Here is a 72089-nt window from a genome sequence, read left to right as displayed (position 1 = left end):
GTAAGTAAGCTGCCTTTCAATGAAATATATGTTTCTTTTATATTTGTGATACTTGTGTCTTCACTAGTATAGTTGTTATTTTTCCTAGTACTTAATTAACAGGACAATGAAGCGTGATCCCATTTGATTATATACCCATGTGGTGAGATTACTACCTCACCTTCTTGACTAACAACATAACAGACTAAAAATTATCAAGTCCACACATCATTATTGAAACACACCTCTGACCTCAGAATCCATACATCACAATAGAACATTCAGATATTGATTAGATAACAAATATGGTTAACATACTCACAAATGCTTTAAGTGATGCTCATGAACTTCTATTTATTTAGATCACATATTGTGGGAATCTTCAACGTATGTGATCCGAGGAGTCGAACATAACCAAAATTCTATTTAACACTTAGAAAAATGTTGAAAAATATCAATTTACCCAAAGTATGTGGTCCGAGGAGCCAGGCATAGCCAATGTTTTGTTTGATACTTAGAAAAATAACTTGGAGTGCTAATTTACCCAAAGTCGATGGTCCAAGGAATCAGACATAACTAAAATTCTGTTTAACACTTAGAAAAATGTTGAAAAATATCAATTTACTCAAGGTATGTGGTCCGAGGAGTCGGGCATAACCAAGGTTCTGTTTGATACTTAGAAAAATAACTTGGAGTGCTAATTTACCCAAAGTAGATGGTTTGAGGAACCAGACATAACTAAAGTTCTGTTTAACACTTATAAAAAGGTTGAAAAATATCAATTTATCCAAGGTATGTGGTCCGAGGAGCCAGACATAGCTAAGGTTTTGTTTGATACTTAGAAAAATAACTTGGAGTGCTAATTTACCTAAAGTAGATGGTCTGAGGAATCAGACATAACTAAGGTTTTGTTTAACACTTAGAAAAATGTTGTAAAATATCAATTTACCCAAGGTATGTGGTCCGAGGAGCTAAACATAGCCAATGTTCTATTTGATACTTAGAAAAATAACTTGGAGTGCTAATTGACCCAAAGTAGATGGTCCAAGAAATCAGACATAACTAAGGTTCTGTTTAACACTTAGAAAAATGTTGAAAAATATCAATTTACCCAAGGTATGTGGTCCGAGGAGTCAGGCATAGCCAAGGTTCTGTTTGATACTTAGAAAGATATGAAATGTAACACATAATATTATAAACGATATGCAATAGAAAGGACCTTTATTAATAATAGTACCATCGAAAGTTATTTACATTCCATGGGCGTGGTACAACTTTTTCATCTAAGTCTTCAAGATAATATGCCCCTATCCCAGCCACCGAGGTAATGCGATATGGCCCTTCCCGGTTGGGCTCTAATTTTCCCCATGCTGGGTTTTTTGCAGTACTCAAAACCTTCCTTAATACCAAATCCCCTGGTGCGAATGGCCTTAACTTCACATGTGAGTCATAGCCTTGTTTGAGCTTATGTTGATAGTATGCCAATTGAACCATGACGTTATCTCTTCGCTCTTCAACCAAATCCAAGCTCCTCTCTAACAATCTATTGTTGTTGTCCTGAGTGAAAGAACTTGTCTTCAGTGTTTGGAATCCGGTTTTAAGAGGAATCAAAGCCTCGACCTATAAGTCATTGAAAAGGAAGTCTCTCCTGTGGATCTGCGAGGAGTAGTCTGATATGTCCAAAGGACGTATGGCAGTTCCTCCACCCATTTTCCCTTTACATCATCCAACCTCTTCTTGAGCCCATTCACTATTACTTTATTAACAGCCTCGGCCTGTCCATTCCTTTGTGGATAAGCTGGGATGGAATATCTGTTTGTAATGCCTAGATCGCAGCAATATCTTCTGAAGGCCTTGTTATCAAACTGAAGGCCATTGTCTGAGATGAGGGTATGAGGAATTTCAAACCTGGTGACAATATTTTTCCAGACGAACTTTTTTACATCCAAGTCCCTGATATTTAACAGTAGCTCAGTTTCAACCCATTTAGTGAAATAATCTGTGCCGACCAGCAGCCATCTCCTATTCCCTATTGCCTTAGGGAAGGGTCCTACAATATCCAAACCCCATTAAGTAAAGGGCCAATGGCTAGATAGAGGATTAAGGGCGCCTCCTGGTTGATGAATATTCGGAGCAAACCTCTGACACTGGTCACACTTCTTCACATACTCTTGTGCTTCTCTCTGCATATTTGGCCACCAATATCCTTGGGTGAGTGCCTTGTGAGATAAGGATCTACCTTCTGTGTGGCTCCCAAAAATCCCTTTATGTAATTCTTCAAGTAGTAGCTCAGTTACTTCAAGATGTATACACAACATGTATGATCCAAAAAAAGAGCGTTTGTATAGATTTTGGTTCTCGGATAGCTAGAACCAAGGAGCCTTCCTACGTACCTTGTCCACTTCAGACTTCTCTTAAGGTAAGATATCTTCTTTAAGGAATAGTACAATGGAGTCCATCCAACTAGGCCCCACTCTGATTTGTTGAGCATGAACCATATTCCTATTCAATTCAGTAGGTTTATACAAGTTTTCTACAAGGATAGCCCGAGGTAGGCTCTGTGCCGAGGATGTTGCTAACGTGGCCAAAGAGTCTGCATGGGTATTTCTGCTCCTAGCCTACTACCAATCTCAAATTTGAAAACATCTCTACTATTTTTCCTTCCATCTTTTGAACCATGGTCATCCCTACTACTAGGGCCTCATACTCGGCTTCATTATTCGTGGCTGAGAAGTCCAGCCTCAAAGATTTCTCAATAACGATTTTCTCCGGAGATATTACAACTAGCCCCACTCCTGATCCTCTCTGATTTTCAGCGCCATCCACGGCAAAGGTTCCTTTAGGGAGATTGCGCCAAATGATTTTTCATCCATGTCTGACCTTTTAGTATTTTTTTCTAAGGAGGGCTCAGCGAACTCAACCACCAAATCGGCGAGGACTTGGCCTTTTATAGAGGTGTGAGGCATATAATTGATATCAAAAGCCCCTAGGATTGTACTCCATTTGCCAATCCTTCCCGTGTAGTCGACACTTCGAAGTAATGATCTAAGTAGAAGTTGAGTCAAGACAACAACTGTATGGGATTAGAAGTAGTGGGGAAGCTTACGCGTGGCATGCACCACTGCTAGAATAGCCTTCTCCAGTGGTAAATAACGAACCTCGGTTTCATGTAGTGACTTCCTCATATAATAAACTGGCTTCTGTACACCACCGTCAACCCGTATTAGCACCAAACTAACGGCATGAAGAGCCACAACGATATAGGCGAACAGAACCTCATCCTCTTTGGGCCGAGACATAATAGGTGGTCAAGAAAGATATTCCTTAAGCTGCTGAAAGGCTAAAACACATTTCTCATTCCATTCAAATCCCTTCCATTTATTCAACAACTGGAAGAAAGGTCTACATCTGTCCGCGGACCGAGAGATGAATTGGTTTAAAGCAGCAGTCATTCCCGTCAATTTCTGAATTTCTTTAGGATTTCGAGGTGACTGTAAGCTGTTAATTGCTCTAATCTGCACAGGGTTGACTTCAATTCCACGATGAGTGACCATATAACCTAGAAATTTTACCTGATCCCACACCAAAGGAACATTTAGAAGCTTTGAGGCGCAGTTTGTGTTTCCTTAGTATTTGAAAGATATTCCCCAAGTCTCCCATATGCTCGGACACCATCTTACTCTTCACCACCATGTCATTTACATAGACCTCAATAGTTTTACCTAGTTGTGGCTTGAACATTCTGGTTATCATCCTTTTATAAGTAGCCCCTGCATTCTTTAAACCAAAGGGCATCACCTTGTAGTGATAATTTCCCGTAGGAGTCACGAAGGCTGTTTTCTCTTGATCATCTAGAGTTAAAGGTATTTGGTGATAACCTTGAAAAGCGTCCAGAAAACTCATCCGAGGATGCCTAACAGTGGCATCCACCAATTGATCTATACGGGGCATGGGAAAGGGGTCTTTGGGACATGCTTTGTTCAAATCTGTAAAGTATACGCATATTCGTCATTTTCCATTTTTCTTTTTCTTTTTCATTACCACTGTGTTGGCTAATCATTCAGGATAGAATATCTCCTTGATAGCCCCAGCCTGTTTGAGCTTGATCACCTCTTCTTTGACAGCCTCAAAATGATCCTTAAATGAGCGCCGAGGTGGTTGCTTCCTTGGTATCACAGTTAGGTTGACGTTTAAGTGATGGTATATGAAGCTCGGATCCACTAAGGTCCTCGTAAGAATTCCAGGCAAATACGTCAATATTTTCTTTCAAGAACATCATCAACTTTTCCTTCTCCTAGGGAGGCAGTTATGATCCGGCCTGAAAGTATTTCTCCTTATCATTATCAATCATAACTCTTTCCAACTCCTCGCACTCTGTCCCTTCCGTCATAACACCAGATGATACTAGCTCCTTTGATTGCTACAAACTTTGCTCGGTCGAAGCCGAAGACTCCACTTTGGTTTGATGGCTAACGGCGACCATCATGCACTGCCTAGCCACCGGTTGGCTGCCTCTCAGCTCTTCCTCTCGGTCACCGGAGGGATATTTCACCTTCAAATGCAGGGTAGAGGAAACAGCTCTCATAGCGTGAAGTCAGGGTCTTGCCACGATGGCTGTGTAAGGAGAAAAAACATCCACCACTATGAAGTTTACATCCACCACCTCCGACCCAGATTACACTGGCAGTTTGATTTGCCCCATTGGTATAACTACCTGCCTATCAAAACCTACTAAGGGTGAATCATAACTGGTTAAGTCCTCCAATTTCAGCCTCAAACCCTCATACAAGTCAAGATACATAATCTCTGCCCCACTGCCTTGATCAACCAGTACCCGTTTCACATCATATCCCCTTATCCTGAGGGTAACCATCAATGCATCATCATGTGGTTGTAAAGTACCAACCTTATCTTCATTAGAGAAACTTAGCGATGGTCGGCCCTCTGTTTTACTCCTTTTGGGCTCGGGGTAGTATACCTCCCCAGGTGGCTGGGTTACGGATAGTACCCTAGAGTGGTGAAAACCAACTCTTCCCTGCGTGGTGAGTATAACATTGATTGTGCCTAGAGGTGGTTTTGACGAAATATCCCTTTGAGATCCTAACCCTGCTTGGCCTCCTTGTCCGCTGGGATGGTGCAGGAATTGCTTTAGTTTGCCTCCTCAGACCAGTTGCTCTAGGTGGCCCCACAGAGTTCTACAATCCTCCGTAGTATGTCCTCGCTCCTGGTGGTATTGACAATGAAGGCTTTGGTTGCGCCTTGTGGGGTTACCTCCCATTTTTTTTGGCCACTGGAAAAAGGGTTCATTCTTAATTTTTTCCAAGATTTGATGCACTGGTTCTCGAAACAACAAATTAACCGCTTGCGGTACAGCAGCAGCCCCGGACTACCCAGAAAAATCCTGCCGAGGACGATTATTATTGAACCTGTCCGACTTGAAGTCCCTCCTATCCTGAAGGACCACCTTCGCTTTGCCTTTACCTAGTTGTTGATCCTCCTCGATCCGCTTATACTTGTCAATGCGGTCCATAAGCTGGCGCACATTACTAACCGGTTTCCCTGTTATTTCCTTAGACCATGCTTGGCAAGAAGGCCGACCTTGAAAGTTCTTATGGCCACGTCGTCAAAGTCACCATCGATCTCATTGAACATCTCCCAGTATCTGAGTATGTTTTTAAGGTTTCTCCTTCTCACATACACATAGACAACAAGAAATCTAAGGGTCGAGGAACCCTACTGCACGTAATGAAATGGGATCCAAACACCCGGGTGAGTCCTTTAAAGGAATCAATAGAACCCGCTATTAGGCCGTTAAACCATCTCGTTGTCATAGGTCCCAAACTGGATGGGAACGTCTTGCACATCAAAGCTTTATTCTTGGAGTGTAAAGCCATCCTCTGATTGAAGTGGCTCACATGCTCCACGGGGTCTATTCTGCCATTGTACATGGTGAATGTTGGCTGAGTGAATCGTTGAGGAAGTTTGCCCTCTTCGATTTCACGCGTGAAAGATGATTTAGCAATCTGGTTTAACGCCCTGGTCATAGCGTCATTTCCTAGGCCTTTGCAAGACAAGCTTTTATTTCTGCGACCATGCAAGCTGCTTTCTTCATACGAAAATGACTCGCTAGGGGGAGTCTTTGATCTGGGCCTGTAACTTTTATCTCCATCATCATCACAAGAGGGGTCAGAAGTGGAAAGAGTTCGTTTTCATCGCTCATGACTTAACTTCCTCTTCAAACGATTGATCTCCAGCTGCATGGCTTTGACATGTTTTGCATGAAAGCCATGGTTCTCACTTCGTGATTGACTCCTGCTAGTATGGGCAGTGTGCACACTCCCCTCCCAGACCCTGCTTTATTCAAGATTGAGGAAGTGATCTTGATGTTGGGCCCCGTAGACTCCACCCGGTGAGGACCTAATCCTACCATATTATCAAACTCACTAAGAACACTCTAAAGACTTCCCACAGACGGCGCCAATTGTAGGGTCACAATTTGCACCTAAACCTAACGGTAGGAAAGGAATAGGTCCAAAGAGCCCAATTCAATAAATTTATAGAGAGTGGGCTAAAAATCTAAGTTCTAATGAGTTTAGTTAACAATGATAGTTGCCCAAGATCACAATATGATACAGATGATATAATTTGGATACTGAAAGTTGTCCTCGGGTTCAAGCCGAAGAGGTTGATTCTTATATTTCTCTCACTAAAGGATAGATTACAGATGTTGTTCTTGAATCTTCAGTGTTTTTTTTTCTCCCCCCTTCTTTTGGGGGTTTCCTCTGCCCTTTATACTCTCCTTTCTCCTCTCTCTACCTTCCACGTATGGATCAGATTAAGGAGCTGGATACTTGTCCCATCAGCACCTTCCTAAAGCTTTTGGAGATAGCTGTAAGGCTGAACCCTGCTACTTAGGCATCACTTTCACATTAATGCGGCCAGAGAGTTAGCTGCAGAGCATTCAATGCGGTGACAACAACTTTCTCTATCCTGTGCCTTTTCAATGTATATCTTTACCTACAGGATCCCTTAAAATCTTGTTTCTGAGTGGCAGACCACACCTCTCCATTTCGGCTTTCCGCAGCTGAGGAAGTATTCCTCCTTGGAAGATAATTTATCGTCCTTGGACTGCCTAGTCTCCTCGGATTGGGCCTCTGGCCCAATAGATACATAGACATGTATTCCTGGGCCTGTTGCCCCTACACACTGCTTTTGGTGATCAATGGCCATGTGAATGCTGATGGGAAGCTACATTGGGGTGAAAGAAAAATGCTTTGAGATGGTTTTTATAATTGCAAAAATTTGTGTATGTGTGTGTGTGTGTGTATATATATATATATTGAACACTTTATTCAGATGTGATCATAATAATCTCTAGATCCTAGTATCATAGGGGTTGAGATTTTTCTTGAATTTTTAGAATAATTAGTCACAAACCCGCACAATGTGTGAGAATATATAATTATTTTGAAATATGGTATAATGTATAATTTTTTCTCCAAATTTTATTGTAGATAATTTGTTTTTTTTTTTTCTAAAAATTAAAAATTTTCTAAAAGTAATTTCTATCTATCTTTTTTTTTTCCAATTTTATTGTAGATAATTTGTTTTCTCTAAAAAAAAAAATTTCTAAAAGTAATTTTATCATTTTTGGTTTTTTTATTGATATTATTCTTTTTTTGAAGTGGCCAATATTTTTCTAACTATTAATATTATGCATTATATTTTTCTAATTTCTTTTAATACAACTAAAATTTTTAAGTTTCAAAATTTTTATTCAAATTTCTCATTCTCTCAAGGAGATTATCATGACAATTAAAAAATTATTATATAAGTACAATTTATATTACTCAAATAATTGATAATACTTAAGTGGATCAAAATAGACCGAAGTTGATTGAAATGGATCGAAGTGGACTAAATTGAACTGAAACGGACTGAAATGGATTGAAGTGGGATGCATTGAACCAATGTAGGCCAAAATGGACTAAACTGGACCAAAATGAATCGAAGTATACCAAAATGGACTGTAATGAACCAAATTAGACCGAATTGTTGAAGCTTTTACTTAAGTAAATTCGATAACATGCATGTAGAGAAAGTTGGTACACCACAAAAAGCATATTAAGAAAACCACCTGTATTAGTTGTATGTAATATTTTCTACAAAAAGAAAAGAAAGGGGGGAAAAACCTATATCTCTTGAATTTGATAAAAATGACATATAATTCTCTAATTAGGAGCAGAATTGGGTCCTTCAACTTGGCCTTAAATACTATATTAGTATACAAATATGAATATTGTAATAACCCAAGGAAAAGCGCTAGCCACATCTGCGCTATACCTCAAAAGGACTAGTCATTATTGAGACTTCTTGCAGTTGTTAATAAAGTCCAGATCTACCCAGTAAATACCTGATGTGGGACTCATCACACATCCACACACATCACACAATCAATCAAATTGGGGCATCACAATCTCCCCCACTTAAATCCCTAACATCCTCGTTAGGGCCCACTTTGTGGGGTAGTGTCTCCGAGCCCACACGGGGTTACCGGGCCGGCTCTGATACCATATGTAACGACCCAAGGAAAAGCGCTAGCCACATCTGCGCTATACCTCAAAAGGACTAGTCACTATTGAGGCTCCTTGCAGTTGTTAATAAAGTCCAGATCTACCCAGTAAATACCCGATGTGGGACTCATCACACATCCACACACATCACACAATCAATCAAATTAGGGCATCACAAATATAGTAGTGGAATATGAGTTTTTATTTTAGTAAGTATAAACTAATAATAAATAAATGGTGTATTCGTTGAAGCTCTTTGTATTATATATATATATATATATATATATATATATATATATTTTTTAATGTTATAAGTTACATTTAAACTAATTGAGGTTTCTCTGTGGATAGAAGTTGGTTTTCTCTCTAACTTATCTTTCACAGTAGAATTGGTGTGTCCCTTCATCAAAGGTGTTGAGTATCCTAGGAGTAACACCGTTGCTTCTAGGCTTGTTGGGTTCTTTTTTGGGGTGTGGGAAACAAATTGAGAGAGTGGGAGGATGGAGGAGTTGGCTCAATCATGGAGTAGGCTTAAGCTGTCAGACAGAGAGGGTCCAGGGTGTTGTTTGCTTGAGGAGGAAAGTAAGGAAGAGTATTCCATTGCTGCAAAGTTTTTGACAAAGCGAGCCATTAACATGGAGGCCATAGCGAAGACGTTTAATCCATTTTGGAGAGCTAAAAACGGGTTCAATATCCAAAGTTTTGGAGATCACAAAATCCTGTTCACTTTTGATAATAAGGAGGATGTGGATAGAATTTTAGAGGGAGAACCATGGACTTTCGATAAACACCTGGTGGCAATGAACCGATATGAGAATGAATCCTCACTTCAGGATATAAGGTTTGAGAAGACAAAACTATAGGTCCAATTGCATGGAATTTCAATGAAATTTATGACATTAGAGGTGGCAAAGAAAATTGGTAGTGTCTTGGGGGAGATTTTTGCACCGACAAATCCAAAAATATTTGATGGTGGTCATTTTATTCGACTTCAGGCCTTCATTGATCTGTCATTGCCACTGTGTCGTGGTAGACTGATTTCGATTGGTGAAGGAGGCAAGCAGGTGTGGATATCGTTCAAGTATGACAGGTTGCTGAATATGTGCTACTGGTGTGGATGACTAACTCACGATGACAGGGATTGTGAGTTGTGGATTGACAGTGAAGGGACTCTCAAACCAGAGCAGCGCGAATATGGCCCATATCTGAGAGCTCCACCGTTTGTTGCTGCAAGATGAAGTGCGGTACTAGTTCCTGGGTTCTATGCTGAGAAAAAGAAGAGGAGTTCAAGTACATCAGGTGACATGGATTCAGGCCAGACCGTTGATTCTGGTAGAGGAAGTTCACCGGAGCAGCCGCATGGTGTAACGGATAGCAATAATTTCAACATTGATGACAGCGAAATAAATTCAGCAATAAGGCGCAATGAAGGGGATAGGATTAATAAGGAGATTCGGTCATTCAAAATAGAATTAACGAGACAATAATTGAGGAGTTGAAGACTCCTAATGAAACTGAAATTGATGGTGATGCTAATAAAGAGGAATTAAGTCTAGCGCAGGAGTTTGGGGCGGCAAACCTACTTGGTTTGGGAAAGAGATTGACATGTAGCCCTAGCATATGTGACAACTTAAGAGCACGTGACAACTTAAGTGAGAGTCTAGAAATTATAAACTCACATGCTAATAAGGAAAGGCAGGTTTTCACAGCACCTAAACCACATGCTTCTTCTACCTGGAAACGCAAAGAGAAGAAAAAAGCTGAGGCTAACATGGCAGAAAGCTCTCAGGTATTAGGAAGGAAGAGATTGGCTGGAACAGATGCAGATCACACTAAAGGTTCAGCTAAAAGATTCCAAGCAGCCCTCAATGGGGAAAAGAAAAATTTTGCAGTGGCGGGAGCTGATGTTCAACCCCACCAACAACAATGAGTTGTTTAGCTTGGAACTGTCCGGGGCTTGGAAACCTACGTACAGGGAGAGAGCTCGTGGAACTCATACGGACAAAAGATCCCTCTGTAGTGTTTTTAGCCGAGACGCTTACAGATGATGCAAGGCTAGAGTTTGTTCAAAGAAGTATTGGTTTTGATCATAGATGGGTTGTACTAAGAGTTGGAAGAGGTGGAGGATTAGTTCTTTATTGGAAAGCTTCGATCAACCTGAAGGTAGAAGATTTGGATAGGTACTTTATTGATGCAGTGATTGATAAAAATTCGGAGAAAGAGTGGAGATTAACTGGTTTTTATAGTGAACTTGACACAACTAGACGTCATGAAGCTTGGGCAAAGCTTAGGGCGTTAAACTCACGTCTTGAGAAGCCTTGGCTTTGTTACAGGGATTTTAATGAAATTATCAAACAAGATGAGAAGCTTGGGGGTGTACGAAGGCCTTATAATTAGATGCAGCAATTTAGGGAGGTGATCGATGAATGTGGGTTCATGGACTTGGGATTTGAGGGCTCTAAGTTCACTTGGAGTAAGCATTTTGAAAATGGGGTTTCAATTTGGGAGAGGCTTGATAGGTGTTTGGTAAATAATAGCTGGTTCCTAAAGTTTGGAAGTTCAAAGTTGTATTATTTGTTATGTAACTCTTCGGACCATATTCCAATTCTTATATCACTATCGGGTTTGAACCCACCTACCTGGAAAAAAAAATTTTGGTTCGAACAAATGTGGCTCTCAAATTCAAGTTATGAGGAGGTGGTAGTTTCAGCTTGGGGCAGTGGGGGTGAAGTTGGTGTGGAGGGTGATATACTAGGAAAAATTGAAAAGTGTGGAAAGGATTTGGAGCATTGGGAGAAAAATGCTTTTGGGAATGTGAGAGTGCAATTAAACCGTTTGAAAAAGGACCTAACCAGAGAAGAAAGAGCAGCCATGGTTAGTGGGACTAATTTTAAGGTGAGACAAATTAAAAAGAAATTGAGGTGTTGCAAGATAGGGAAGCTTTGATGTGGGCTCAACGATCACGAATTCTTTGGGCAAATCAGGGGGATAAAAATACAAAATATTTCTATAGTTGTGCTTCAAAGAGATATAGAAAGAACTTAGTGGAAGGTATTAGAGATGAGGGAGGTGTATGGAGAACTCGTCAGGAGGATATTGGGGAAGTGATGGTGAATTACTATAAAACTCTATTTACTTCAACAGATGGGAGGGTCTTTACAAACATCCTAGATTGTGTGCCTACAGTGATAGATGAGGAGATGAATGAAAGTCTATGCAGAGAGTTTGAAGCAAGTGAAGTAGCTACTGCCCTCCAACAAATGGCGCTCCTTAAAGCACCTGGACCGAATGGCATGCCTCTGCTCTTTTACCAGGATATTTGGAGCACGGTAAATCATGATGTCACCTCTTCCATCCTATCATGGTTGAACTCAGGTACCATACCTACTCCTCTAAACCATACTTTTATCACACTAGTCCCAAAAAAAACTCCCCTGAATCTCCTCACCAATTTCGCCCTATTAGCCTTTGTAATGTACTTTACAAAATTTATTCCAAAGTTATTGCAAATCGTCTTAAAAAATTACTCCCTTCCATTATCACAGAACACCGGTCAGCCTTCACCAAGGGTAGATTAATTTCTGATAATATTTTGGTGGCATTTGAGACTTTGCATAGCTTAAAAAATTATAAGGGTGGTAATTATGGTTATATGGCTCTAAAACTGGATATGAGTAAGGGGTATGACCGGGTGGAGTGGTATTACTTAGAGGGGATAATGAGGAGGATGGGGTTTAGGGAGAGGTCGATAAATCTTGTGATGGGGTGTGTGAAAACAGTATCTTATTATGTTTTGGTGAATGGAGAGCCTTGTGGAATGATTTATCCTACAAAGGGGATTAGGCAAGGAGATCCACTTTCCCCCTTCCTTTTCCTTCTTTGTACGGAGGGGCTGAATGGTTTAATTAAAAAGGCAGAATTACAAGGTGACATCCATGGCTATTCCCTTTGTAGTGTGACAATGTCTTGGAGATACTAAAAGTGTATGAAGAAGCCTCGGGTCAAAAAATGAATAGGAGTAAAACCTCCTAGTTCTTTAGCAAGTTTATTCTGGAAGAGGTAAAGCATGACATTAAGGCGACTTTAGGTGTGCCAGAAATCTTGCACTATGAGAAATACCTTGGGCCGCCCTCTTTAGTTGGGAAAGGATAAAAAGAGAGCTTTAACTACATTAAGGAGAAGGTTTGGTGGAAACTTCAAGGGTAGGAAGCAAAATTACTTTCACAAGCTAGAAGGGAAGTGCTCTTAAAGACAGTTATACAAGCAATCCCCACTTATGCCATGAGATGTTTCAAATTGCCAGTGAGCTTGTGTAATGGAATCGAGGCTCTTATCAAAAGATTCTGGTGGGGCCAAAGGAGTGACCGTAGAAAAATACATTGGATTAAATGGGAGGAGATGACAAAGTCAAAGACTATTGGAAGTTTGGGCTTTCGTGATCTTGCTATGTTCAACAATTCCCTCTTAGCAAAACAAGCATGGCGGCTCTTACAAAATAAAACGTCACTCTTCTATAAAGTATTTCAAGCTTGATTCTTCCCAAATTCATCACTTATGGAGGCTGCCGACTCAAGGATGGGGTCTTACGCTTGGAAGAGTATTATTAGGGGAAGAGACGTCATTAAAAGAGGGGCATTATGGAGGGTAGGAAGGGGTGATAAAATTAACATTTGGTAACAACGTTGGCTTCCAAAAAAACATCCAACGTATTTGCCTACTTGCCCATTGGAGAGTTTTGAAAATCATACCGTAGACTCACTTATTGACCCAAGCACAAGAAGATGGACTGAAGAGATGGTGGATGGTTTATTTGTGGAAGATGATGCGAAGTTGATAAAGAAAATTTCCCTAAGTCAAAATGTGGCAGAAGATAACTTGTATTGGTCTTATTCTTCCTTAGGAATTTATTCTTGCAAGTCCGGATATAGATTCCTTAAGGAAGAAGAGGAGCTGCAATTAAACTCCCAAACTCCTCCAATCTGCCATAAGAAAGTTTGGAATGAAGTATGGCAGATGCAAGCTCCACCAAAGATTAAAAATTTTCCGTGGAGAGCATGTCGTGATGTACTTCCAACCAAACAAGCTTTGATGCGTAGGAAAATCTTGGAGGATCCAATCTGTGAGAGGTGTAAAATGGCAGTAGAAGGCTCAATGCATGTTGTGTGGTCATGTCCAGAGCTAGATATTGTTTGGGCTGATCAGGAAAAATGGGGGTTTAGGTGCAAAATTGAATTCATAGGTTTAAGGGAGCTGCTTTCATGGATGATAGAGGAGGGAAAGTCATTGGAGCTGTTAGCCTTCACGGCTTGGATAGTTTGGAATCAAAGGAATAAGGTTAGGCTCAATTTACAAGCTGATTCGTTGCACCAATCTACAGTACAAGCTGCTGCATTATTGGTGTAGTACAGAGCTAGCACCGAACCATCAATTATGCAGGTGAGGAACCACGGAATTGGAGGAAACATGTGGAGAGCACCGCAAGCCGGCTTTGTGAAAGTGAACTTTGATGGAGTGGTATTTGAGGACTCGAATAAATCAGGTGTTGGAGTTGTAATAAGGGATTGTAATGGTGTTGTTTTAGCCTTATGTTCAGAACAGATTTCTCAAGCGTATAAGGCAGAGGAGACTGAAGTGTTGGCTGCTTGGAAAGCCTTGTCGTTTGCACATGAGCTGGGGTTCCAAGATGTAATACTCGAAGGCGATGCGTTAGGTGTGATCCAAGCTCTGAAATCACAAGATCAGTACCTATGCCCATTGGGTTTGCTGGTGGAGGATGTAAAAATTTTCTCGAGTCATTTTCAAAGAGTGTTGTATTCTCATGTAAAGAGAAATGGCAATAGTGTAGCTCACAATCTGGTGAAACATGCTATAAGCATACCAGATTTTCAAGTTTGGATGAAAGATGTTCCTCCTCATATTGTTTCCATTTTACATTTGGATGTAACTCATTTACAATAATAAAACTATCCGAGTTCCTTCTAAAAAAAAAAAGTTATATTTAGGTTCAAGAATATATGAAGTCATGGTACTGATAAGTGGCAATCCTATCATGATTGATAAGTTATAATTATGTTTGAGAATGTGTAAAATAATAATGTATTATTGCATACATTGATATTTATAAACTTTTTTTTTTTAATGATGACATAAATGTGGTTGACAACATAATTGCTGATAGAGGGTAATTATTGGGTACTCCCGAAGTACCATAAATGCTTATTCCCTCATCTCACGTAATTGTGAGTCTTACTAATTAAATTTATAGTGAGACCCACAATTCATGTGAGAGGAGGGAGTATGCATTTATGATACTCTCGAAGTATTCAATAATTTTCCGTTATATAGATAGTAGACATTTAGATATTATAAAAAACTAGTCGCTAATCCGTGCGATGCATGAAAAAATTCAGAAAAATGTTCGAGAAATACATTTTTTTTAATTCATCCTCCTCTAGATTGATGAAAGCTATAAGATTAATTCCAAATATTCATGTACTTAAACAGCAAATTTAAATGGTTAAATGTTGCAAGTTTGATGAATCCATAATCATAACCTTTAAAAATACTTAATTCTAGACTTACAAAAGTAAATTTATGAATCTTTACTCCTCCTTCAGCAGACACAATTATTTTCCAATTAAATCTCATTTCAAATAGTGTTTCTCAGTATTGGTACATTTTGTAGCTGGAAAAGAGATTCACTAGTCTATGTTTAGTTCATATTGCAAAGTTATATGCTACTTATAATTTGTTTCTAAATATTTGAGGATTGATCTATTTAATGAGGCGTGTTATATAAACTAAAAAAAATGTCAAATGTTTCTTGATATTCAATTGGTTGAAAACACAATCGGTGCTATCTAGCAAATTTCCACTATGAATTCATTAAATTTTATTAAAATGCAAAACTCCATTTAAGAGTAATGGGTATTTGCTAAACTATCTAGCCATGCAACTATATAAGTTGATAGTGTATATAATGTGTGTGGGAATGTGGATATGCATACACAAAACAAACAAGATTAAAATACAAATTCTGTGTTCCTACTTCTCTATAAAATCTAAAAGGGAATAAAAACCAACATCAAAGTTGAATAAAAATTGTATTTGAAAGCATAATGTAAAAGACATTTCTTATTAACTTATATCCCAAAATTTTAAGGAACATCTTAAGTAGTTTAGTAGCTAAACATAGCTTTTAGTAACTACAACATTCAACAAGAACTTTCAATGTCTAGCCCAATTTACAATTTTTTTTTTTCAATAAGTAACCTAGTTTACATATATAACAGCTTAGCAATTGAGAGATGACATCTACTAAAACTTCTATGACAACATCAAACCCCAAACTTGTCAACATGTGCTAATCCAAAATGGTTCCTCTTTCCTTCTGATTCAATTTTTCCACCATTTTCTATAATAAGTTACATACAATCATCACAGAAGTCTGAATCATAACTTGAGGCAAGTGTTAAAGAACTCCGTAGAGCTCTAGTTTATGGTTTTCTTCCACTCTATGTGTGGGAGTGCACCATCAGGTACACAATTCAATGTAAACATTCGTCTCTAGTCTAGAAAAAAAGGGGTAAATAATTATCAGTTGAATTATTTCCATTTAAGACAAATTTTGGATGCATGTTTGATTCAATAACTTAGTAAAAAATAATTAATAGGAGTTTCTTTGAATACATTATGTTGAACCTATGACTATAAATAGAATCTATATAAGATTTCAAAGAAACTATTACACATTTACAGCTTAGTATAAAGGAAAAACAAAAACCTTGAGATAGAAGACAGGTAGCTCATTATCTTCATCTAAGTCCTCCCACATCACCATTCACATCCAACAAATCAATACGAACTACAAAACACAAACATAGAAAACTCATCAAATTTTCCCCACAAGTAAAACAATAGTACAAATACAAAATAAGTTTGTCACTGAATTGTTAATAAATCAAAGAGAGCTTTAAAAAAGAGCATCAAGAACTCTCATTTCCACCTTCATGTTTGTGTATTGAATTGATGTTAGTTGCATTGAAAACTATACATAAAATAAAAACCCATATAAAATTTCATCTAGAATAAGAAAATTGTGTTATTTCAATTTCAACTAACAAATAAAACGGAAAGGCTATATTAGGGGAGGGAAAAGAATTGAAACAAAAACATGCCAACAAACTACTTGGATGTTCATGGCTTTCATGTTGGACTTAAGTTGTTCATGGCTTTCTTGTTAGACACAAGTTGGATTCCTAGGCAGTAAAAGTTTATAAAATTTTCACACCCTTACATTCCCCAAAATTCACCAAATTTGAAACAATATTCTAACTGCAATATTATGAACTAAAACCCCAATAACTTGCTCAAAATTTAAAAATTAACAAAATCAAAATTCTTTCATTATAAAAAAAAACTTTTTGGGTAAACTCTATAAAATAAGGAAATTTAAGAGGAAGAGAGAAAAATTTATCGTGCACAAAATCCCTAAGAAATTCGAGACTTGCGGAACTTATAGCTAAAAATTATAAAAATTGAAACCCAAAAAAAAAAAAAAGAAGTAAAAATCTCATTTAACCAAGCAAAACATAATATTTAACTTCTCCAACTAACATACTACCGCTCTGTTTGTTTCACTGGAAAACCTTCTATAAAGATAGTTTTCCACATTTTTCAGTGTTTGGTAGCACAAAAAAAACTTGGTCAATGGAAAACTATCTTTGGTTAACGGAAAACCCTAATAAAAATAAGGCTTATTTTCTATAAGTTGTTTTCCAAAAAATTTTTTTGGAAAACAATCTCTCTCTCACACGTTGCATCTTCTATAAATATTATATTCGTCTATAGCTGTGAGAAACATAATTTTTTGGCGTCTTCTCTCTCTCATAGTAAGTTTTCTCACTTTTTCTCTCTTTCCTTTGCTTTTTCTCTCCTCACACCCTCATTGTCACTAACTCTAGTCTCTCCTCTTCCCATAGATCTCTCTCTCTAACTATTTCTCCAGACAGAAGTTACTTCTTTTTCATACATAAAGTGCAAAAAAAATAAAAAAGAAGAAGAAAGAATGAATGAAGTAAAAGATAAAAATTTTAAACATAGTACCTATATTACTCTAAATTGCTTTTACATGGGACAATATTTACCGTGGACTAATAATATTGTTATATAATGAATGATAATTGTTTAGGAGAATTGCATTTGTTGGTAAATACTTTTTTTATTGGCAGATACTATGCACTGATGATATATTATGCAGTACATTATGTAAATACATAATTTAGAGTAATATTGAAGATTTGTGGTTGATCATAATAAACAATTAGTATACCAACAAAAAAAGTAGATAATTAAAAGTTATTGTTATTTATACTTATTGAAAATATATTCCCTTGTCAAATTTATATATATAGGCAAATGGTTGATATGTGTGTGTATACGTACGTACGTTACTATCTATATATATGAACAAGATGAGTGGTAGAGATCATGAAAATTTGATAACTAATTAATTTTGATTGTATATTTTCAAAATTTTAGTATAAAAACCAAATTCATTCTTGGTTTTTTATTTATAATAATTACATTAGTTAGTTTACATAATATACATGTTTTAAATTATACAAGAAATATTTTTCAAAAATTACATACCAAACACCAGAATACATTTTCAAGCTCATTTTCAAGATCGTTATCAAACATTGAAAAATGAGATAGTTTTCTAAAAAAAGCTCTTTGGAAAATGAACCATTTTCCAGAAAACGTTAATGCTGAAACAAACAGAACGTACATATATAGTAGTACATTCTTTTGAAGCAAAAAAAAAAAAAACATAAGAAAGAACGAAGGAGGAAAAAAACTTCAAATGCAGTAATTAAATTATGCTTACTACAAAAAAAAAAAGGAAAAAAAAATAAAAAAATAATAAAGAATCATATGTAACCCTTGCTTAATGATGTACAGCTACAAACATGAAAAAAAATGCAAGCATCTGCAATGAAAGAAGAAATTATTAAGGTGTTCATCTCTTGTTTGATAACTCTTGGCCTTTTCTGTTAGTTTATCTACTCTATTATCAATTTATCATAGCTGAATGTGGCAATACCTAATTACGTGACAATTAAATCAATTAGACATTTAAATACATCCAATCAATGCAAAATCATCTATATAAAACAGGAAATTAGTATTAGGCTTCGATAGAATCCATAATGACCCTCCCACACAACTCAACAAATAGCAAAACTACCAAATTGACACAGAAGATAGACGTACATATAACAAAGTCACATGTATTATGGCTACAATCTAAGGTTCAGATCATAAACTATCCATTATAGCGTGGCAAAAATAATGTAAACCACATATGAAGATTGACCTGCAGGCTGCAGCTATTCAAAAACAATGAATCTTGATATGTTCCTGCTTCACAATGCCAGCCTGCACAAGAAAGGTGGAAACATTCTTCCTTTGACCCCCTTGAAGTTGTATAACCTCAACTTGAAATAAGCCTAATAAAAATAATCACAAATTGGGGTAATTTTCCTTACCCTAATTTCTGAGCTTTTCTCTACAGCCAACGGCAACAACTAAAAATACAAAAAAATTGCAGACCATAAATACCCAAACAGGAAAACATAGAAGAATTAACCCTAAAATTTTTAAATATACATAGAAAATAAAATTTAAGTATACCTCGACGGCTCGTATAGAGGAGGCAGCTAACAACTCCTTGTCATTAAAGTTGACGGTGGCCTTGAACCTGGGCCTGTGGTCAAACTAGTTTGCCTCTCGCAAAAGGATATGGATAAGAAATAAAGTGTTGTTTGAATTACTGAAACACAAAAGAGAGAGAGCAATGCGTCCAATAATTGAAATTAGCAAAACCCATTATAGGGCTCCAAACCCATCAATCTAATCAAATCATTGAAAAGAAACACTCCTAAATAAAACGTAAACAAAGGTGAAATACCTGAAGTGAATCATCCACATTCTGTCGATATTTCTAAGCTCTTCTTTAAATATGCTGTTTCTGATTCAATTAAATGAGGAGTTTTGAAACTGTGAAAGATAGAAGAGCAAAAGGACGGGAGATAGTCATGAGGTATGAAGGAGTGATTCACTTAAATAAGGAGAGGAAGAGAAGAAGAAGGGAAGAGAGAGGTTGGAGTTCAAACGCCGAAGGTCTGAAGTATTGAATCTGTCTTTGGAAGAGAGAGAGGTTGGTGTTAGTCATGCTGAAGGTCTAAACAGTATGAAGAAGAAGAAGAAGAAAGGGTTGGCGTTTAAAAGAATAAAGGGTTGGATTTGGGCTTAATGGTGGACAGCAACGTAATATTCATTTTTGGGCTTTATGGTTAACATAATTAAAGCTATTAGGATTGGGCTTTATGGTGGAAATATGGCTGGAAATCATTTTCTTCTTAATAGTATTTTAAAACTAAGGAAAAATTTAGTAAAAGTATTTTAAAATTATAGGAAAAATTCAGGAAAAAAAAGAAAGAAATGACATGGCATTTGATGTGGCTCAACGGGAGCATAATAACATTAAATGCTATGCTTCAGCTTTTAGTAATATATAGATATAGATATGATTCTCAAAAAAAGGAATTATATAGATTTTTTTCTTTGAGAATACTACATAATTTTTAACATACATACGGGAAGAGGAAAGAAGGTCTTAAAGAAACTTACAGTGGTGTATATCCATATATAGAATGCTAGTATGAACTTCATAAAATCCTAACCATTTATGATTAAATGAATGATTTAGATTTACATCTGAATACCACTACGTTGGTTTTCACTAAAGATTTTGAAAACCATGGAGATTAAAATCTTAGGAACTCAGTTATGGAATCACCCTATAAACTCTATCTAACTCTTTATTTTGTTGAAGTCCCAAATTGTGCCCTATTTTATAGCTCCTGTGACTGGCAACCGGACAAACCACACCCGCAAAAACCTTTCCTTTCGTGCATAATGTTCAAAACTGCCGCTCTTCCTTGTAAACAAAGTTCAAGTCCTTTGACAATACTGGAGAAAACAAGAAATACAAGCGAAGCTCTCTCTTTTTGCGGAGAAAGCATAGACAGTGTGAACCCTATTGTCTTTATTCTTTACCATATTTCCAAAAACCAAGCCGGCCAAAAGCTAAAAGACACAATATATTTACCTGTCATTTTATATATTTCTCTCTTATGCATGATCTTCATGCTATACGTTCTCTTATTTGTTTTTTTCGTTATCACTATCCATACTATGTACCACCTAGCTGTTAACGAAAAAAAGAATCGATTCTGGTTGACGCCGAGACGCGATGATGGGTTGTGTTCAGGCTAAGTCTTCCATTAACTCCCCTATTTAACGCATTGACAAGTTGAAACAGAATAATGGATACTATAAGAGAGAAAGAGTAGTGGGACCAATTAACCCGAAGCAGCCTGGGAATGGTGAAGGTGAAAGAGACAGGGTGGTTGGGAGGGAAAGTGGTAGAGGGAAGAGGGTTGTGCCTACAAAGATTGGAGGAGTCGAGGAGAAGAGCTTGTGGATGGGTGGCCAAGGTTCAATTATGATATACATATCATTAAGAGGAAGAAAATAAAAAGAACCAAAATTATTATGAATATACATAATTAAGAATATGAATATATATATATATATATATATATATATAGCCTAAATGAATTTTACAATTATTTAATTATTTTGGCTAATTAAAGTGTACAATTATCTTTTACATTCCTTGAAGGAAAGTGGACAATAGAATATATAATTTGTTGGCTTTAAGAGTTTTCTACATAAAAAATTAAAACAAAAAACAGATTGAGGGAATTATTGTTTCTATCATAAACTGTTTATTTATTTATTTTTAATAGATTCCACCCTATAAAAGAAGATGGTGTAGAAATAATTTTTGTGCAAAAGATTATCAACGACAAGAAGAGGAAAGAACAAATTGATGTGACACTTAATAATAAGAGTTTCACCAGAAAAATTGTAGAGAGAGTCTTTCAAAATACGTGTCTTATTTTATGATGCTAGCCCATATTTTGAAGAATGTGGGAAGAAGTAGTTAATGTGGAAGGGTTAGGCTTGAGTTATAATATGTAACGTAATAAGTGGGTTTGAGCTTTTCATAAGGTTTAGTTTGATTTTAATTTCATTTTGAACTAACCCATCTTTTAGATAACAGTTAAAAAAAGTTAATATAATCTTTTGGATTATAGTAAAAAAAAAACTTAAAGAAAAGAGGTTTAAAATGCTAAATGAAATATTAGAGTGTTAGATGGTAGCTCATGTACTCCTGCATGAGGTTTCTGCTTCTCTTTCTCTCTCTCTCTCTCAATATATATATTGATTTTATTAGTATGTCCGGTTAATTTGTGCTCTATATAAGAGTATATATTAATCATCTATTTTAGGAAACTTTTTATAGAAAATTGAAAAAGTTGTAAAAAAAAGTTAGTTATTTTTTCATTTTTTCATAAAAAGTTTCTTGAACTGATTTACTAATATATGACTTTAGGGCATACATTAGTAAAACCAATTTTATAATACAAAGAATTGTACATTAGCTTTTTCAATTACGTGGTTGATTTCATTGTCCTTAGAAAAAGATAACATTTTTTTTATATTGTCTTAATCAATACAATTATGTGATTAATTTTAGTTGAATAACCTAAAATACACATAAGAAATTGTACTCTCTATTACTTATCGATACAAACTGATATGTTAATTTTTAAACATAAAACAAAAAAGTAATTCAAAAATCTATATATTATGTTGTTAATATGAAACCAATCATGTCGTGTTTATTGTTAAGTTAGTTTGTTCAACTTTTATAATTTGGTGGTAGTTTTAAAATTTTTCAATTTTTTTTTTATAATAAAAAAATGAAATTTTAGTAATACCAAAAAATAGTCACCCAAGTATGCAATTGGGGACAGTGCAATAAATCTTGCAAATTACAACGATCAATCAATTTTGCAAATTTCAATTATCAATCAAAAGATAATTCATACAGAATGAATCAATTGACATCTAATCCAACAAAACGTCTAAAGAAGAACAACTTTAGGTGTAGTAAATTTCGTTCAACATCTTCAAAATTTTGGGCATTCTGCTCCCTCCAAATACAACACATCAAACAGTGAGGAACAACTTTCCAAACAATTCCATATCTATGACAACCAAACCACCATAGCCAAGAAGCAAGTAAATCTACAACAGTCTTCGGCATGCAAATAAATCTACAACAGTCTTTGGCATGGTTAGTACACTTCGAACAAACCAAACACCATAGACCACATCTCCATAGCAAAAGGACAGTGAAATAATAAGTGATCCACATTTTCTAGTAACATTTGCACATATAAAACTAATCCAAAACCCAGATGATCCTCTTACGCAGGTTGTCAATAGTAAAAAATTTCCCCAATGCTATTGTCCAAGAAAAAAAAGCTACTCTAGATGGGATTTTTGACTTCCAAATGCTCTTTCATGGAAACTACATATCTTTAGGAAAGGTCAAACCATCCCTATAAAGTTTGACAGAGCCTCCAATTCCCAATCCTGGACAGGTCTTATGAAATGCAAATCCCAATGAAAACACCATTGGAAAACCTCATAAGATTCGCCAATACAGCCTCCTCATATAACTGTTTTCTGTTATTAGGATATAAGCGAAATGTTGTATCATATTATGGGTTCAGTTATATGAGATGTCATATTCTTGGTAAAGAGATCTTTTTTATAGTTCGTTTGGATTTGGAATTCAAATGGAAGAGTTTGATTACATTTTTTTATATAAACTGTAGGATAGGCTAGTGTAGCTTTCTTACTTTCTGTACACACATCTCATTTATATAGTTAATATCACATACATTTATACCTATCTATTAAATTTTCTTCAAAATCAACAGTAGTGATGAGAGGTGTGCACAAGTAATCATGGGTATAAGAGATGTGCAAATAGCATTTTCCCTTGTTGAAAGTAATTGTCTGTTCATGTGTCTAGTTTATTTTGATTGGTATTGATTAAATATTGATAGGAATATGTTGTATTGAATCAAATAAATTAGTTTGGATCAGGAAGAGTCATGATTTCTCAAATTATAAACTGTTAGCTGGTCTAACTTGGAGGTTTAGCTTTCCCTTGGGCCTCGAAGTAAGCCTTACTCTTCTCATATCTCTAAACCAACATAGAGAAAAATAGGAAGAAAATAATCCAGAAAATCAACCCACCACTCGCAAACCAATCTATCATTCGATCTGTTATGTAAGCTTGTAGCATTGTCCTCCCTTTTCATTGTTCTTTGCAAGACTCATTTCGATATGAGACATGCTAGGTAGACAAAAAGATATCATCTGAATTGGGCTTGGATTTTTGGCTTTGCAGGTTGGCCAAGGAACCTACAGCAATGTGTACAAAGCAAAAGATAGGCACACTAAAAAGATTGTTGCTTTGAAGAAAGTGCGCTTTGACACATCAGAGCCAGAGAGTGTCAAGTTTATGGCAAGAGAGATATTGGTACTAAGGAAGCTAGACCATCCCAACGTCATGAAACTTGAAGGACTAGCCACATCGAGGATGCAATATAGCCTATTTCTGGTTTTTGATATCATGCAGTCAGACTTAACCAAGATTATCTCACGTCCTGATGAGATCCCTGAAGCACAGGTTGGCATTTTTCCTTATAGCTAAGAAATTGATCTGTAGCTATTTGGTCCATAGTGATGAATTGAGCACTCACAAATTGTTTTCTGCCCAATTGTTTGATTAAGAAAGCATTTTGGATATAGGATTGATAAATTTCCGCATGTTCCAAAAGCTTAAGCTGATAAGAAATAGTGAATAAATCATTTAACCGTTATTCTAAGCTGGAGAAGTCCCAAATAGATTTTAAGGTGGAAAACAATTTGAATTGAAAACTTGAAAGTGATAAAGAAGTCTTCATCATTATGTCACACATTTAAGCACAGATGATGTTGAGGTGCAAGAAAATTTGAGTTGAAAACTTGAAGGTGATAAAGGAAGTATGCATCATCATATAACACACTTAAGAACTAAAGATTTTGGGGTGGAAAACAATTTGAATTGAAAACTTGAAAGTGATAAAACAAATACACAATGTAAAAGACTAAAGGACGAAGAAGACTAAAATACAAAGAACAACCAAACTACAAAACTAAATTATTTCATGAACTTAGGAAGCTACGGGAGAAGAAATGAGAATGATGGAATGTGGATAAGGACGAGACAACTACAAGACGAACATAGGAGGGTGTAAGAAGATCATGGAAGCTTATTAATGGTATATATTGCTAAAATACTATAGAAAATTACTGCAGAATATGGGATAGAACACAGAACAAGATACAACAAACTGATAGATATTATTATATTGAACAAATATTTTACAGGACTGGAAGACATAGACTGTAAAATATTTCACAAGCTGGCTGACTCTCTAATTTTTCTTACTCTAATTCACTCTCTCTTTTCTGTTCTCCCTTCACTCTCCCCTAAACTAATGATACAAAGGGCCTTTTTATAGGCAAACATTTTACAAGAAGACGAAATAATTTACAGTAACAAAGCGTGAATTCTTCGAGTTTCGTTTACAGTGTTGGAAACTCAAGCGAGACGCAAGATCCTGGCTGGCTTCTGCAAAATCTTCTTCTGACAACGGAAATCCTGGAACTGAAGTAAAGGACTAGTGAGAATTCATGCATTCTTGAAAGGAGTGTGTCGGCAAGGTGGAAAAGGAAGCCAAGACAAAAGTGGGTCCAAAGTGGGTCCCACAATTTTCGTTTTTTTTTTTTTTCATATCTTTTGTACATAATTTTTTCTAATCATCTCTTCCTTGGAACCATTCTTCATCAATGTCGGCATCTGGATCAGGATTATGATAATAGGGATCATCAAAATCAAACGGACTGGGCATTTCCCAATGGTGTTGATAAGGCCATTGCTGTCTGCAAATGTCTGGGTCAGCGGGTACAATTTCTGGAAGGATTCCCTGGTTGAGGGATTCTGCCATGGAAAGTGAATAGTGACAGGATATCCATGATACATCTGCGTGTCTGTGAATAGTACCGTCGGCATTTGTTACCCAATGGACATCTGGAGGGTGGACAATTCCTTCTGCGTGAACATTATCTTTGGAATTTAGCTTGGCAACGATACATGCTGAAGTGATTTTTTGACCAAATCTGGGGTGATATGCTTTGTGATACTTGGACCATTGACTATCATGAGCATCATTTTTCAAAAGTTCATGCCAGAATTTGTTAAAATATTTATTATCATGAAGAAAAATGTATGAGTAGAAACGTGGTTCAAAGTGAATGCACAAGTAGTACTCATTGAGTAAGTACCACATGTAAAGGTAATGAACAACATTCCAACGTGTTATCCAAAATGCAAATGGGGTTTTCCATGGTTGCTCAATATCTGAGTAAATGGCAAGGAAATGGTTCTGGTTTTGTGTGAGGTAATTATGGAGGACTTGGATGATTCTTTTGGATCTGGCTTGAAGGGTTAGGGTTTTTATTTGGTCTTTTATGTCTGAGGGAAGGGTTTCTATTATGTCCATGATGTCATTGGAGGATGAAGTAGAAGGGTCTGATGAAGAAGGGCCTGAGGATGAGGATGGGTCGGTTATTGGATATACACATAAGGGTGGAGGAATTATTGTGGTATGGAAAACTGGAGGCTTTCTGGAAAGGTAATCAGTGATAAGGTTATCTGTACCTTTGATGTGCTTGACTTGGAAGGACCATTGTGAAAACCAATTTGACCATCTAAGTAACTGGGGATGGGGGAGCATTTTTCTTTTGAACTGGAGCATTTTTGGGAAGGAAGACATATCCATTTCTACAAGAAAATTGTGACCAAGGAGGTGAAACTGGAACTTTTCAATACCATGTTTAACTGCTAGAATTTCTTTGAAAGTGGAATGATAATGGAGTTCTGAAGGCTTGAATGCACCGCTTTTGTATCCACAAATGCTTCTTTTTCCATTAATTTCTTCAAAGAGAGCTGCTGCCCAATACTCATCACTTGCATCTGTCTGTAAAATCCTTTTTCCTGTGCCTGGAATCTGCAAAGGGGGAAGCTTTTCTGCTAATTTCTTCAAATTCGTTGAACCGCTTCGTATAAGCCGAATTCCATCCTGAAGGAGATTTTTTTCAATAACTTGGACAAACAATCTCTCGTGTCCGGAAATTTTTGGAATGAAATCTGACATGTAATTAACAATTCCAAGAAACTGTTGACTGCTTGGTGCCGGTGAGTATATCCTGAAACTCACCGAGAGAGACTGCTATGTAAGGCCGCAGAGTATACTTTCCATCCGAAATGTTTACTCCAAGGAAGTCAATAGAGGATACTCCGATGACCATTCTTCCTTGAAAGCATTATCCCTTGAGCTTTTACTAAATTGTAGAATTCGCAAGCAATTTTTCATGGATTCTGCATCTTTTGAGAATAGGAGGATATCATCTACATAGATCAATGCATTTGACAACAGTGGTTGGAAAAGAGTTACCATTGCTTTTTGGAACTGGGATGGAGCATTTTTGAGGCTAAAAGGCATTACCGTCCATTGATAATGGTGGTCTGGAATGCAAAAAGCTGTCTTGTATCTTTCTTCTGGATGGATTCCAAGTTGCCAAAATCCTGCTTTAAGATCAAACTTGGAAAATACTTTGGCATTGGAAAGATGCTGAAAAAGAGCACTTTTGTTTGGCAGTGGAAACTTGTCATCAGCAAGGAAATGATTAAGATCTTGATAATTGATTACCAATCTGAGCTTTCCTCGAACTTGTTCTGCATGCTTGTTAACATAGAAAGCTTCACATGCCCATGGAGAAGTTGTGGGTTCAATGAGGTTTTCTGAAAGAAGGGTAGCTAACTCCTGCTTAGCTAGGGACAAGTGTTCTGGGTTCATACCTCTATGACTAGCTTTTGTAGGGTTAACATCTTCATTCTTTTTGAAGGGGAGGGTTATGAAAAAGGCTGGGTTTTTCCATAGTGGCTTTGAGTTTTTGAGAAGGAATTCTGAGTGGGTGGCTGCACAGCATTCATTGATGATCTGAGCTTTCAAGGAATCAAAGGGGTTTAGTGAAAACAAATGTGGTACCTGGGTCCATGTGAGAAGGTGTTGTTTATGCAAGAGGCCTTTTGAAGACCATCTGAGGCTAGGTATCTGATGGAGGAGGTCAAATCCTATAAGTAGGTCTCTGCCTGTGAGAGGGGATCCAAGGACTTGGTGTTTAATGGTAAGGGTTGGGAATATTCTAATGTGAATGGGTTTACTTTTCTGGGTGATCAGGAATGTTTCTCCATTGGCTGCTTTGAACATCTGATGATGGGACATCCAAAGATTTTCTGGTAAAATCTTAGGATGAAGAATTGTTGCCGTCGCTCCGTGTCAAACAAGGCTATCACGGGATGGGTCCGGAATATGTATCAAGGAGGATGTGGACTTGGGCTATTGGTGTGGGGCCAATTATCGGGGCTATAAGAGGCTGAGATGTGTATATGGTTTGGATTTCGGATCCTGAATCATCCGTAATGCTTGAATTCGATTCTTCTTCGAGGATGAATAGGCTATGACCGCCAAGGCTTGGGGAGAATAATCATCATCAAGTGAAAAGAGTGATTCCACATCTGAAAATGGGGTATCATCTGCATGAATCTGGGCTTGCTCCAAAAGCTTTGCTGCTTTGGCTTTCTTTGGACAATTTTTTGCAAAATGACCGGGCTTTCTGCATACAAAACAGACTTTTGAATTTTTTCCTTTGAACTGCTTTCTTCTGAGAAACTTCCATTTCTTTTTTCTGAAAAACTTCTTCTTTGGATGAAAACGCTTCTTCTTCCAAAAATACTTTTTGTAATGATCTCTTTTCTTGGTTGGACAAGAACAATTCTTATCATAACACTTAATCTGCAAATCTTTTCTTTTGCAATTGTCTTTGAGCTTGCTATGGATTTTGTCAATCTCCGAAAGAAACTTTCTTTGATTGCATAGTTTTTCCAAAGCAATAAGGGCATGCTGATAGATTTCTCCAAGAGAGGCTTGCTACAAGGTGATTTTTTGAAGATTCATCATGCGAAGAGTTTCATCACCAAGTGGTTCTGGAAAAGAATTCAAGAAAGTGTGCTTGGAATTGACATCATCCATGTCATTAAAGGCATAATATCTGCTCGACATTCTGTCAAAGTGTTTCTCCAAATCTTTTCTTTCAAAAGAACAGCATTTCATCAATAGGAACTCATCTCTGGCTACTTCAGTGTAATGGGCTAATGAACCAAGAAATTCATTATGGAGGATCGTGAAAAAATCCTCGAGTGTGTTACTCTGGGCTGCTTGTCTTTGCCTGTATTCTCCAAGGTTAATCCATGAGGTTTGGTGTAGTTAATATCAATTTCACCACTTGGTGAAGTCCATCACTATGTTTTGGATGTTTTCGATACAGGTCAAGTGCTATATGCAGCAGCTGCTTTCTGGTCTCCAGCACTGCCATGAGAAGGGAATTTTGCACCGACATATCAAACCCTCCAATTTGTTAATATACAAAAATGGAGTGTTAAAAATTGCTGATTTTGGGCTTGCAAATTTTCATCATCCTAAACATAAACGCTCCCTTACAAATCGAGTTGTGACACTGTGGTACAGGGCTCCAGAACTACTTTTAGGTTCCACAGATTATGGAGTTGGCATTGATCTTTGGAGTGCAGGGTGCCTACTAGCAGAGATGTTTTCTGGAAGGCCAATTATGCCTGGGAGAACAGAGGTAAACTCCTTTAACAATAGATATATGCTTTGAGACTTGACTTTGGACACCACGGAACTCATGAAACCATTCATTATAGATTTTTTTGGGTGTCCCATGAACATTGATTATGCACTGTTGTATATTTCTTGTCACGTAAAAATTTTATTAGAAAAGGAGAAGGGAATGAATGACACAATAGGATGGGTGTACACTGTTTTAATCTCATGAGATACTAGGACAAATGTGCCATCCCATTCTCAAATGGGGAAAATGGGAGCATTGATTATAATTTGGCTATGATGAAATAGGAAACAATGAGAAGAATGAAAGAATGCTAAGTTGCTAAGAGGGGAAACTAAGGAATTTAACTCTTCAAGATCACTCTTGGAAAACGCAGTTCTAAACTGAATGGTCGTCAAAATTCAAAATAAAGTCCCTATACAAATGCTGAGAGTTGACTATTTATAGGTGCCTATTTGTGTGGCTTTAGGCTAAAAATATTTTACAAATCAATTCTAACAAATTCTTATTCTTTAAGTAATCATTCTTATCCAAGGCTGCAAGAATACGCCACTATACTTTGTTAGAAAATGATTTTATCCATTTGTTACAAAAGGAAATACGAACTGTTACACTAAGTGCATGCAAGTGGTTAATGCACTGCATCGGATTACACTAGCGCTTTGCAATGGCTAAGCATATCTCTCTATAGGATTTTTTATAAAAAATTATTATTTCAATTATTTTTATACTACTTATTTTACGAGACTCTTGTAATTCCATGCATAATGCATTTCAGAATTACTACCTTTTCTGTTGGGACATGCATGCAATGATTTTATACTGGAATTATAAAGCTTATTAAGCTTTTATTGTACTCAGGTTGAGCAGCTTCATAGGATCTTCAGACTTTGTGGTTCACCCTCTAGAGGATTATTGGAAAATAATGAAGCTGCCAACAAGCTTCCGACCACCACAGAATTATAAACCTAGTTTTGAAGAAACCTTCAGCACTTTTCCTACTTCTTCATATGGTCTCTTGACAACACTTCTTGCTCTAGATCCAGCCTCTCGTGGAACTGCCGCTTCTGCTCTAAGAAGTGAGGTGAGCATACATGGCAAGTTCTTTCTTTGTAGTCATTGCTATGTGGTATTGCTGCTTCTCTGTCCTGAATTATTATTATTATTATTTCAATATTTTTTTTTGAGAAACAAATACACACACAAGGGAGAGGGAAAGGGGTTATTATTATTTCAATTGGTTGGCTAAACTTTGGAGCAAGATTTTAGAAATTTAGTTCTACTACAATTTTGGACTATGAAAGAACCTTTAGAAATTTAGTTTAATATTGTGTTTTTTCCCATTTGCTTTAGCAACCTTAATTGGCTTATCATACCCTCATGGTAAATCAAAATGACATACTGTGAATAGGACATTACTTCACATATTTATTAAAGTTTATGAGAAATACTTGCAGAGAAAAAAAAGTAAGTTTATGAGATTAATCAAGTATAGGCTGTGTAGGGATAGAATGACTCTTTAAATTGAACTTCTGTTGTGGAAGCAAAAAGAACAAACAAGTAGCAGAGAGGAATAGAAACTGTTCTTTATATACTTTTCTATTATCTTGCTTCTGCTTATATGAATTACTTGTCATCAACATATCCTATGAAGTTTTCTGAGTAGTTCTTTCTGCTTTCAGTTCTTTACTTCAAGTCCATTGCCATGCTACATTCCACCTCCACGCAAGAAACAGAAGGATGAATCCCAAACCAGAGATCGAAAGAAGTATGCTATATTATTTTATAATGTGAAATTCTTTTCCTCCAGAATATGATGAATAGTTTTATTTAATAATTATGATATCCCCATCTGGCTGGTCTTTGATAGACTCCTCAAAGTGGTACCTTTACCATCAATTTTGGATTCTTGGAATCAAGATTTTTTAACAGCATGGAGAATCCTTCTTGTTTTTAACAAAAATAGAATCTTAGCAATTCTATACTGATGCTTACAGTATTAGTATTGTGAGTCCATCATATTTCTGAATTTGCAATTTTCTTTCTGTGTGAGATGTTAGGTTCTCTAAATGTCTATTCTTTGGTGGTTCTCTGCTTAACTGCCAATTTGGTAAGCAAGCATGTCTTGAAGTTTCAAGGAGATCTGAAAAATACCTTTATGGTTTGTTTGGATAAATAAATTTCAAGGGAAGGATTTGGATTCCAATATTTAGTTTACATGACTTGAATAAAATATAAAATGATAAGATTTTTTCTATTGATGAATTTTATGAAGGGATTTAAGCTTTATTAGTATGTGGATTTGAAATTACTAAGTAAGATGCAAATCCACAATATCACAAGTGCTTTTCTTTGAGAAATTTTTTTCAAAATTGCATCATAATTGTTGTTAAATTTATATCAAGCAGTATATATACTATCAATTCTTCTTCAAATTCCTCGATTTTAAATCCCCAACTCCAAATGCAACCTATTAGATGCATTGCAAAACTTCAACCTCTTTAATGAAGTTACTGTAGACATGAAGTCCTCACTACTAATGGCAATAGGAAAAATGAAAGAAGGAGCATATTTTAATCTCAAAAGGCCTCACCATGTAATTTCTTTTTAATGCAAACCATAATGGACACTTCACTGTGTCAAACACAATGCACTGTCTCAAGGTCCATGACATGTCCAAAAAACCATTAATTACTTTGTTTCACTCCATTCTTACAGGCACAAGACTTATAAAGAAAAGCAATATTATCAAAGAAATTATGGTCATCTGGGAAAGGAACTCATTGAACTAGGCAGTGGAGATTTTGAATCTTCTAAAGAGGTAAAATTTGCACCTTGAAAGAAACTTAGAGCAACATCTTTAGTTAAGGCTATTTGCTCATTAAGTATGTGGGTGTGTTTTGAGGAAAACCGAATTTCATTGTGTAAGCAGAGAGAAGTTTATATTCAAGTTACAAAATAAGGTTTATGCAAATAATTTCAGCCAAATTAGTGTTGGAGCATTTTTTTGGTGATAAATTAAGATAATTTCCTCCCATATTTTCTAAACTGTTAATGAAAACTCAAGTAAACTGCATTTGATACTTATCTATGTGCTAAAAGACCCATCAAATAAACGCCAGACGGTATTTTTGTGCAAAAGCACTCACAAAATGATAACATTTTTATCAAATTCTATTTCTTTCTTATTAATTTTTTTGTAAGTTGCTTCATAAGCTCTTCCGGTGCCAAAATACCACGCAATTCACAAGCCAAGGGATTTTTGGAGTCTTGATAGTTTCTGAATATAGTTAATGTGGATTCTGGTATATTTTGTAACCTTTTGAAAGTATAAGTTTGAATTCATAACCAATTGTATTTAACAACATACAACATAAACAATGCAACTAAGGAATTGTACTTAAGTTTTGCCCTTTACAGTTTAGGTCATAAAATTACAATTCCTTTACAATTCTTTTCTCTAGAATGACTTTAGTATAATAATAAGACCAATCAAGAATTTCTTCTTTAACTAAGCTAAATTCCTCTTTCATTGTACTTATTTCTGTGGTTAAGCAAATTGAATCTTTTGAACTTTTGTATTCTTTTTTCATTGTAGTACATGTGTCTGCTCATACATTGACATTTTTTTGTGTCCTTCACATTTTTCTGGAGAAGGATGCAGAGCACAAATACAGTCACGTCATTATTAACAGTGCAAGCAGCAGTTCCTCTAGTTCAAAATTTACCGGGCATGAAGTTAGTCTGCCTGCATCCCTATCCCCATTTATTCGTTCTCTTCCAAAAAGGTCAACAAAAACAGAGGCTCATCCAAATGCTCTCAAGAACATCAACAAGGACTATACCCTCTTACAGGCCTCTATAAAAGGTATCATCAACCCCAATGAAGAAAGCAAATTGTCTCAACGTAGCAGGTCTCTTTCTATGGATTTTCGAAATATTGACCAGGAAAGGACATTGAAACTCTATGGATTCGACAAAGATCAGGCATTCAAGAATGATGCTTTTTTTTCTCCACCTCCCGAGTGATTCTTAGTTTGTGCTATTTATCTTTATTTTTTATGATCTTTAACTTTCTTGAGCTGTCCCATAAGTAAATACATAACTGGGACGATCTTGTTAGCAACTGAATTACACACAGATAATTCACTGGAAATTAATAAAGAGAATTCATTTTTCTATTGCACATTACAATGGAAGAAAAGTAGTAACTTGAAGATGTTCTTTATAGCATAAACTCATACTAGAGAATGGTATATTGCTTTAGATCATTATATATGTACTTACCAACATGGCAACATGACATGTTGCCCAAGGCTTCAGCTTTGTGTGTCCCTGCCTATTTGTTTTTCTTAATTCAGTTAAGAAACTTAAGGCAGGAATGAATCCCATATCTCTCACTATTAATAACAGAGATTATTCTACTATACATGATACACCACCTAAAATTAAGCTAGGAATGAATAATATCATGTCTCAAATACAACCCTCATAAACTTTATCAAGCTAGAACTTTATGGATACATTTATTTTTAAATTGACTTAAAAAAAAAAGTCCCTTCTAAATTCAAGAACTGTGTACAGATTATATATAGTCTTAAGTTTGAAAGCACATACACCCTTGGTGTGTTCAACCAGACAAGCCTTTCTTTGATCTTCAACCATACACATAGAGTAACATAAAATGATTTCATATAATTCACTCATCATAGTACGTATCCACAAACTTGCTCTTCATCCACTTGAAGCTGTTGCGAAAGGAAGACTTTAGCTTACCTTCCATGGTGTACATGTTGTATTGTGCGACCCTTTTCCTCCTCTTGACCTCTGGATTTCCAGAATTGGCAAAGTCATCTATATTATTGACACTAGGACCATTGAAACTGTATGACTTGGACCTGTCATCAAAGGCTGATAGGATGTCTGAGTAGGATTTTGAGTAGTGCCCAGGAAATGATTTGCTCTTCTCCATGGCCTATGATGTTGCTTAATGAGGAGGCCTTTGCCCCTAGTTCCATTTTAAAGGAAGAGAAACTTGGTTTTGGATATCATGCAGGATATTGATACATTAGTGCGGTATGCATGGGCAATGATAATGGTTTATTTGATCATTAAATAATTGAATTAATCAAATTCGTTTAGAGTAAGAGATAGTGCTGATTGGATGGGAAAACATGAATTCGACATATGGTGGCAGACAATAAGCACAGGGTCGGGTGCTCAAATAATGCCGTATGATGCAGCAGAAGTATCAGAATATTCCAGTGCAATTTTCTGATGTGTTACCTTGGCCACAGCCCACAGTTTTGTGGTATCTAATTAGCTCCACTAGAAACGTTTCCTGTCATTCTGTTTACACCAAAAAGAATATCATTTGGCTTGACAGCAAAAAATAATTATGATGGAGCAAACGTCACACAAGTTTAAATCCTACTGAAGTTTGTTGTTGACCTATTTACACCAAGAAGAAAATCATTGGTCTCTTCACTTGATAAAGAAAAGCAATCCTATTATATATATGTGGTCATGATTAAAGTAGTCTAAAGTCATGGTACAACTTGGATACCCAAAAAAATTTCATTATATAAACCACTGAGTCTGACTTCTCATTATATTGTAATGAAGTCTAGTAAGCAAGCATTCAAGTGCTTATTAGATTAACTTAGATATGCAAATTATAAACTTTTTGTGACATGACATGAGCAATTAGTGTAGTGTACATCTAAATAAGGGAAGGATATTCAAGCTCCTGAAGACTTGAAATGTATTGGACACACTACCAATGAGGTTTACCAACAAATATTATACTGACTTTTGTGTTCATCAAAAAAATTATTCCGACTTTTGTTGTTGAGAGATACTGCCTCATTAGCTGTTAAGCTTAGTTTAAGGAGAAGAGTTGATCAACCTATTAAATGTAAGGTTGAAGTCTACTCTAAAAAAATTACGGGAATATTATAAATTTTACTTCTTTCTTCGTGAAAAGAGCAACTTGTATTTTCACTACAAGTCGAGAATAACGTGGAGAGGTTGAAATCTCTAACAAGACTATTGTGGAAATCTATATTATCTTTTGATTTAAAAAATAAAGAAGAGAAAACAAAATGAAAAAAGAAATTTTAAAAATTGGGTTTATTTTTTCAAGTGAAAGTTCAGCAATGAATTATCATAATAAATTACTAATGGTCCAAAACTTAAACGTTTAGGAGATGAACTATTATAATAAATTACTACTTGTTCAAGACAAAACTTAATTGTTTAGGAAATGAAGACATATATATTTTCAGTTGGCATGAGGCTATGCACATCATGACATATTACAAGACCAATGGTAACCGGATATGGTGGCAGAAGCTATTCATGAGAATAAACCAGCATTGATATTTGATTTGGGTTTCAAATAATGGTGGGGTATACCAATTTTGGTTCTGGGCGTGTCCATTGGAGGTCGGCCTAGTGGTCATCAACCATGATTACATTACAAATTGCCATATTGGTGGTGAGGTCCACACGGCCCAATTGGATTGTGGAACATTCAACCTCGGCAAGTGTAACTCCCACTTGATGAAAAACTACTATTTTCCTCCAACGGCCATATTTCCTTTAACTTTGTACTATATAATATATTATAGATGATGGGAAATGTATACAATGTTGAGTTAATTAAGATGATTGACATCTGAAGAAATCAGCACCATCCTCAACATCATCAGTCCGAATGCTTCCACTTTGTGCCATAAGTATTCTGTACACTCTCTTTGAACAAACCTCACCTAATCTTCTGTCCCCACCGAGCAGTCCTTCCGTTGTCAAGTCCTTGAGGAGAAATTCCTTTTCATGAACCTGTCATTTGATACAATATTCAAATGCAAATCTTAATTTTTTTTTTTTTTTTTATTTAAGCAGAGGCAAATTTTGAAAGTCATCTTCTTGGCAACCAACGGATAACACTACCTATCGATGTAACACTATGGTCTGAGTTGCAAGATGTATATGCCCTCAAGTTGGGAGTATGGAAAGATTAAAAACAAAAAAAACAAAACTGACAAACTTTATATTTCTCCTTTCTATATTACTACTTTAGTATATATTAAAATGGAATATCCTCTTTTTTTCCGGTTTCTGAAATCAATTGATGGTGTCAACAATATTTTTTATTTAATCTGCATGGAAAAATTCACAAAGCTATTTGCAAATCCCATCCAGACGAACCAAAATGGGTCCAGATCACTTAAATTATAAACAGATAATTGTAGACTGTAGTAGTTTTATTTCTTAGAAAAAAAAAACCCTTGACTCAATGTGTCAGTGAATTACAATGACTGCCCTTGATTCCCAAACAATCCTTGAAAGGAACAGCCAAATTGAGCCCTAGAACAAAATTTCCCTCACCAAAAAGCTAATTGAGAGTATTTCATAATATGCAATAAATATGCCACACTGCCACTAGCAAAACTAGCCTCTCAAATATATGATATGATTCAAACAGACAGACATAAATAACTATGGCATAAACTGTCAGAAAAGCACAAGAAGGGCTCATTTAGAGGTCCCATGGAAACTAAACAGTATTAAAATAATTCTGCATTTCCTTGAGATCGCATTTCTGATCGTATACGATAAGTTGAGGGGATTGATTAGATTTCTGCCAACAGCATTTAGAAGATTAAAACGTTTTCTTTTTGTAAGTAATGTATTCATACTAAAAAAAAATATTCATATCCAGTGCACAAAGCTCCCACTTTTGCAAGATCTAGGAGAGCTAATTGGTAGGTAGCCTTACCCTCAAAATTTTTTTTTTTTGGAGAGGCTGATTCCTGAACCTGAACTAGCGACCTTTTTCTTTTGGTGAAAGACACTTACCATTGCACCAAGACTCAACCTCTAAGAAAATGTATTAGTACTATATGCACAAAAAAGCCATTCAATTTCCATGGGCTCACCAAAGGCACTGATATTGAATAGTGTAATATAGGCCTAAAGAACGGAATCAACTCAATTGAAGGACTCAGCTTATTTGCCACAAGGTCAATTAAAGATAAAAACATGTTGATAATGTTTACCGATTTACTAGGATCCATGTAGACACTCAGAAGAGATTTCATGGTGGGGTACTTCTTCCCAATGGCAATAGCAAATCGTGGCTGTACCTTTGGAATTGATACCAAAACTTTCAACCTGGATGTTTAAAGCAAATTCATTATTTTTGGGGGGATAAGTAAAATAAAGTTAGAACCACAAAAGATGAGCCACATGTATAAATTAAATAACGGCATTAAAATATACTGATTAGCAAATTAATATAACATAGAAGTAAGTTAAACTCCAAATAATAATACTTTTCTTTCCAGAGAATCTATGTCCTAAACTTGGGTTTAAATTCTTGACTTAGTGCACAAAGCAGAATGTTAAACAGTCTTATTCTTTTGTAAACTTGGATTACCATATTCTTCTTGCAACTTGATAAGTTTCAATTTACTGTTTCAGATGAAGTGTCACCAGGCCTTATATACAAAAGGAAATTGCATCAGGTCAAGGCCTTATCAATAGCCAATTCATCAACCCCTTGGAAACAACCTAATCCAACACAAAAAGCCAACCAACCTCTGTACACAGGACATCCCTCCTCTCTTTCATGTACAACTTACATTTAAAGCTAGAAGTTGCATCCTCATTAACAAAATACCAAAGAAGAGTCTAAAACTTCCCAGGAATTTTTCCCCTTGTTAGAAAATGTTTATTGAATCCCAAAATAATTTGAAAACTCGTTCTCTGTAATGCAGTAAAATCTACAGGTAACTGACTCCATCCACCAAAACCAGTTGTCAGGTATGCCCAAGAGTAATCACGAAGCAATATAAAACGAGGTATCCAAATCTTTATATATAAAAACTGACAAGAGGGAGTAAACCTACGCAATATAGCCCATGTAAATCTGTTTTTTCATTAGAGAAAAAAAAAATATTTGAAAATGTTTTTCATAAGAACTTTCTATGAATACTAACATTTAATACAACAATAGGCATACCTCAACAACACGAGAGGCATACAGATCTAAAACCCAAAACTGCCCCCAAAAAATCCAAAATAAGAGTAGAAGACTAAAAGAAATGAGTATGAACTGATTCCAAAAATAAGAGCTAGGGATTATGCCATGGGAGCTCAAGGTCTTTAAACATACAACTTTCTGTCTTCCACCACATCTACCACATAAGGCACAAAGACAGCTTTCCAAACCAACACAACTCTTGTACCTTCCAAACCTCCTATTTCAAGCTATAGGGGTAATGTTTCAAACGTGGTGCACTAGGCATATTCTTTTTGAGGTGTTGAACTGTTGCTTCTGCTAGATATTTTTTCAGATACCTACTACAACTACGTAGGTGAAACAATTAATCATTATTTTTATAACATATATATTCAGAAGTCAATGAAGATTACATTTATTCTAAGAAAATTGAACATGTTGCAGAGTAACATTGTAACTTCTTGATGCCAGTTCTTGGATGATGAAAACAAAAGACTTGTAACATTTGATACTGAACCACAAGACAAATTATTTTTAAAAGAAAAAGGAATTCAGCACAATTAATGAAATATTGCTGGGACATTTGAAATGCTAAGCTAGCATTTGTTGGAATCAATTGATGATTGATACAATTTGGATAAAAAGAAAAAGAGAGAGAAGAATGCTCACCATAAGCTCTTTTTTATTAAATTCTTGTCAACAGTGTCCTTAGGAATTAGGGATCCATTAGCATTTACAGATAGGCGCGTCAACTTCTTTCTGCAGTTTATGAAAGCAAAATATAGATTCAGAATATTGACCAGCTAAAATATAAATATTCCTGAGAGCGAGAGAGAGAGAGAGAGAGAGAATACACTATAATAAATTTGAATATAATGGGATCTAGATGTAAACCATTATATGGAGCTAGTGAATCTAGAAACTTATCAATAAAAGAGCCATGTATAATTATTAATCCATCAGTTTATAAACTAAGCCTGTCAAAAGAAAAATTGTAATAAATCATCCAAATTATTGTAATTTAGATAATCTTGATTGATACTTATGTCTCAGGTGGTGGCCATAGCAATAAATTGTATTAAGCATGTATTCTTTTCAGTGTGTACTTAGAGACGCAATAAGGTTCCAATCTCCACACAAAGGTACATACAGGCACTAAGTACCTAAATTGGCAGGATGCCAGGCTGGAGGTCAAACCAACAACATGTTCGGCTAGTTCAGCTTCATCAATGCATTGCCTAGAATGCACTTTCACAAAATGAGTCACTAATTTTGCCAGCACCTGTATGAAAAAAATTTGATAGCAAAAATAAATGAATACCAAAAACTGAAAAGACCAATGAAACGTGGAAAGTAGATGTTTATCATATTCCTGTAAAACTTGGGGTAGCAGTTCTACCTCCTCAACAGGTGGACGTCTCCAACCATTATCATTTGACCGGTTCTTGTACTGTTCCTGTTCCCTGACATAGTGCCAAGACCAATGTTTCAATTAGTATTAAACATCCCATAAATAAATAAAAAGATATTAAAACATTATCAAGCACAAATCCAGGGGGAAAAAACCCCAATATTGAACCAAAAGACAGAGAATGGAATTTTGTAGGATTATAAATCTCTAGGTCCATCACAATTCAGGAATCAATATTCATTGCACTATCCTTAATTGAAAACATATGTCCAAGATAAGACACAACCTGGGCACAACTAAACCAAAATATATTTTGAGTATAACCTGCTCTTATTAGCATGATAAAAGGAAAAAGTGGAAAATATTAAATTAAAAAAAAAATGTTGCAGCTATGCCTCGCTGTATTCCCAATTCCAAGGAAAATGGACATTGGATATATATATATATATATATATATATATATATATATATTTTGATAGGTAATCAGAAAACTATTATTAAAGAGAAAAAAAGGAAAAGTACAAGTTGTTCATGATGATGAACAACAAGAAAAATTAAAACAAACAGCACAACAAAAACAGAAATCAGGAAACTAAGCTAAGGGAAAACATAAACTCAGAGAGAGAAGAACAATCAGTAAAGCCCCAACAACGAGACCACTCCAAAAGACTACGTTGGCATAAAACCTTTAACTCATCCAACGTCTTCTCGTTATCCTCAAAGGAACGACGATTTCGCTCCAACCACACAATCCACATTAAGCACCCTGGAACCAAATTTCAAATGTTCGAATTATGTTTCCCAAGCCACTGATGCCAACAAGATAACAAACCCGCCACTGAACCTGGCATAACCCAATGAATACCAAAAGCCTGAAGCATAATAGTCCATAGGCAATGAGTAACAGGACAATGAAGAAGAAGGTGGTCAACCGACTTCCCATCACAACAACACATACAACACCAAGAAACCAACAGGCGACTCCTAAGTATAAGATTATCCAAAGTGAGGATCCGAGATAAAAATTGCAAAAGGGGTACAACACTACTGCATGGGAAGCATGCAAGGAAGAGCCAAAAAGAAAATAAATTGTAATTAAAAAAGGACATAGAATAAAAGATATTATACATTTCAATCAGAACTTGATAAGTGACATTCTAAGCATTAATGAAGACAGAAAATTCACAGTAAGAAAGAAATGGGTGAGAGAAAGTAATAACTTTTGCTTCATTCATATGATTTTCCAGACAATGAATACAACACTCACAGAACTAGTTGAATACTTTCACTTTCTTAACCTTTCTGTGCAAAACCACTCATCTGTTGTATCTCTTACACGCTACTATTAAAGACATCTTTGCAACCATGTACTTGCATTAATTCACAAGATTGCCTCATATACTACTAAGCAAAATGTAATAATTATTCTTATTTATCCCAAAGATTTTGTCAAATCAAAATATTCTTTCAAAGCTTCTTTGTAAAAATCGAAATAAACTTTATTTTTTAATAAACCAAATTTGTCAAAATCATAATAAATTTGTCAATAAACCAGATAAAGAGTGAGCTTGATAATCCTTTACTGATTTGTTTGGCAAGATAACGTAACAATACTAAGATTCATTATGCTTTAAGGGTCAAAATCAGATTAGACCCAATATCAAACTAGGTTTTTTTTCTTTTTCTTTTTCTTGAATGGTAACACACACACACACACACACACACACACACACACACACGCGCACACTCCAGTTTGCTCTTACGAGAGGAGGATTTGAGCTAAATCTCATTGGCTAAAACTGGTTACTTTTACATCCCTTAACAATTTCTAGTGGCCTTCAATTTTGTCATACAACTATTTAATAAAACATTCTCCATCATGCACATATCAATGTGATATACGCAGAGATGAATTATGGGGTGTGTATATATATACCTCTTGTAATGCAGCCTGGGGCTTTCCCATAATCATATGAAAGCATAAATCATGTAAGATCTTTTTTTTTTATATGTCATGTGAGGACTATTGCAATACCTCATCTTTATAATAAATAAATAAAATGATAAACAATCTAGGTCAAGAAGATGCAAATTCCCTTGAATAAAATACTTATCATATTCTTGAAGAGAAAAGTACAAAGGAAAAAAATGCTATATGGGAGTAGAATTCAGTCTCACCTTTTATTAATATATGCCATTAACCTATTGGTGAGGTAACAAATTGTGAAAGATGGGTAACAACTTTGAACACTGGAAACATGATCCAAAAGAGATTCATTGCTGACAAGATTACAAAATTCTTTGGCCTCATATACAAGCAATACATAAGGAATCTGTACTCCATTAGAAGAAAGCTGCAATAGATTAACAAAGTTAACTTATGTCAAAAAATAGCCATAGCAACTACATGCAGGCCATAGGTGCATTGTAAAAAATATTCTCTCTACATTATATGGGAATACAGATACGAGCTCTGATTAGCAAATTATTAAATATTCTGTTATATTTTTACTCAAAACTGTCTGGAGAGGAAACAGATAAACAGTATATCTATTCAAAATAACCTTTATGCCAACTCTTCTTTCACTAGCAGCAAAAAGATATTAACAGATATATAAAGAAAAACAAGAGGCAGTTCTAGATAATAGAAAAACATAGACAATTCCAGAAGTTAATTTTCAAAAATAAATTATGAGCACCAAGAACAGTGAACAAGACATAAAACAAATAAATCAAGCTATCTTTTCATGTAGAGAAAGCTTGTTTATTATGTGCTCTGTAGGCATATTAAACTCCTAAAGTAGAGCAAGTAGCAGGGGAGATGCTTGCTACGCTTTCAAATCTATCCTGTAGTTCAAGATCCCCATCCAAGCTTGCCTTTTGCCATCAACCACTACAACCCTGATATAATATATTGTAAGAGTAAAGGACAATGACTAAGAAATAAGGAGATATACACAATTATATCAGATCCAACTGTTTACAAGAAAATAAAGGCCCCAGATCAATGCTAAGGGAAAACAGGTTGAAGGGTAAAATCTCTCAAAGCCCTTTATAAACATAGGTAGGAGCAACAATTGCAGAATTTCTTAAACGCCTTCATCACATGTAATAATTAAGCCAGTTGTCAATACATATATTCAGAATATGGTAAGTAAGAACAACAGAATCTGAAGCTTGCAAGAGAAACAATGTTTAGATAGTCCGAAACATTTGTTGGTGAGACTATTCCCTCTCTTCCTTCCCTGCTCAGGAATCAGTATCTGTAGCAATCAGGTGAGTCTAATGGGTGGATAAACAACACTTGCCCCAACAGCTTGTGCTAATAGAAAAGGATTTAATCACTTAACCATTATTCTATTTTTAGTACTCCCATTCACATGGGGGCTCAAACTCCCTCTCAATAGGTTGGGACCAACATGGAATGTTTAACTTCTAAATGAAATTGGATGGAGACAAGGTTTGAATTTAGGACCACCTACTCTGATACCATGATAAATTACCACTTGTCCTAAAAATTTTAAATTTGGGATCAATGGTAACTTATCAGCTGGGAATGATTTCAAGTGAAACATAGTAACTCCACTTAACTACTTCTTCATTGATTTCTTCTTTTTCTTTTTCTTTTTCTTTTTCTTTTTCTTGATAAGGAAAGTCAAATTTCAATGAAGATTGATATTTGAATACTAAAATTATAGCCAACAATTGCCTTGAAAATTATGTCCAAAAAGAAAACACCACATCCCCATCCTTCACTAAGTTCAGGTAATGTTTTCTAGTTGATAATTCCAAACACCATATTGATGTTCAATAATCAAAATGGTCATGCCCCTACTATTGAATATTTGAATATATCTCTCACTATTCATTCTCTTTCGCAATTACAAACCCAGGACTATGAGATAACACATTAATAACTTCACAATAATAACAATACAAACTAGATAATGACAACATTCTATGTGTGGAAGCTTTTGTGGGATCCAGTAAATTGACCCTTTACAACTATCATGTAAGACAGGACAATTTCCCGAATCTGCGCCAATTCTAGATGTGGGTTCCAAGTAGTCTAGTTGACTGGCACTGTACTAGAAACCTAGGACCAAGTCCTGCTCAAACAACACACCAAGAACTTGCAGTGAGAACGGGTTGTGCGTTTGAAGGAGAGGGATGGCTACCCCCTATTGTACAGTATAAGCACTAGAACAAAAAAGTAAAAAGAATCAAGCCTAGACAAGATTTATTTTTTCTCACTTTTTTTAGGGTGTCACTCTCATTTTATTACCAAGAAAATTGTGGGTTCAACCAAGAAAATCTGGAATACTAACCCGGTTAACATAGTTAGCAAATATTAGGAGCTGAAGCACACTTTAGGACACTGGCAGGCTGGGAAGCACGGGTGCGGCGTTTGGGCCGCCGCACCCGCGTCCGACGCGGCCCGACGCGGGGACGCGCAGGCGACGCCGCTGCCTGCGCGTCCGTGCCGCGTCAGGCATTAAAAAATTAGTTTTTTCGGCGCAATTCGCGCCGATACGGCGCCAATTCGGGCCGATTCGCGCCGATTAGGCCCAAATCGGTCCGTATCGGGTGAAATCGGTCCGGCCGATACCAGCGAAATCGGCCGATACCGGACGAAATTCAAAAAAAAAAAACAATAACAACAACAACAGGTGCGTATGGCTGAAAAAAAAAAAGGGGTGCAAACGCACCGTTTGGAAAAAAACCAAGACCCAACCCTCTCCCTCTTCATTTTTCTTGCGCCTCTCTCCCACTCTCTACCTTCACTCTTCAGCTAGGCTCTCTCCTATTCTCTGTATTCTAGTTATTATTTACCATTGCTCTTAAATTTGGTATATATTTATATAATGTGAAAAAAGTATGTTTAGCAATATATTAAAAATATAAATAAAAATATTTTTAATAATTTTTTAATCGCCGCATCCCGCCGCACCCGCACCCTACTTTTTCAAAAATTGCCGAGTCCCGCACCCGCTCCCGCACCCGCACCCGCACCCGAATCCCGAAACGCACACGTGCTTCATAGCTGGCAGGACTCTTTTACACTCGTCTTATTTTCCTCTTTGAAAAGCTAGAGTTCATACACAATTTTAGAGGTGGAATGGCTCAGCAACTTTGCGCAATCGGATCTAAGGAGAGGGAGAAACATTTGATTTTGTATAGCTTTCACTTTCTGAGACATGTTTTAATGACTTGGGGATTTTCCATTTTTTTACTTCTTTTATTAGTACATTAAAAACATATACACACCCAGTGAGTCTTGAACCCACGATCTCACCCTCCATCTCATTATTAAGGAAAAAGGAAATGTTGTTTGAGCTAGAGCTTATTTACCCTCATTTTCTTTCATTTTATAGACTTTCTATGAGAAAGTACTTAGTACAGGAGCCAATTTTGCATCTCAGCAGAAAATGGTAAGAGTGGAGCTGTGCTTAATACAAGTGTTGTCCTAGTCCAAACCAAAATGGTTTTGACCCTTTACAACCACCAACGATGACACAGTGGGCAGCTTGCCTCATCCATACTATCAAGCTCATTGTAGGTTTAACCAGGACAATCCGCATCATTCTAGGTTAAACTTACTGTGAGTAATGGGCCCATGATGTGTTTAGTCAACCTAAAGACGTGGAATGGCTCATCATTTTTGAAAGAGAGGTTTAAACAGAGGATAAGAGAATAAAGGCTTTGTTCTCTTGTTAAAAACTTTGAGAAGAATTTAATATTGTCTTCCATATCCAAACATTATTATTATCAGGGACTTCACATAAATTTTTACCTGTGAGATATGCTCTGGAACATTCATAGTCCACACGATTGATCTCTCAATTGGATTTGAAGTTATACGGTATGCAAGCCCCTTTTCGGCAAACCTTGTAAGCAGATGTCCTATAGGAAGGAGGTAAGACTCAGAACAAGAGGTTTACAGATTATTGACAGTTTACAATAGTCATCTACTTGGGAAGAATAAGGATAATCAAACAACAGAGCAAGAGGGATGTCAGAATCATATCTGGTGGGAGGAGAGGAGACTCACCTCCAATTGACCCCAGTTCGACCACTTTAGCATCAATTTCAGCCACGATGGATTTTAAGGCAAACTTTCCTTTCTCCCACTTTTGCTTTTCTTTCTGCATTTTTTTCAATTCTGCAGCTTCAGCCTTCTGAGCTGCTTTCTGCAACTTCTCTTGCTGTATAACGGATTTCCATCAGCTACTTGTATGTTAAAATAAGGAACTCATTCAGATCATCAAAACTTACTTCCTTCTTTAATTTCTTCTCTTCCATTAAGCGAATCCTTTCCTCTTTTGCCATTTTCTTCCTTCCCCTAGCTTTGTCCGTCATATTGTTTTCATCAGCATCAGTTTTAGTTCTTTTCTGATTAACTTTGTTGATCTGCTCCATGCTAACATTTTCTTTGTCAGGATAATCATCCACCTGTTAATATGTCAACAAGCCAGTGAATGTGCATAGTAACGAAAAACATAAATCAAACTGCTGGTGCACCAACACCTTAATTATAACATTGAAAGAAATCTATGATGTCTCGTTGAAACATAAGATTCGAACGAGTTTGGCCTCAAGTAGTGGCGGAGGAGAGATTTGAACTAGTGACCTCTACAAGGTCCCAATCTAATTGTGCTACCCCTTGGGTTCATAGCCATTTGAATTAGCTTTTAGCTTTCAAATTTTGTTGCTCATTTGCTTATGTACATCTTTTTAAAGCCTCACTTTTTCTACATACAGCTATACTTTTGCCCACTTTTAGCAAAGCAGCAAAAAGCCAATCCAAATGCACGAGTCTCCTGGAATTCATTACAAAACTTTTTAAATTTTATCAACAGACTGCCATTAACTTGACACACAACCTAAGATAAGATCCTTGTATATTTCAATCTAAGAATAAAATCCACACTAATTATGTAACACTTATTTCATAACAAGAAATAACAATTACAACCCTTTGAAACCTTGTCAAAACCATAAAAAGTAGGGAGTAATGAGCTATAAAAACACAATAAGAGGAATTGATTTTAATTATCGATACAGATCCCACTTGCTTTGAAAACGCAAAATGTAAACACTTCAATTTAAAATTTCACAAACACCACAAGAAATCGAAGAACGATTATAACGGTTAGTAACATCTCAGCATCGAGAAGAAGTACCTGACAATCATCATCGTCTTCCAATGAGGACATTCGCATTAAACTATTATTCCCTGTCAAACAATTCACAAACGAAATTCAACATGATACGTATTCTTAGTATTTCAAAACAACGCCTATACAAATTTGACTTTAGCATATACCGAGAGAACTCGTCGAATCCATAAACTTAGAACTCCATTCTGAGTCCATTGACACTCTGAAATCAGCACCGATTGTTTCATCCTCATTCTCCTTGCAATTTTCTCTTCCAGAACCACTTTCAGAGTCATTATCAGACTCCAAACAAATCAATCCAGTAATTCCTGAGAAACACGCAATCAAAGCTCAATACGAATCGAAAAAGGAAGAAAAAAGAAGAAGAAGAAGAAATTATTAAGCTTAATTGGAAAAATGGAACTAACCGGAGAACTTGTTGTGATCGGGATGGGAAACCCTAGGTTGTGGATTGGAAGAGTTTACGGTGGTGCATTTGACAATTACGAGATCGGAGTTTGGAGCAGAGAGAGGGGTCTCGGGGACGAAGGAGGGAGTGGAGGTTGGACCCGGTTTCTGCGGGGTCGGGTCGTCGATGAAGACAATATCCGGAGGGTTCGGGTTCGGGTCCGGGTCGGATAAGCGTTGTTTCTTGGAGGCGAAATGCAATGGGGTTGAGAGCGCATTTTGGTGGAAGTGGTGGTGGTCGTCTTCTTCGTCGGAGAGGAGGATTGGCTGTGACATTTTTTTTTTTAGAAGAATCGGAGGGATTGAAGGGAAGAGAAGGGAATGGGAGAGAGTGTAGAGTAGAGTAGAGAGTGGTTTCTTCGAATAAGCGCGGGAATATGGTTTATGAGGAAAGGGTGTGTTTGGGCATCAGGATAGGGCCATGTTTGGTGAGAAAATTGCATGGGTAACTAAGATAAGTGTAACGTCTTTTATATTATATTTATCTATCTTTTTTTTTTTTTTTTTGGAAGAGAAAGTTTCAACCTATAACTTTCGCTGCTAATAATAGTTTTTTATTATCAAACCAAGATACTAATCGGTCTTTAGTGTAGACGAAAATTGAATCTTAAATCTCTTATTCAACTATCAAAGATTTTACTAGTTGAGCTAACTAAAACCCACTATATTTATTTATCCTTGTTACACCTAATACCATCTTGCAGTTGGTTAGACAAATATAGAACATCAAAATTGTGGTGGGTTGATAAAGAAGCAATTAGGTCCTTGAACGAAGATCGAGTTATACAGTCATCTCAATTGACTTGGTTATTGGCTTGTGGATTCCATACCTCAACCAGTTGGCCATTGTAGTCGTCCTTAAAAGCAATTCATATTAGTTCTCTCCACATCAACATTTATTGTAACCTGCAAGACCATCACATCTAATTTTATTAAGTACCATTTGCGTGCAAAACTAGGAGCTACTAACTTGATACATGCCCCTCAATCGAACTTATGCAAGTTTTGGGTGAAGGGTTTTCTAATAAAAAATGACCATCACACATTTATAAATAATTAAATACCCCCTCACATGTTGATATTTTGTCATTTTCTTCAATTGGTTTACTGACTTAACAATTGGAACCAAATTAAGTTTACATTTTCTAAGCAAGATACCCAAGTTGCAATGATTCATCACTGTTTGATCCTCGTTGAAGTCCTTGTTTGCAGTTTGGTCTCTTCTTTAAAATTTTAGCTACCTACAAAAACATATAGAATATTTACCTTTGCTTTATGTGTGTTTAAAAGGTCTTGAAAAATTACAAAACTTTAAAATTTCGTAATAATGCATTATGAAATTATTGAAGTTAAGGCTAGACGTGATTATAAATTGTATACGGACGTAGACAACTAATTTTTTTTTTTGTAAGAGATGTAGATAACTATTCTCTGGTTTTTTGGTTGGGTTTTCTGTGTAATTGTGGTGGGGTTCTTTCTAGGTTTTTTGGTTGGGTTCCTGTGTGATTGCAGCGGGGTTCTTTATGGTATTTTCTGGGTATTTTTTGGATTGCAGTTATGAAAGAGTTGGCTGAGATGGTGAGAGGGAGAGGAAGAACTTGGGTATGATGGTGTGATAGAGGAGAAGTGAGAGAGGAGAGAGAAGAGACTTGGGAAAGAGACAAGCACAAAAGAGAGAGAAAAAGAAATTAATAAAAAATTTGCCATCTTGCTATAGTGCGGTCTTAAAATGCTCTCATTTTTGAGACCGCACTATAGCAAGATGGCAAATTTTTTAGCAAATGGCATCTATGATGGAGTAGGTTTTTGGGGTTATAAATGCTAAAAATATCATTTTTGCATTTATAACACCCTTGACGAGAATGCTCTCTCTTAAGAGAGAGAGAGAGAGAGAGAGAGATGATAGGAAAAGGATGTTGACCAACAAAAAAAAATAGTAAAAGTATAAGTTGGAACTTTTACAAGAGATCATATGTGTGGTGGGCCTTTTTATGATTTTGGACTAGACTACCTCCTGCTGCACTGGGCCCAGGTATTCTGGATAAGAGAGTCAGGACCGACCCAACTGCAACTCACTTTGGTCTCGCTTGCGCACAAACTATGTCTCTGTTTGCCGAAACTATTGTCACATGCCCATGGCAGGCGAAACTGCCGCAGAAGAACGTTGTGGCAGAATGGGTACAACAAAATAATGATAAGCGAGATACGTTATTGTTAGGCAAACTAAATAAACAATCTTTTGCTAAACTAAAAGAAAAGAAATTGTAAGAGTAATAATAAAGGTTGGAGGAGAAAATATAGCAATAATCAGTAAAGTCAAAGAAGAAATATGGCTAGTTTGCCACATTTAGTTTAGTTACGGGGTTGTGGCCAAGAAGGAACCATTTCCTCAATGTAGGTAACCTCGCAAGAGCATCCTGCCATGGAAATTACACACTTTAAGGGAGCGGACCTGAATGGCTTGTGCCCGAAAGTATTTCTTAGCAGATGGTAGGCTTTAAGAGGGAGAGAAGGAAAAAACTCATTGGTGCATGCCTACCATTCTAATCTCTCTTGCTCTTTTCTTTTAACTCTCTGTTTCTTTCCCCTATTTTACTATTTCAATTCTCCCTTTTGTTTTCTCTCTTTTCTTTAGTGCTTTCTTGTGCGCGCGTGATGGTGATCACTCTTATGGCGATTGCTACACTTGCCTCTCTCCTGTTGTGCATAGAAAATGCTCTTTATATACTACCTGCCGCGACTGTTTTTTTACCATTTTACCTCTTAACAACCTTTGTCTGGTATAGGTGTCCTTACCGACCACCATTAGTCTGTCAGTGCCTCAACCACCACCACTTACCTGTGCTAACTATGCCACTTCCTATTACCAGACAAAGAAGGTTGTTTTGTTTGTTTGCTCACCGTGGTCTTCTCATCTGCCACGGTGTGGGTGTTCTCCTTTCTTATCCCTCATAACATGCACTTAGTGGTTCCAGCTCATCCTCCCTTTTTTGGGTGGTATGTCATCCCAGCAAGACATTTCTCCCAAAAGAGCTTAAGCAGGAACCCCAGAATAGGCTTCCCCTTCTCCCTACCGCCAAACCATACCCTTTCTTACCTCTAACCCATGACCCACCACTCTTGTATTGGCTGGGTACAGGCTAGTAGGGCCTGGGTCTTACGCGTGCTTCATTCCCTGTGTACATCCAAAACCTGTCTGCTACTTATGCGTTTGCCGTGGTTTAGGGCTTATTTGTGCGTTCTGCCACCCACCCTTGACCTCTTATGGCATGAACCGTCTTCTGGTCTTTCATTCTTTATTGGTCTGTTTCATTTCAAGGGTTGGGCCTTGCTTGGGTTTCTCATTCCTTGCTTCCCCCATAGTCTTGTTGCCAATCCTGCCACACTATTCTGCTATTCTTGCCATGGTATTATTGGGCCCGTGTTTGCTGGGCCTCTTTAGGCCTACTGCCCAGCCTTCTTTCAATAACTCCGTATGGTCATTCATGTTACTTTGGGTTTTCCCAATCCGCTACATTGCTTGTGGGCTCTTTTGTCCCATTTCTTTCTCCTTGGGCATCTTTGGCCCATTTGCTTTCCTTGGGCATCCTCGACTCATTTCCTAATTCAGCATTCCCATGGGCACTTTGCTAACTCTTCTAGGCTTCCCTAGCCCAATTACTTTATCCTTCATCCTTGGGGCTCATGGGCTTTCCATCAACCCCTTTCTTTCTTACTTCATTACATCGGGCCTGTTGTGGCCCATTTTTGCTTTCCTTCATTACATAATGCCAATGGATTTACTATTTCCTCCTTTGGACTCCTCTGGGCCCATTTGCTTTTCTCAAGACCCACTTATTCATTTTATGGGTCTGTGATCCATTATTCCTGCCATTAATGGTTCCTTCCTATCAATCCACTAACTCTCTTCTTGCCCATATTGTTGGGTTTCTTCCTGCTACTGAGCTTCTAAAAAATGAGCGTCAACAATATGCAAAGTTTTAGGAATTTTGAATTTCTTTTTTTAAAAGTTATTTTAGCCTTAACCATACATCAATTTTTTTTGGCAAGAAATTGCCTCAAGATCCTTTTTTAACTTTGTCTGGTTTTTTTCTCAAAAAAAATAAAAAATAAAAGAAAAAAGAAATTTGTTTGGGTTTTGTTAGAGTAGAAAGAAAATCTTTTCCTTATTAAAAAAAAAGTAATTTGGTATTCATTGTCCACAAAAATGTTCTCATTCTGACGATGAATATATATTGAAGTTTTATGTAAGAAATACTACAAAAGATTTGGGAACTTTAGACCAACAAGTCCTCTCACAGGGAAGATAATAATACTCTTACAAGAATGTGGAGTATTTTCTATACTATTATTTGAGAGGCTTCCTTTGTTTGGATTCCTCATTTTTTTAGTTCAAAAATGCCCTTATACCCTTATGTTTAAGTAGAGATAAAACTAAAGAATAATCTGGTAAAAATGCAACTCTAACTCCCACTAAAACATTTCCTAAAAAATATGACCACTTTCCTATTAATTTTCAAATTACTTTATCCACTTGTAAGTGCACAATTGCACCTGGACCCAAAAAAGATTATGGGCTCAGGCCCAATGAGCCTTAAACAATAAAATTTGTAGAGTGTGGGCTTGAAACCTAGGTTAGAAGTGCGGGGAGCTTGATAACAGGCTTTTATAAACGAATACAGGTAAATAACGAACGATAATTGCAAATGGATCTCCTCGGACTCGAGCCGAGGACTACTTCTTTATTATTTTTCTTTCTTTCTTTTCTTTTTCTTTAGAGAGAGAGAGTCAGCGAGAGAGAAAAAGATCAAGATCCTCCCCCTTCCTTTTGCATTCCTCCCCCCTTAAATACCCCTTTTTAGATGCCCTTTGGGACCCTGACTAGAAGTTTCTGCCCTACTGTTCAGGGGTCACTTCCCCATTAATGCGGCCAGGGAGGTAGGTACAGAGTCTTTAATGCGGAGGTGGCAGCCTTTGCTCTAGATATTTTCCTTAACACTAGGGTATCGAGAAGGTTCAGGGTTTCCCCCTTTAACCATTAGTCTTTCTAGAGTTGAGCTTTGACCTTCATAATGAAACTTTGAATTCTCTGGGGCTTGTCCGAGGAGAAGCTTGTCCTCGGCTGTAACCTTGGACCCTCGGCGTATTGGCCAATTCGTAGAGTTCAATTCTGAAGTAGGTCGGCCCTTCATGCTACAGTCCAAAGGCCCATATGCCCATTTGGGTCCTTTTACTCCCCACAATAGCCCCTCAAAACTCTATTTTTCATCATCCGAGGAGAAAAATAGGGTTTTGATCCGACGAGAACGAACTCTGCATACTTTGTAAATGATTGCACGTGTGGAAACCGTTTCGCGTTCCAGAAGACGCCACTTGGCGGTTTTATTTTCAAAAACGCGCGCATTTATTACCGTAAGTTACACCTTGTCCCCCACGTTCAACGATGAGATGGGCATCCAACGGTCCTCGTTATTTCACGGAAATTTGGGCGGAACAAATATAATTTCGAGGCCGCTTCCCACACGTGATGACGCTTCGGGAACCTGCGCCTTCATTTAATTCATTAGGGACTAATCCCATCAAAATATTAGCAATCACCTTTTGTCTGCACAAATCCGTGGAAACTCGTACAACTTCAAGTCTGTAAGTTCCTATTCCTTTTTTTCTCTTGACCCTTTCTCCTCGGACCCTGTCCTCGGCTCCCCTTATAATCATTCTCCCTCTTAGAATTTAGCCTTTCGTTCCTTTCTGATGGGAAAGTTCAAGTGTCTAGTTGATACCGCCGCTGGGATGGAAGGCTTTAGAGCCAAGTATAGGATTCCCAGCGACGTAGGTTTAGAATACTGTCCGGTGGAAGCCGTGGCCGGTTCTAGGAAGGCTGGAGAGGTTATCATCCTAATGGTAGCCTTTGTAGAAGGTGGGATGACCCTCCCAATGAAGCCTGTAACCAGTGAGTACCTCCGCAACCACCGGTTGTGTCCCAATCAGTGCGCCCCAAACGTTTTTAGAGTTTTGGGTAGCGTCGACGCTCTGAACAAGCAAATGGGTCTGAACCTCACCTGGCATGATGTCGTCTTTATGTACGAATGCCACAAACTCACTGGAGTCGGTTATTACATCAAATCCCGCTCCAGCGTAGTTAGGTTGATCTCCTGTTTGCCCAAGTCCAACAAAGGCATGAAGGATGACTACCTCATCGTCTCTGGCAATTGGCACGACGGCCCCCACTGCCCAATTGAGTGGGGAGTTCCAAGTGCGACTCCTTAGGATTTAACTTCCCATCCCATAACTCCCTAAATCATCTAGGAATGTGCATTTGCATTTATTCGGATGTCTACCTTTATTTTATTTATATGTTCTGCGAATCTAACCATGTTTGTCTATTTGGATGTTTTTCTTTGCAGATAAGCAAAACGTAAGCCCGCGCCTAAGCCACTGCAACGTTGCAGACTTGAATAGGGTGCTGTGCTCCGAGGTGTTTGTTAGCAGAGACCTACAGCTTAGAGCGGCCCACTTGATTTTGGGATACGATCCCGTCTCCTCGGACTTCCAGGAGATCGAGAACGCCATAATCGCGGGTGACCGAAGGCGTAGGAAAATCAACGTAGCCAGACGTCACTTCTTGGACGATCACGACATCCCTGACGCCCCTCACACCGTCTTGTACACACAGCCCATAGCGGCAGTTCCCCTCGCTGTGCACTCTTAGGCTATTGACGTCCCAGAGGAGCGAGTGTCTTCCTCGAACACATTGGACGAGGAGATAGACCAGTTTCAGCTTGAGGACTCCCTACGGCCTCGCGAAAACCCGTTTGTTATCCTTTCCGACGAGGAAGAAGAAGAAGCCGAGGCCTCTGGGATCGCGGGTCTAGTGATAGCGCGTCCAGACGATAGTTCCATTGAAGAAGATATGGACAAGCTAAAGGATCTTATGACCGATAGAGGCGCCCGAGTGGCAAAGAAAGGGACACAGGGGTCCCAGGTTCCCCCGGCTTTACCACTACCTCCTCCTCCTCCTCCAGCTGACCCTAAGCCTCCAGCCGAAGATCCTAAGAAGAAAAGGAAAGCGGAGGTTGAGGGGGCTGGAGGTGAAAAGCAAAAGAAGATGAAACAGCCCGCGCCGGCCCAGCAGCAGAAGTTGGACAAGGGCAAAAGGCGCGCCCGCTCAGTTGAAAGCGGGGAGATCAGAAACGTGGCTGAGGTGCGCCGAGCACCAGCTACTTGGTCTCCTGACTTGAGACTAGACGGCGCTCCCATTCCCTGCCACTCCAGTATTAGGGCGGTCCAGCAAGGCCACGCTCACCACTTAGCCGAGGTGCTGGAGCGTTCTCTTCTGCTGCCTAGGGACATGGAGTCCTTGGAGAAGATGGGTCAGCCGCAGCTGTTCCTCTCGTTAAAAAGGGGCTTAGCTCTGGTAAGTTCCACCTTACATTTATATTCTATGTTTATTTGTAAGCAACTTCACTGCCTTTAACCTCCTAACATATTTGCAGTCCATCCAAGAGGTTTTCGCGGCCGAGAAGTTCGTGGAGGATTCTCGGAAGCGCGCTGGGATGGAGCAAGAGCTAAGACAGGAGACAGAAAGATCCCTAGGCCAGGCCTTAGCAGAGAACGGGAAGATCACGTCAGAGCTGGCCGACTTGAAAAGAGAAAGAGATGGTGACAAGGCCAGCCTGAAGACGATGGAGGGACAAGTGGATGGGCAGCGTAAGCTTCTCCGCCAAAAGGATGACGAGCTTGCCCAAGTCCAACGGGCACGCTCTGACTTAGAAAAGGAGCTTACGTGTGCGAAGGACGAAGCTCGCGCCCATAAGCACACCCTGGAGGCCGCGAAGAAGGCCAGTTATCAAGAGGGGGTGACTAGAACACAAGAAGAGCTGACAGAGGCCTTTGCGGCCTTGTGCCGAGAGTACTGTCAGCTAGTCTAGGGAGAGGCCATGAATGTGGCAGGGGTTCCTCAAGCTTCCGAGCTGAGGAAGCCCGAGAACATTTGGCTCCCCCTAGACATACAGGAAATTGAAGACCCTCATGTTGCTACCTCTCCTGCCCTCCCTCCTGCGGTGCAAGAGCTTGTTCCTGATCCTACAGAATCTGAAGGTTCCTATAAAGAGAAGGACAAGTGTGATGGATCTGAGAAGGAGCAAGTCCAAGACATGGAGCCCCTCGTTCCTTCAACAGACAAAAGGAAGCAAGTTTTGTCAACCTTTGAACTGGAGTTGAAGAGTACTGAGGCTGGCAGCAGCTCTCTCCAAGACCCCCCTTCCTTAGTTTAGGGCCTGGTGTAGGAATTTTCTGTACCCCCTTCTTTATATATAATTAATGAAGAAGATTTTATTCAATTTTCGTTCATGTTGTCTTTGTTTTACTTTATACTTTTTATGCTTGCCATGAGAGCTTTCAATAACAAATAGTCAAAGGGAAAACAGAATAAATAAGTACAACTCCACTATGCAAATAACTATGACTTCAGAACTGCCGCACAACTTAATTTAGACATCAAATAATGTTAAAGTTAGACAATTCATATGACAGTTAAACCTTTGTAATCTGACATATTGCCTTCAGTATGATGTAAGGTCCGAAGACCATTCCTCACAAGAATTGATTTGTCACTCAAAAATGAAGAACTTAAGATCCAAATTAACGAATGGAGAGATAATAATTTTCCTATAACATGTGATAAGAATAAGAACAGTGACAAGATTTGCGGTCCGAGGACTGTACTTAGACAAGTTCCTGTTTGATTCATAACAGTTGTAACTTCAAGCGTAAATTTTCCCAAAGTAGGAGGTCCGAGGACCCGACATAACTAAGGTTCTGTTTAACAAATGAAAAGATATCAATTTTCACAAGGTTTGTGGTCCGAGGACTACACTTAACCAAGTTTCTGTTTGATTCTTAAGAGTAGTAACTTCAAATGTTAATTTTCCCAAAGTAGGAGGTCCGAGGACCCGGCATAACTAAGGTTCTGTTTAACAAATGACAAGACATCAATTTCCACAAGGTTTGTGGTCCGAGGACTGCACTTAACCAAGTTTCTGTTTGATTCTTAAGAACAGTAACTTCAAATGTTAATTTCCCCAAAGTAGGAGGTCCGAGGACCCGCATAACTAAGGTTCGTTTAACAAATGACAAGACATCAATTTCCACAAGATTTGTGGTCCGAGGACCGCACTTAACCAAGTTTCGTTTGATTCTTAAGAACGGTAACTTCAAATGTTAATTTCCCCAAAGTAGGAGGTCCAAGGACCCGGCATAACTAAGGTTCTGTTAACAAATGACAAGACATCAATTACCACAAGGTATGTCGTACGAGGACTCGCACTTAACCAAGTTTCGTTCTTGATTCTTAAGAACGGTAACTTCAAATGTTAATTTCCCCAAAGTAGGAGGTCCAAGGACCCGGCATAACTAAGGTTCTGTTTAACAAATGACAAGACATCAATTTCCACAAGGTTTGTGGTCCGAGGACTACACTTAACCAAGTTTCTGTTTGATTCTTAAGAACAGTTACTTCAAATGTTAATTTCCCCAAAGTAGGAGGTCCGAGGACCCGGCATAACTAAGGTTCTGTTTAACAAATGACAAGACATCAATTTCCACAAGGTTTGTGGTCCGAGGACTGCACTTAACCAAGTTTCTGTTTGATTCTTAAGAACAGTAACTTCAAATGTTAATTTCCCCAAAGTAGGAGGTCCGAGGACCCGACATAACTAAGGTTCTGTTTAACAAATGACAAGACATCAATTTCCACAAGGTTTGTGGTTCGAGGACTGCACTTAACCAAGTTTCTATTTGATTCTTAACAAATGTTAATGGTACTTATAACTTTGAGATGTTAACCAACAAAAGCACGTTTTATTAATAATAATACCTTCTAAGGTTATTTACATTCCACGGACGTGGTATAATTCTTTCATCTAGGTCAGCTAGCCGATATGACCCTATGCCTGCTACTGAAACAATACGATAGGGGCCTTCCCAGTTGGGTCCTAGCTTACCCCAAGCTGGGTTCTTAGAAGTCCCTACAACCTTTCTTAGTACAAGATCACCAGGTGCAAGTGGCCTTAACTTCACATGGGCATCATATCCCCGTTTTAGTTTCTGTTGATAGTAAGCCATTTGGACCATAGCTGCCTCGCGTCGTTCCTCGAGTAAATCAAGATCTTTCTCCAAGAGTCCATTGTTATTCTCCAGGCTAAAAGAGCTCGTCTTTAGGGTGGGAAAACCAGATTCCAGAGGTATCACCGCCTCGGCTCCATAAGTCATAGAGAATGGCGTTTCTCCCGTGGACCTGTGCGGTGTGGTCCGATACGTCCATCTACCTTTCGCATCGTCCAACCTTTTCTTAAACCCACTGACTATGACCTTGTTAACGGCCTCGGCTTGCCCATTTCCCTGAGGATAAGCTGGGGTGGAGTATCTGTTTATGATACCCATGTCACCACAATATTGCCTAAAGGCCTTGCTGTTAAATTGAACGCCATTGTCGGAGATAAGTGTGTGTGGTATACCGAATCTAGTGACAATATTTTTCTAGAAAAAATTCTTGGAATCAATATCTCTGATATTTGCTAAGGGCTCGGCCTCAACCCATTTGGTGAAATAGTCTGTTCCCACAAGAAGCCATCTTTTATTTCCTGCTGCTCTCGGAAATGGCCCCACTATGTCCAATCCCCACTGCGCAAAAGGCCAAGAACTGGAGAGAGGGTTGAGAACCCCTCCAGGCTGATGAATATTAGGGGCGAACCTCTGGCATTGATCACATTTTTCGGCATAGTCCCGAGCCTCCTCTCCGCATGTTGGGCCACTAATAACCCCGAGCCGTGCCACATGGGCTAAGGACCTTCCCCCGTGTGGCTTCCACAAATCCCTTCATGCGCGGTTCTTCGAGAAGTGCTTCCGTTGATTCAAAGGTGCACACACAATAAGTACGGTCTGAGAAGGATCATTTGTACGCTTCGATCCTCGGATAGCCAAAAACGTGGCGCCTTCCGACGCACCTTCTCTGATTCAGACTTGTCCACAGGAAGGATGTCGTTCTTAAGAAAATATACGACTGGGTCCATCCAACTAGGTCCAAGCCTTATTAGATGGACGCGAGCCGCCTTGGCGGGGATAAGAGTTGGCTCCAGCAAATCCTCCACAAGGATAATCCTGGGCAAATCCTGAGCCGAGGACGTTCCTAACGTAGCCAAGGAATCGGCATGAGTGTTCCCACTCCTAGAGATGTGAGCTAAGACAAATGAGTCAAATTCTGCTTGCTGACGCTTGACCTGGGCCAAATATTCTTGCATTCTTGGGTCCCTGGCCTCCATGGTCCCCATGACCTGGCCGACCACTAACTGAGAGTCCGAGAACGCATGGACTTCCTTTCCACCCATCTTATGTAACATGTTCATGCCTACCAGAATTGCTTCGTATTCGGCTTCATTATTAGTAGCCGAGAATGATAGCCTTAGAGATTTTTCAAAGATAATTCCCTCTGGGGATATCAGAACAAGTCCCACACCAGACCCTCTCTAATTAGCTGCCCCATCCAGATACATTTTCCAAGTCGAAGGCCCTACGGCCGTGATCACACCAACTGATTTTCCATCCATGCGTGATTCTTTTAGAGTCTCTTCTGGCAATGGTTCAGTAAACTCTGCCACCAAGTCAGTGAGGACATGGCCCTTCACCGAGGTACAAGGTTTGTATTTAACGTCAAAAGCTCCTAATATGGTTCCCCACTTTGCCACCCTACCAGTGTAGTCGGCGCTGCGTAACACTGCCTTGAGAGGCAATTGGGTCAGAACCACCACAGTATGAGACTGAAAATAATGAGGGAGCTTCCGCGTGGCATGAACTATGGCCAGAAGCGCTTTCTCCAAGAGCAAGTAGCGCACCTCGGCCTCATTCAAAGACTTACTAACATAGTAGACCGGTCTTTGCACCCCACTTTCATTCCTGATAAGGACCAAGCTGACCGCGTGTACGGCCACTGCCAGATAAGCAAACAAGACCTCGTCTGCCTCGGGGCGAGACAAAATGGGTGGCCGAGAAAGATATTGTTTAAGCTGCTGGAAAGCTAACACGCAGTCCTCAGTCCATTGAAACCCTTTCCACTTATTCAACAATTGGAAGAAGGGACGGCATCGGTCAGCTGACCGAGAGATAAACCTATTCAATGCAGCAATCATCCCGGTCAATTTCTGGATTTCTTTGGGTTGCGAGGAGGCTGCAAGTCCTGAATAGCCTTTACTGTGCTTCGGGTTTACCTCTATGCCTCTATGAGTGATCATGTACCCCAAAAACTTTCCGGACCCAACGCCGAAAGAGCATTTTCGAGGCATTAAGGCGCGACTTGTACTTTCTTAACACCCGAAAGGTGTCGACCCGAGTCTCTCACGTGTGAAGGTATCGTTTTGCTCTTTACCACCATATCGTCTACATACACCTCAATAGTCTTCCCCAATTGCCTTTGTTCGAACATCCCGGTCATCATTCTTTGGTAAGTAGCCCCGCATTTTTCAAACCAAATGGCATGACCTTATAATGATAATTCCCGTCGGAGTAATGAAGGCAGTCTTCTCTTGATCCTCCAATGCCAAGGGAATCTGGTGGTAACCCTGGAAGGCGTCCAAAAAACTCATCCGAGGATGTCCGATAGTGGCATCCACCAGTTGATCAATACGCGGCATGGGGAATGAATCTTTGGGACAGGCCTTGTTCAGATCAGTAAAGTCCACACATACCCTCCACGTTCCATTCCTCTTTTTAACAACAACTGTATGGGCCAACCACTCGGGGTAGAAAACTTCTTTGATAGCCACAGCCCTCTTGAGTTTAAGCACCTCTTCCTTCACAGCCTCGAAATGTTCTCTGGAAGAACGCCGAGGTGGCTGCCTTCTTGGAACAATAGCTGGGTTGACATTTAAATGATGACAAATGAAGCTCGGATCGACGCCTGGAGCTTCGTAAGGATCCCATGCAAAAACATCAATATTGTCCTTCAGAAATTCTAACAATTCGATCTTCTCTTGGTGTGGCAAAAGTATGCCGACTTGGAAGAACCTCTCTGGGTTATCGACTACTGGAAACTTCTCTAACTCCTCACAATGTGTCTCCTCTCCTGTCACCATCCCAGATGAACCAGGAGCTGTTAACTGCTATAAGTCTTTGGTGATTAAAGTCGAAGACTCGGCTTCTGTCTGATGCAGTACTGCAGCCGATATGCATTGCCTGGCCACCGATTGGCTGCCGAGAACTTCCTCAACATATTTCCCTGAGGGGAATTTAACTTTAACATGCAAAGTAGAGGAGACAGCTCCCAGAGCATGCAGCCAAGGCCTGGCGAGGATGGCCGTGTATGGAGAGTACGCATCAACCACGATGAAGTCCACTTCAACCGTTTCTGAGCCGGATTGAACGGGCAAACGAATCTGTCCCTTCGGCACAACGGACCTCCCTTCGAAGCTTATAAGTGGCGAGTCATAAGGAGTAAGATCTTCTAGCTTCAATCTTAACCCCTTAAATAGATCAGGGTACATGATATCTGCACCGCTACCCTGATCTATCATCACCCTCCTCACATCATAGTTCCCTATCCTAAGCGTAACTACAAGAGCATCGTCATGGGGTTGGATAGTCCCTACTTTATCCTTCTTAGAAAATCCCAAGACGGGCAAATTGAGCTTCAACCTCTTCGGCCTGCAGCCTGCCTTCTCGGCCTGAGAATGGGAAACTGCCATCACCCTAGTGGGAGCCGAACCGGTCCTGCCAGGTGTAGCAAAAATAACATTAATTGTTCCTAAAGCCGGCCGAGATGAATTATTCCTCTGATTGTTTGAACCAGATTGACTGCCTTGCCCGCTAGGTTGGCACAAGCCGTGCTTCGCCCGTTTTTCCTTCACCGACAAGGGCCGCTCCAAGTGGTTCCAAAGGGTCCGGCCGGTTCTCGGTAGTGTGGCCCACATCCCGGTGGTACCGGCAAAAGAGGTTCTCGATTCCTCTTCGCGGGGTCTCCTGCCATCTTATCGAGCCATTTGAAGAAGGGTTCCTTACGAACTTTCTCCGACTGATGTACTTGGTTCTCGGAACACGTTGTTCACGGCCTAGGTGCCGCCGAGGCGGACCGCCCAACGTAATCTCTCCTCGGCTTTGTTATTGTGGTACCCGTCCGACCCGAAATCCCTTCTCTCCCGGCGGATAACCTTCTCCTTACCCTTTCCTTGCTTGTTGGTCTTCCTCCACTCTCTTATACTCGTCAATACGGTCCATGAGGCGACGTACACTCGCGGACGGGCTTTTAGTCAAAGACTTTCTCGGGTCGTGATCGTAGGAAGGCCTACCTTAAAGGTATTAAGCGCCACCTCGTCAAAGTCGCCATCTATTTCATTAAACATATCCCAATAACGGTCGGAGTATGCTTTCAACGTCTCCCCCTCCCTCATGGTCATGGATAACAGCGAGTCCAATGGCCGAGGGACTCTGTTACACGTAATGAACCGCGAAGCGAATGCTCTAGTAAGCTCCCAAAACGAACCTATAGACCCCGATTTAAGGCCGTTGAACCACCTCATAGCAACAGGTCCCAGGCTAGAGGGGAAAAATTTACACATCAGGGTCTCGTTGTGAGAGTGCACCGCCATCCTCTGGTTAAAGTGACTCACGTGCTCCACCGGATCAGTCCGGCCATTGTAGATGGTAAAAGTGGGCTGGGTAAACCTCCTGGGAAGCCTTCCTTTCTCAATCCTCTGTGTAAATGGAGATTTGGAGAGTTGGTGCAACGCCCTACTCATAGCATTATTGTCTAAGCCCCTAGAATGAAGCTTCTTACGTCTGCGAGTTGGCTGGTCGTCCTCCTCACCGGAGGACGTTGCACTGGTGGGGGAGCGCGACCTCGAGCTGTAGCCACCTCCCCTATCCTCCTCTGAGGAAGGATTAGATGAGGACGGTGAAAACCTACGTTTAGCACGACGTAACTTTCTCTTCAAACGATTGATTTCCTTCTGCATGGATTTAGAACCCTCCTCGTGGGTGGTGCTACCCCCACCATAAGTATGGCTAGCGCCGGGGTATTCTGTATGGACACTTCCCTCACGATCCCTTTGACGCTCAAGGCGCTCGAAACGATCCTCCGGTTGTGATCCCTATGACTCTGCATGGTGAGAACCTAGGCCTGCCGTGGTATCCCAACCTTTTCTAGACCAGGTTTCCTACAGACGGCGCCAATCGTAGGTGCACAATTGCACTTGGACCCAAAGAAGATTATGGGCTCAGGCCCAATAAGCCTTAAACAATAAAATTTGTAGAGTGTGGGCTTGAAACCTAGGTTAGAAGTGCGGGGAGCTTGATAACAGGCTTTTATAAACGAATACAGGTAAATAACGAACGATAATTGCAAATGGATCTCCTCGGACTCGAGCCGAGAACTACTTCTTTATTATTTTTCTTTCTTTCTTACAGGTTACAATCCTTTATTTCTTTTCTTTTTCTTTAGAGAGAGAGAGTCAGCAAGAGAGAAAAAGATCAAGATCCTCCCCCTTCCTTTTGCATTCCTCCCCCCTTAAATACCCCTTTTTAGATGCCCTTTGGGACCCTGACTAGAAGTTTCTGCCCTACTGTTCAGGGGTCACTTCCCCATTAATGCGGACAGGGAGGTAGGTACAGAGTTTTTAATGCGAATGTGGCAGCCTTTGCTCTAGATATTTTCCTTAACACTAGGGTATCGAGAAGGTTCAGGGTTTCCCCCTTTAACCATTAGTCTTTCTAGAGTTGAGCTTTGACCTTCATAATGAAACTTTGAATTCTCTAGGGCTTGTCCGAGGAGAAGCTCGTCCTCGGCTGTAACCTAGGACCCTCGGCGTATTGGCCAATTCGTAGACTTCAATTCTGAAGCAGGTCGGCCCTTCATGCTACAGTCCAAAGGCCCATATGCCCATTTGGGTCCTTTTACTCCCCACACCACTTATAAATTAGATTTTCAAAATAAAAATTATATATATAAAATAAAAAAATACAATTTTTTTCCTACAAAATGTGTGATGAGGTTAGTTTATATTATGTTTTTTTCACAAAGGAGTTTATTTGTTCTTTTTTTTGGTAAAATATAATGAATGTCTAAGTTAAGAATTTGTTCATTTTTTTAAGTGAGAGAACACCACTAATGTGACGTTTGGTACGGGATAATGTTTAAGGATTCCCAGGAATGTTTAATGATTCCCATGTTCAGTTGCAAATCACGTTAAGAAATCAGATGCTAGGGGAATCTGGATTCCCTCCTTAAACCCCTCTCAGTAGGAATGTGGATTCCCTTTAAAACATGTGGGAATCCAGATTCCTAAGCTTAAAAGAAATTATATTTTTTATAAATTGACAATTTTAACCCTTTTTCATTATCATTTAAGCAATTAAAATAAGATATAAAACAAATTATTATGGATTAAACTCTTTTAAAATTATTATTAAGAATAAAAGCATATGAGAATTTAAATAGTTATTTTATATTGTACCTGTCATTTTGAAATATTAGACTATAATTTTAATGAATTTTTCATAATTAATAGTTTATATTTGGTTTTTCATTATTTATTTAGAGGAAGTTTTTTTTTTAAGGATTTGGTAGTTCACATTCAAATCTAAAGATAGAATGGGAAAAATAAATAATTCATTTAAAATTCCTGGGAATAAACCAAATATTATCATTTCACATTTCTAGAAATCTTAAGATATTCCCAATAAAACCAATTATAGGAATAACTACATTCTTAGGAATCACATTCTTAATAATCTAGATACCAAGAGTAATGTGAATTCTCCCGTACTAAATGCCACATGAGAATTTTGAATTGTGTCTTGTTCAATTGTTTGTGAGTTTGTTAATTGGCATTGATAGTTTGTTTTATGCGTAATGGGATCTTAGTAGGTTTAAATTTGTGAGATATTGCTAGAGACTGTAATTGCGAGAGTATCCTAGTTATCTTTGGGCCTTAGTTGATCCCAGCCTATAAGGGCTTTTTACTCTCAAGGCCGTTCAGTACATACAACACATAAAGAAGATGAGAAAAACCTAAGATCCCCCTCCCCTCTTTTTGTTTCTCTTCAAGGGCATGACCTCTAAAAAGAAAACGAATTGTACTTGGAAAAGCGAATTTGGGCCTTGAGGCAATTCTTGATTCTTTAGAGTAGTAATGAACCTGGGCCTGAAAAAGCTTTGGGCCCCCATCCCTTTATGAAGTACCGATAAAGCACTCCATAGAAAATAAGTGACATTTAAAAAAAATATGAAAATTAAATCTGTCTCTAATTTATTGTTATTTATTAAAATCTCAAGAAGTAAACAAAGTGCTAGTACTACTGCTACAGCCTACACCAGATCTTGCACGTTGCCTCCAGCTCATTTACTCAAAATAAACAATTGATTGCTCTCTATGCAAATTCCAGCCCTGAAATTAATAAATAACAATAAAATTATCATCAAGGCTTCAATAGTTGTTCTTGTTCAAGCCCAAGGTTAGGCTAAGAAATCTTTACTGTGAATGGACTTTCTATATTTTATTTGAAATTTAGAGGATCCTAATTCTACATGCAACATATGTCGAACATGAACCTTATCAAACTACTCAAACCAACAAAATCTGCACACAAATTGTCTGTTTGGATAGCTTATTTTTTGCCAGCTTATTTTACTATTCAGCTTATTTTTGCTACTATTTATTAGCTCCATTACACTTTTTTGTACTATTTATGAGTCTCACTGTACTATTTCAGTTAACTTTTATTTTCATCTATAGTATTTTTAGCAAAAAGTTTTTAATTTTAACAAAATAAGCGGATCCCAAACAGACCTAAAATATATTTTTTTTCCTTCTTCCTTTGATTTTACCTGAGCATTGTTTTAATTTTTAAATGTATAGTTAAATAATTAAATTATATTTACTATTTTCTAATATCTTAAGCTTTAAGTAAGTTGAAATTCATTATTTTTAGTTAACTTGCTTTCGATTTAATTGGCATCTACCCCTTCAACGATTTCCGTGTTGCAGTGTCAGAAATTAAGCATTTTTGTATTTACTTCTATTTGAGTTCTTTATTGGACAAAGCTTAATTACAATATTAGTTGTTGCCTTAGGCTACAACCTTAATCAATATTTTTTTATTGGAGATGAATTTTGACAAATCTACCATTAGATTACATCTTCTTATTATATCCTTCATGTTTGTAAAATTTGTAGAAAATTAAAGATCAATAGTTATATCATTAATAAATTGTTTAAATTATAAGTTTTTGTAGTTTAAAATTATGTATAAAATATAAGCTTATAGATCATATAGTAAATAATATCTGATTGACACAAAATTTGACATGTGTATTAAGAGTGTAAAGAACATTCAATTCAATGGTTAAATTTTCAAAATATGTAGTAATGTTTATTTTATTGAATAAATTTGTAGTCTTAAGCTACAATCAATTTTGTAACTAAACTTTGTCATTTTTTTATTTACCAGCCTTTAAAAAAAAAATTGTGTAACTTTTCAATAGCATAGCAGAGGAGAATATTTGAAGTAGGAAAATATTTTTCTCCAAACTAGTTTAGAGAGAAACTCTTTAAACTCCTCTTATATCTATTTATTAGATGTGAATTTTGAAAATCTAACCATTGGATTGCAGGTTCTTATTATTTCCTCGATGCTTGCAAATTTTCAAAAAAATCAAAGATTAATAGCTATATCATCAATCAAATATTTAAATTTCAAATTTATACAATCTAAAATTATGCATATAAAATAATTTTATACATCGGATTTGAATGAAATTTGACAAGTATATTAAGAACATATAATCAAATGGCTATATTTTCAAATTCACATCTAATAAGAAGATATAATAGGAATTTGAAGTATTTATTTCCAAACTAATTTGAAAAGAAATCTTGTACATATTCGCTTCATTATTATTAATATAAGAATCATATTTGTTTCATTAGCTAGTATTACAGACCGGTTAGAGCTGAAATCGAGCATTATCTGCATATGTCTATAGTACCAACATGTGTCTGTTTTGATATTGCCAGACCATGTGTTGGGCTGAAATTGAGCATGTCGGCTCTTGTGTCATCTTGTATAATTGTAATGTTTTTAGTGAGATGTGGTCGTTGCCAGTCCACACCATGCAACCAAAATAAAAATCATCCCCTGATTGAAACATAATTTTTGGGGTTTCTTATTATGTAGTGGTTGAGACCATGAGTATAGGAGGAATATGTTACTGAAGAAAAAAGTTTTCTATTTTAACATTTATGGATTTTACACATCAGTTGTAGAAGCAATCAAACGTCCATTTCAAAGTTCAAACAATTAACAAATTTTTTTTTTTATCAGAACAATTAACAATTTTTAAGGCAAAAAAAAGGCCTAACATGTCGGTAACCTTAATTATAGTGAGATAGCATAAACTTTTGAGAAAGTAAAAAAGAGAGAGGAAAGAATCACACAAGAAAGACAATGGTTTACGTGATTCAGCCAACCTCTCCCAGCCTCCAGCCCTTTGACAAATTCACATTTATTATATACAGTGGTGGATCTATTTGATGACCCAGGCCCTCCAGAAAAAATTTAAAAAAATTTTGTTGAAAATTTCCTTCATAATTTGAAAATTTTTAAATAACCTTATCATTTTGGCCCATACCTGATAATATACATATATATATTTAAGAAAGTCTAAAAATAACCATAATTTTCATTTAAATAAAATACAATCCATTAATATATATGTCAACAAATTATAGTAATTAAACATTCATCATCTTTAAAATAAACACATAAGTAATTTAGCAATTACCTCAACAAATAAAAGGGAAACAAATTGAGTTATAAAGTATTGTACATTATTATTTTACAATTCATACACAAAATAAATTATATATGGCCCCCTCAAAAATAAATTTCTAGCTCCGCCATTGAGTATATATATTTATTATTTACACACAAAATTTTACTTTTGTCCCTAAAATTATATACTTGGCCCACCCCTTCCCAAAAAATTTACAAGCTAACCCATAAAATCCCAAAAATGAAAATTTTATTTGATTCAACCCTTTTATCTGTTAAGAATATCAAGAAAAACTTTTACACAAACATTGTAAAATTTACAAATTTGGACAAGAAAAATCTAAAAAAGAATTCACAATTTCGAATAATAAGAAAAATATTTGGACAAATAGTATGTGTTATTAGTATCTGATGTCTCAAGAATATCATTCAAATTGTTTTCTGCCCACTGCCATAGCTAAACTGCAGCCTGAGTAGTGAGTATATGTACGTGTTATTAGTCTATTGGTAATAAAAGGTATGCCTTAGCTAAATTAATTAAATGGGAAAAAATTAATTATTTATATATTTAGTTAACCGTCCATCATCCTGTGATTGTTTAGCAGCTGTCATATTTTTTATTATTTTTTCAAACTTGCAACTTTTAATTTGAAAGAAAAAGATCTTAGATTTTTATGCTATATCACCAATAAATGTCACTCTCTTTTTTGGCTCAATATTAATGCATGACCTTGATTAGACATTATTTTAGTTGTTTTATACAAGGTAGAATTTCTACTCTAACCTAATCTAAGTGTATATGTGTGTGAAGTTCCCTCCTGGAGATTTGAACATCGGCCCTTGCCCCTAACACCCTACAAGAATTTATACTTATGGAATAACCATCACATCAAGGGTGTGCGGTAGTATTTTAGTTGTTTTATTAATGTAATGTTTGACATGAATTTGAACTTTTAAGTTTTAACTACAGTTTTTTTCTAAGAATCTTTTAACTATAATATTTTGACATGCTAGAGATACCTTTTTGTTTTACAAAAAAAATTATAAGTTGTTGTGGTTAATTTTTACTGGTTCTCATTTAGACTCTCTGCTAACATCATTTTTTCACTTACTAATAATTACTCACTACATTAGTAGTTTGTAAAAACTTTTGAACAAAAAATTGTATCTCTAGCATTTTCCTTATTTACATTACGAAGATGTTAGGAATAGAATTATGTGAAAAGAATAAGTAAATTGATTTTTTTATTACAAAAATTTATAATATGAAAAGAATAAACAATCAATTCAACCTCAGTCCAATGTTGACAAAATCAAAATATGTTGCATTGTTGCCAACCTCTAGGATTGATATTCCAATGTTTGAGAATTCTTGAACAAAGAATTTTGGCCCCCTAAGTTTGAATCCTGGGTTATGTCCCCGCATTTAACCTCTTGAAATGTATTGGCTTAAATATCAAGTTATTTTGACCTATATGGATTGTTTTAGCCTATTTTGAAAATTTTCATTGTAATTTTTTAAAACATGGAAGAATTATTTCTTTTGAATCAAGATTATATAGGTTTTAAAAAATATATAATTATGAGTTAGATGAAATTAGTTTGAGTTCTTGAATGTTATACGCACAAAAACACACACATATACATTCATAAAAATATATGTGTGTGTGATAAGTTAGATGAAATTGTTTTGAGGATTTGAATATTGGTAATTCCGAAATTATACATTACTGACTGATTCCGAAATATTTTCTTATCCTAATTAAGCATGTGGCTTAAACTTAATGAAGCATCTCATCTCATGCCACACTTGTGTGTGAAAGAGAGAAGAGAAGGTGGTTGGTCGTGGTTGATAGATCATGCTAAATGCTAACTTAATTAGTACATATCAAGTAGCGTGGAGGACCAACACATTCACGTGAGCTTGTGCCCTCATACCCCCTCCTTAATTTGTCCATTGCATAACGTTCACTACATTACATATCCCCTGATAACATCCAAGATTATTTACGATAAGAAAACAGAATCTGACATCAAACAAAACCCCAAAGACCAAAACATCATCACAATAATAATAATACATTATTATTGTGATTGGTACCATCCCATATATATATAGTCCAAAAACACCCACATAATACAATCTATCCGTAATTAATAATACACCATTTAATTAAGGAAAAGGACTTCCATAAAGCATGTGAACTAACAAGAAATGCTATGCGGAGCTTAATAATGTGAGCTATTGTAATCAAGTTGGGACATTTTGGAGGTTCAAAATATATATGGTGAAATTTTGGCTTAGTGGAGACTATGTGGTCTGTTAGTCTGGTGGTGACGTTAGCATTCCCCCTAGCTCGTACTTGAGTTAATGGACAAATACATAAGCAAAAAAAAAAAAACAAATCATGCCATCTAAGTGTTGCACCTTGCACGTAGCAGACCATGGTCTCCCAAACCTTGAATCATATGGCATAAATATCAGACCATGCATGCACCACCTTTTCATATATAGTAATAGTACTATTTCAAAACTATTCTAAAAGTGATTTGTGTCTATTCATGTCACCTTCATTGAGGTTTGTGCACTTCGTTGTCATAATTTGGTTGAGGGCGGCCCCCTCGTAATTTATACGACCATTTTAACTCGCTCTTACTTTGATAGCATTACTTGAATGCGCCATTGAGTTAAAAAATTATCATATAGCATTAAAGTTCCTTTTAGGTTTTGTCATGCGTAGATGAAAAGGAGGTGATTGATGGTATATATGTGTTTCACTGTGAATGAGAATGACATTAAGTAGTTAATTAATAGACTCCTTAAGTGAGGCAACACACATTGATGCTCCATACCACCACTTGCTTTTTATTTTTTTGGTTTTATGAGTTTTTGCATAAATCTCCTCCTTTTATAGTGCTTCATGACTTCTTTTTTTCTTTTTTTTTTGTTGGGCTATGTTGATTTAGTTTTATTTCCTAGTACTTAAGTAGTATTAGGTTGCAAAGAGAATGATTCTTTATTCCCACATACTAATGTCACGGTAAAACCAATATTTAATGTCAACGCACTGTCACTATTGGAAAGGAGAAAGATTGTTAGGAACAAATGATGCTATGAAAACCAACTTGCAACAGTGGGAAGATTGAGGGCATAGCTAAAATGGAGTTAACCTCTAGGTTTATTTATGTGTACCAAAGATGACATGTTAACCAATGAATATGACGGACATATATCAACCACTAGGAAATCACTCCCTTAATTATTTGCCAAACTAGTCTTCCCTTAGTTTTTCTATTGAGTTTAAAGGTAGAAAGGGCATCATGGGCATGAGTTGGATTGTGTTGATTTCAACGACTCCTTTATCCAGGGATGGCTATACATCGTTTTTCCCTGCATTGTTTGTGGCTATATATAGGTCTATAGGCCATTCAATTAGTCCATATTAGAGATATAAGACCTGTAATTAACTTAAGGGGTTAGGTCTTGCTTGTTCACTGACTTGGGTATAAGGTCTAATGTATAATCAACCTGAAAAGAGCCATTTTGTTTCTGTTAAGAAAACGAAAATTGTTATCCAAAGGGCCAGGTCTTGCTCGTCCGCTAATCTAGCTTTAAGGATTTCTAAGAATTTTTTGAAGTGTACGTGTAGGTATTTTAATGCTAATAATCTACGTATAACCATCCAAAATGGTTCAACATATACCAAATTTCCAAAATAGACAAATCCCAAGTTCAATGTATTTGACCATCTATATTGTCCAAATAGCTCAACCTTCTCCACAAGCAAGATTCAAAAGTAATAATAGATTTTCGTATTATTACTTGCCAATGCCTACTTCGGTTTTTGAAGGAGGAAGATGTTATCCACTCAAATTCCATTATTTTAAGTTGATTTTTCACATTGAATTCATTGTTTCTCATTGACCAAGTTATAAATTTTCCATTAAATTGAGTTTATGGTCACCAAAAAGTCTATGTATACACACTTTGCCACACACTTTATCACAACTTATGCATGTATTAAGTGATGATTAAATTGTTTTTCACCAAATACCAATGATGGTCATATCCTATGTGTAAGTAATGTAATTCAAAAAATATACAAGTTGTGGCAAAGTGTGTTTTCTTAGAAAAATTGATAAGATCATTTTCCACAAAATATTTTTATTGAATCACAAAGTAAGAGTAAATATGTGAAATTGCACGATAGACGTTTCACTTTAGAGAGAAAGTGATTGATATATATATCTCCAATGTACATGTCATTCTCCTTGGTTCTCATCCAAAGTGGGCCAAATTCACCGATGGATTGGATGGTTCAAATTGGTAGCTTAATTGCAGCAGTCAAGGGCCCCTAAACTCTAGTGCATCTTGGCGGTGAAATGCAATGATAAATCATGAAGAAATGCCTTTACACCAAACATAGTGCTTAAAGTGGGTGGGCTACATATACCTAGCTGAGGTGGCTAATTTAGCTTTTAAATGGACCGGACCCATGTACATGTGTAGGCTCATCCATAGGGCTTAATTGGTGTATGCTCTAGGGGCCCGATTGAGGAAAGCCCCGTACACCGTTTTAGTGTACGAAATAGAAAATTTTTAGATAGTGGATAGCATTGTATAATGCATACTTGCTTAGTTCCCATGTCAGATTTCGATTAGGACCCAAAATCTACTTGGCTTGGTCAAAATAAGAAAAAGAAGAGGGACATTATCTTTGAGTACTCCATAGCTTCTATTAGAGGATGCACAAAGTATAATGGGAAAAATTCAAATTTGGGTTCTAGTACCTCATTATTTTATTTTAAAACAAGAACAATGAGCTTGTGATCTGATTTGCATT

General features: G+C 37.4%; 1 protein-coding gene across 1 annotated transcript; it reads right to left on the bottom strand.

The window, feature by feature from the left end:
- Positions 1-35572: 35572 nt before the first annotated feature.
- LOC142623983 (crossover junction endonuclease EME1B-like) lies at positions 35573-47808 on the bottom strand. Its single transcript, XM_075797470.1, has 12 exons — positions 47391-47808; positions 47130-47291; positions 46987-47039; positions 46079-46255; positions 45855-46008; positions 45597-45706; positions 41981-42156; positions 39791-39854; positions 39555-39673; positions 39061-39150; positions 37427-37541; positions 35573-36206 (listed from the first exon to the last, which is right to left on the bottom strand). The coding sequence occupies exons 1-12, from the start codon at positions 47704-47706 to the stop codon at positions 36027-36029; spliced, it is 1716 nt and encodes a 571-aa protein (XP_075653585.1). The 5' UTR covers positions 47707-47808; the 3' UTR covers positions 35573-36026.
- Between the last annotated feature and the right edge of the window lie 24281 nt (positions 47809-72089).

This window comes from Castanea sativa, chromosome 2 (assembly GCF_040712315.1).
Source record: "Castanea sativa cultivar Marrone di Chiusa Pesio chromosome 2, ASM4071231v1".
Classification (NCBI taxonomy): domain Eukaryota; kingdom Viridiplantae; phylum Streptophyta; class Magnoliopsida; order Fagales; family Fagaceae; genus Castanea; species Castanea sativa.
Note: the sequence above shows the minus strand (reverse complement) of the source record. Positions and strands in the feature narration are given on the sequence as shown.

Excerpts from the sequence above, each read along its gene's own strand:
- LOC142623983 (XM_075797470.1), bottom strand. The coding sequence starts at position 47,706 with ATGTCACAGCCAATCCTCCTCTCCGACGAAGAAGACGACCACCACCAC. Across the intron at positions 39,855-41,980 it reads ATGGCATATATTAATAAAAG|GGAACAGGAACAGTACAAGA; the intron begins GTGAGACTGAAT and ends GCACTATGTCAG. Across the intron at positions 39,151-39,554 it reads CTGGCATCCTGCCAATTTAG|AAAGAAGTTGACGCGCCTAT; the intron begins GTACTTAGTGCC and ends CATAAACTGCAG.